The following is a 72,089-nucleotide window of genomic DNA, read 5'->3' on the forward strand; positions in this document are numbered from 1 at the left end:
CGTCATAGTAAGAGGAATGTAAATGTATGCCTCACATGGCCTATACAGTAGAGAAGTCAAATACACAATGGTTGCAAGACGAAATGTAAATGTATACCTTACATGGCCTATACAATTGAAAAGTCAGATACACAATCAGTGGTTGTAAAAGGTAACAGAATTTCCTGTAATCACAAAGCTTGTTTGCATCCAGACATTATTCCTCCTGGCTGCAGGTGTCTCTGGTTTTGCTTATCAGAATATCTCTTAACCGGATTCTCCTTTGTCTACTCCTAACTCAACTCAATTTCCTCATTCAGGAATCTCTGAGTCAGGAATCAAAGCCATCCCTTATGGTGGCATTTGCTTTGTAAATATCGACAGTTAAACCATTATCTAGGGTGCAAGGCAGTCTGGTAAGTAAGGTTTAAGGATTATACTTAAAGTCATAAAAAGGTTAAAAGCAGGAACCGGTTGCCGGCAGGGGGTCACTCGGTCTAGCAGCAACGCATAGTTTTAGGCCCAAACGATATTGTGGTTGATATTAGAAACTGATCATTCATCTTTCAGTTCCTATATTCCGGATAGCTCGACTGCCTCCAGTAGGAAACTGTGTTTGGGATCAAACTCACCGTATAGTGAGACTCACGCCTTTTAGGGGTCTCACACGGGAGCGTTCCCCACACCACAGTACACATGAGGCAATTGTGGATTGTTTGTTAGTTCCTGTATGACCACTAGCATAGTTACCAGATGACTCTGAGTACCCACTCAAGTCAGTCTATTTTTCTGTTCTCTTTGTTTTGGTAACTCTATTTTAAAATCTTATAGCTATCTGGGTCTATAAAACTTGCTAGTTATTGTCCCTAGAAGTGTATCTACCCCAAATTTTGTAAAATGCCTTACTTCCATCCTCAATATGTTAAAGTATAGCTAGTTTTATTATTACTTATTTTTGTGCCACTTGCTATTAATACTTACAACATCATGGTGTGTTTCTCTTGCTTTCTACTTTTCTGATGCTTTTTATCACTTGCCTCCCTTAAACATTTTTTATATATTTGCATTAGTAGTTAAGTGCTGTCTTATGATCTTCTGCTCCTTTTGCTGTACCTTTTTCTCATAAAGCTTAAACTTATTCTCATTGCATGCTTATCTCTCTATTTCCAATTAGAAAACAAAACAAAACTAAACTAAACAAAACAAAACAGTGGATGGATCAGCCTGGCTTTCATAAGAGGAGAAAAGTAAAAATATCACAGAAAATAAACACTTTCTCTCCAGTGCTTCCTGTATCTTCACTTCAAAATGTCCACTGTTTAAATATCTTAATAGTATTGCTATGTAATTATTGTCTCATTTGATTGTTTTATGGTCAGTTTCTGGGGCTTACATGCAATATCAAATTGAAGATTAGGGTATATCATTTTTTTTATACTGGCAAAATTGTTTCTTTCATCTAGGTCTCATTTTCTCTATCTGGAAAACGAGAGAGTTTGCCTAAATGTTCTCTAGGGAAACTTTCATGTCTGAAAGTCTGTCATTCCATTATTTTAACCTATATATGTGTGTGTGTGTGTGTGTGTGTGTGTGTGTGTCTGTGTGTCTGTGTGTACACATATATATGTGCATGTAAAAATGTGTAAAATGATTGTCACACTTGCTTTTACAGGTTTTCATCCAGATAATTAGCATTGTTTAGTTTTAGCCGGACTTTTAAGGTATATGGTTGATTGTACAATGAATGTAAACACCACAAAGATGAGGAAAGTACTGAAAAATAGAATACTACTTCTCAATTTGAAATTGCACACCTCTGAGACAGCAAATTGAAAAAAATCTTTATGCTATTAAGTATGAGCAGTTTCCATATTTCACAGAAGCAAAATGAACTCTTTTCCTCCAAGGTGTTTTGAAGTGGGACATTTTCTATGCATACATATCCTGAAATGTCAACTGTGATTCTAATATACTAGAGGTCATGAGAGTATAACTTAATATATAGACTGATTTTGTACATTCCATAGTCACAATAATTTTTACACTCAGAATACATTCATATCCTAAAGGCACTCTACCCACACTTGCACATCTTCATGATAAACATATATTACTCAAAAGAAAGATGCATGAGCACAATATGTAAGCATATGTGTGTATGTATATATATATATATATATATATATATATATATATTTCTCATATGAAGGAAAAACTCGCTAAAACTTAAAATAATTTTTAATTTTGCATAATTTTTTCATAAAAATGTATAAAAAGAAAATACATTATGTTCATAATTACATAAAAAATCTGATCATCCACATAAAGCAAGCTTCCTATATTTTAAATCCCCATGTACAGAGCATAGCATGTGACACCAAATCTTCTATCAGTTTTCAGTACCCAATAAAGATTAATGGTAAACTATGAAAATGCATTTCATGGCAGTGAATAAGTGAAGCTTTGAAAAAGATCAGAACAATTTTCTTCCACAAATTTCTCTTTTGCAATATGACCTTGAAATCCTAGTCATCAAGGGCTCTTACACATAGAGACACTAAATTTTGTAAGCAAACAGATTAACTGTGGGTTTAACATTTTTATCTCATCAGTGAAATATTTTCTCATATAAATTAAGCAACAGTTTAAATCCTCTCACAATTAAAAATAGACGCATTGGCTTTTTAGACAAGTATCTTAAACAGAAGTGTTTCATTATATTTGTAAGATCTTATGATAAAATAGAATTTGTATCATGTTAGCATTGTGCACTGACTGGCTTGAAAAGAAAAGCTACTTTTTGCTGCGTGTTTTCTAAGGACCAAAAATATAACATATAATACTTTCTCACTTCATCATGACCAAATAATAAAAATGCATTTCAATACCTAAGGTTAAATATTAATCTACCCATATACTACCTTACCTGTAAGACATTGGGTAAAATTTTAGGACTAAGAAATTTCAGGATTTGTTTAATGTTTCAAAATTTCAGAGATTTCCATTGCATCTTTATGTTCCACCATAATCTTTTGGTAATTTATCTGATAGAGTGAAAGATTAGTAAATTTTGAGCATACCTCTTCGGTGAAGTAAATGAGAGTTCTAATTTCGCCTTAGAAACCTTGTATATAAGAATCAAGTAGTTTGGTTGTTGTTTTTGTTCTTTTTTGTGTCTGCTGGCTTATTCTGGTTTTCTGTGGTGGCGAGGGAGCCATATTTTTACCTAGCGAGTACCTAGATATACTCTAACAATAGAGGATATTTCAAGGAGTCCTCACATTGGCAAATGCCTCAACTTACCTATGGTTTCTGGACTCCTGGAGGATGTAGTTGAAGTTCTGTGGGGAATGTCCACTAATGGAAATCCCATCAGTCTCCTCCACAAAAAGTGATCTGCTACTTACTGGATCAATGCGGTACCTCCAACTGTGATATATTAAACAGATAAAAATAATTATATTATAACCTGTTTCTCAACTCTATTAATGTGTTCTTAGATGGGAGGATGTGACTCTCTGCTAGAGGATATTTGGCAATATCTGGAGATATTTTGGTAGCCACAAGCGGGAGAGGAGTGCTACTGGCATCTAGTAGGTCAACGATACTGCTAAACGTCCTATGATACTACCCATCATAACAAATAATTATCTTGATCAAAGTGTCAATAGTGCCAAGGTTGTGGAACTCTGCCTTAAGGAGATGCTCACATTATGTATTATTTTTTTTTTTGAGACAGAGTTTCACTCTTGTTGCCCAGGCAGGAGTGCAATGGTGCAATCTCAGCTCACCACAACCTCTGCCTCCTGGGTTCAAACAATTCTCCTGCCTCAGCCTCCTGAGTAACTGGGATTACAGGCATGTACCACCACACCCAGCCAATTTTGTACTTTTAGTAGAGACAGCATTTCTCCGTGTTGGTCAGGCTGATCTCAAACTCCTGATCTCAGGTGATCCACCCCCCTTTGCCTCCCAAAGTGCTAGGATTACAGGCGTGAGCCACTGTGCCCAGCCATGTGTTTGTTATTTGAATGTTCACTACGTGAAAAGCACTGTATTTTTCTTTAATATTTATGAGGTACATACTAAGTGCCTGATACTATATTAACTGATTTACACAAATCACTACATTTAGTCCTTACAACAAACCAGAGAGAAAAATCAAGCTAAAGAATTATGTCATTTACCATGTATCATCCATTTTATAGGTGATTGGGCTAAATCTAGGGTTTATGATCTTAACCATTCCAATATTCAAATTATGGTGGAGGTATTTCTTATGTCACATGGCTCCTTTTGAAATTCTGGTGAAGTATATTGAATCTCTGTCCAAAAAAAATGAACATACTGTATGTTCAAAGACATAAAGTCTTGTGTATAATCTCACAAGGTTTCATCACATAGCCCCATCCATCCAGGCATCCCTGGATTAAAACTGGCTTACTGGGAGAGAAAAATGAGTAAACACATAATTTCAAAAAGTTTGCTAAATGTCAGTATTATGCCTGATATATGATATAGAGAAGGTACTAAGTATTTATTGGGTGAATCATAGAAGATTGGCCAAGAATAAGAAGTGTAGAAAGAACAGGGTGTATTTGTAACTTCTATACTCTAAGGAAATAAGAGTGACTTAGGTAGTAATTTGCTTTGGTAGGAACTAATCCAAACATACCCCATACATAATTTTAAATAAGCATATACCAAGAGTTCAACTGCAGGGAATATGTCTGTAAGAGTAAACTCTTTTCTGTGGAATAATAATATATTTTTTTGTTTAGATATTTTGTTTTATTCTTTTTTTGTTTTTGTTTTTGTTTAGATGGAGTCTTGCTCTGTTGCCAAGCTGGAGTGCAGCAGTGGCATGATCTCAGCTCACTGCAGTCTCTGCCTCCCGGGTTCAAGCAATTCTCCTGCCTTAGCCTCCAGAGCAGCTGGGACTATAGGCACCCACCATGCCCAGCTAATTTTTTCTGTGTTTTTAGTACAGATGGAATTTCATCATGTTGGCCAGGATGGTCTCAATCTCCTGACCTTGTGATGTGCCCCCTTCGGCCTTCCAAAGTTCTGAGATTACAGGTATGAGCTGCTGCTCCTGGCCTGTTTAATTCTTATATTAAACTGCACATTCCTCTAACTCAGGGAATCTCCTACTCATTCTCATTTTTTATAGTGCTACGTTTTAGAAGAGATTTTTCTGCACAGTAGTCATAAATAATATTGGTGGAAATATTTAAGGACTAGAAACACAGAGAACATTAAATCCAGTGGTTTACACACCTCTTCTTTTCTTGAGTAGAATGTTTTTGCAAAATGGGCTATGCCATAAACCAAAAATCATAAGTGATTAGAGAAGATAAGGAGGAATAAATAAAGAAGACAGAAGAGATACAAGAAAGGAATAAAAAAGGGAAGAAGAAAGCAGAAACAGATGCCGATAGAGATAAGTAAGGGCATAAAGAGAAGCGAATATAAGCAAGAGAGGAGATGAGAGAGTGTGGATTCTAGTGCTGGGCAAGCTTGAGCAAGTTAACAGTTCTTTTTCAGTTTATTTATTTTAAGGTGGAGATGATAACATTAGTAACTCATAGGACTACAGAGGATTTAAATTTGTACTTATAAAGTGTCTTGAACACTGCTTGACCCACAGCATGTACTTGTCATTATTGCTATTATTCAGTTCTTGTCCTACTCACTTAGAGGCTACAAGTACTCACTTAGCAGCTATGAGTACAAAGAAAGTTTAAAACCTGACTCCCATCCAAACCAAGCTTGTGATCTAGCTTGTCACGAACTTGAAAAAAGTGGACAGTTTCCCCTAGTCATTAATTTAATTATTGTCAGCTTTTAGTAATAGCAAACATATTTTCTAGTTGGCTTGGGGCAGTTCTCACCTTTGTATGTTATTCTACCACTATGATTAATTGAGTCTATTTTAACTCTCAAAAATGTCCCATTTTGGACACTATATTTTATAGTAATTCTGCTTATTGGTATGTTGGAAACTCCAAAGGCCTTAATATTTGAGATAAAATAAGTATACTTAAAAACTGGGAGGATTAAAACCAACAAATACATTGTAGTAAAACTGCTCTGTCATCTAAAAATCTTAAAAGACTGATTTTCCCTGGAGACTAATTTTATCGGCATGTTCATTTCATGTAATCTTCAGAACAAAAAATGAGAGTAATAGGTATTTTAAAGGTAACTTAAAAAGGTCATTTAAACATATGTAGTATCTATGTAACATTTGTCATATCCCCTAATAGAGTATATTTACTCTTCCCTACACACACACACACGCACACACACACACACACACACACACACACACACACACAGAGGTGTGCACATGCACTGTGAAAGAAATTCAAATTCCATTTACTACTTTACAACAAGATAAAAAGCATTTATTCAAACACATATAGGAATACTGTTTTTTTAATTTGTTTTTTATTTCAGTAGCTTTAGAGGTACAAGTGGATTTTGGTTACATGGGTGAAATGTATAGTAGAGAAGTCTAGGATTTTAGCACACCCATCACTCAAGTAGTGTACTTTTTATTCAATAGGTAATTTTTCTCCTTAGCCATCTCTTACCTTTCTGCCTTCTGAGTCTCCAATGATCATTATGCTACTCTGTATGACTTTGCATACCCACAGCTTAGCTCCCACTTGTGAGAACAAAAGACATTTGGTTTTCAGTTCTTATGTTGTGTCATTTAGAATAATGGCCTCCAGTTTTGTCCAAGTTGCTGCAAAATGCATTTTTTCAGTCATTTATATGGCTGAGTAGCATTCTGTAGTATTCACCACATTTTATTTTAACATTTTATTTCAATATGTTTTGGGGAAACAAGTGGTGTTTTGTTATATGAATATGTTCCTTAGTGGTAATTTCTGAGATTTTGTTGCACTCATCACCTGAACAATGTACATTATACCCAATGTGTTGTGTTTTATCCCTTGCTACCCCCCACCCTTTCCCCTGAGTTCCAAAATTCCAATGTCTCATTCTTATGCATTTGGGTTCTCATAGTTTAGCTCCCACATATGAGTCAGAGGATGTGATGCTTGATTTTCCACTCCTGAGTTTCTTCACTTAGAATAATAGTCTCCAGTTCCATCCAGATTGCTGAGAATGCCATTATTTTGTTCCTTTCTTATGGCTCAGTAGTATTCTACACATCACATTTTCTTTATTCACTTATTCAGTCATTGACTAATGTGTTGACATTCACTTAGGGTGGCTGGCAAAATACTAGCAAAAGTTAGAGATTGTAATCTTAAACCTTTTTGAAGGCCAAACGTTTTATTTAGGCATGCTGAAGGCAACTGCCTCATTTACATTAGCATGAGAGAGAGATAGAGATGATCAAAGGCCTTCCCAGTTTCAGTCTGTTTACTCCACATCCCTTTGTCTCCCCTCTAACTGTTTATTCATGTAAATTTTGTGCTGGGTGGTCCTCTCAGGGGGAGATTAAAGGGGAATTATCTGTTAATAGGGTTTTCTCTGAGCCCAGAACCTAAAGCATTTATCAATCATAAAACCATTCTCTTACCCACGTTAATTATCCACAATTGTGTTAACTTAGAACCTCTGTTGTAAAGTCTATGGAATAAAAGTGTGGATGAACAGGGAGTCTTGGTTAATTGGTTGCATGTCACTCTCTGAAAGCAGCCAATGGCCATCCCTAGGTCATTTGTATCACTGTAATGGTGTGAGAGTGCATTCATTTATCCGTCAATGAGTCAGGGTCTGCAGGCCAGACTTCTACAGGTGGTGGACAATGTCACATTAATGGACATTTGTGTTGGTTCCATATTTTTGCAATCGCCAGTTGTGCAGTTGTAAATATATGTGTGCAAGTATCTTTTTCATATGATGACTTCTTTTCCTCTGGGTAGATACCTGGTGGTGAGATTGCTGGATCAAATGGTAGTTCTACTTTTAGTTCTTCAAAAAAATCTCCACACTGTTTTTTATAGTGGTTGTACTAGCCTACATTCCCACCTACAGCATCACAGTATTCCCTTTTCATCACATCATGGCCAACATCTATTATTTTTTTACTTTTTGATTATGGCCATTCTTACAGGAGTGAGGTGGTATCATATTGTGGTTTTTATTTGCATTTCCCTGATCATTGGTGATGTTGAGCATTTTTCCATATACTTTTTGGCCATTTGTATTATCTCGAGAATTGTCTATTCATATTCACAGCCCACTTTTTGATGGGATTCTTTGTTTCTTTCTTGCTGATTCATTTGAGTTCTTGTAGATTCTGGATATTAGTCTTTTTGTAGGATGTATAGGTTGTGAAGATTTTCTCCCACTCTGTAAGTTGTCTGTTTACACTGTGGATATTTCTTTTGCTGTGCAGAAACTTTTTAGTTTAATGAAGTCTCATCTATTTATCTTTGTTTTTGTCGCATTTGCTTTTGGGTTCTTGGTCATGAAGTCTTTGCTAAACCAATGTTTAGAAGAGTTTTTTCAAAATTATCTTGAAGCATATTTAAGATTTCAGGTCTTAGATTTAAGTCTTTGATCCAACTTGAGTTGATTTTTGTAAAGGATGATAGATGAGGATCCAATTTTATTCTTCTAAGTGTAGCTTGTCAATTATCCTTGCATCATTTGTTGAATAGGGTGTCCTTTTCCCACTGTTTGTGATTATAGATTTCAAATTTCTGTTTTTTAATTTTTTTCTTTTTGTTGGCGGCACTAGAATCTAAAGTTAACCCCACACTACTTCCATAAGCTGGAAAATAAATAATCTTCCAGACTGTTAATAAAATTTAAGCTAGGACTATTAAATTTGTGTCTATTTTATTTATGGTTATCTCATGTATCTATACACTTGAACTAACATGTTTGCTGTCAGGAAATACAATCATTATGTGTGTATATATATATATGAATTCCTCATGCACCTGGAAGCAGGGGTATTAGTTTCTTGTTTTGAATGTTAGAACAAAAAAGTTCACATGATTTCTAGAGTCCTTACCTAATTGTGATTAAATGGGATATTTAAAAATATCAATAAATGTTTGGTTTGTGACTCCAGAACTATAAAACAATCCCCTAAAATTACTTGTCACAAAAGTTTTCATAGTGTGAAGAAAATATTTTCTTCATGAGGAAGGCAATGATAAAGTTGAGTCAGAAAGGAAGGTGTAATTTGATGCATTAATCTGGTAAGCTTAATATCAACTCTAAGCAGAAATAGTATTTTGGTAGATATTAATAACATTGTGTTGCATGATTCATGAAAGCCTTAAGATATTTGTGTTTCTCTATATGTTGAATTAGATATTAAGTAAATCCATAAGTGAGAATTTGCCAAGCTTCTCTTCTACAATCCAGAAAGCTCTAATGGTAAGCAACACAAAATGTATTTCATCCCACTGCTTCTCCTAAAAACAAGAATTTTAACAAAAGTATCTGAAACAGACCTATTTTAAAGAGGAAGAATGTGCTCTTCAGCAATATAACAGTATTTTATCCTCCCATAATTTACAGGCAGAATCAGTGTGTTTATTTAACAGCATATGGAGGAAAAAAAAATTAATGTATTCTTTATTATCAATTCCTTGATTTCCAAGTTATTGCCTCTCAATTTAATAGTTACTGATATTCAATCTAAGTTAATTAAGAATTTAAATGAATAACAGATACTTTCAGTTAACTGTCTAAGAGATTATTTAACAAAATATTCATTAAAAATTAATATATGATATGAGTGAAGCTGATAATGGTAATAATGGTAACAATAATAGCTAACATTCCTTAAGCATATACTATGTGTCCAAGATCATCTGAAATACTTTGCATGCATAATTTTATTTAAAACATCACCAAATCTATGAAGAGGTATTATTTTATATATTCATCTGATTATAGTTAAGGAAACTGAAGACCAGGACATTAAATAACTTGACTCCATTCATCTAGCTTATTAGTGGCAAAGTTGGGTTTCAAGATCAGGTCAATTTTACTCCAATATCCATGCAGCAGCATGATACTATGAACATGCGTAGAAATATCTGAAGCATTCCAATGTCTGTTACCTCAATTACCAAAGAAGGCATTCTTCACAGACATAAAAATCAGATATACTAATATGTTCTTTTCCATTTGAGGGATCTTGGTTATAAAGTTGAAAGAAGAATATGAAAGCAGAAAATAAACCACTACGATTACATTTTGGGGATCAAGTATATTTAAAACTTCTTGAGGGATATTCAAGTCAGACTATAAACTTGCTAGCTATATTGCCAGCCCAAACTAGGTTTTAGATGACAATAAACTAGGTGAATCTAATTTGTGGTCTAAGACTGAGCATCTTAAAATTGGAATAAAACTTCTGAAATTGATTCTTGTGCACAACATTGTCAAGTGAATTGAAAAGCAAGTTTCACATACTCATGATGATATCAAGCAAGCTTGCTATTTTTAACACTCTGATCCTGTCTTTGTACAAAGTTCTTTGCTGACTTTTAGCTGTTAAAATTGGCAAGATACTTAAACTGCCTAGTGTTAACTTTCAATCAGTTCTTCCTATTTTATCAATAGCATTTGTTTCTACTGTAAGTTAGGAGTGCCATCCAGTGTTCAGTTTTATTAATAACAACTACAACTTCCAAATATTGAACTTCTAAAAAATGTAGTTTAAAAGTACAGTATATTTAACCATCCTGCCTTATTAAGAGGGGGGATACATTATATAAATAACAATGGGAAATATCAAAGACTAAAAGATAGTCCCTAAAATCTGATAGTGCTATTTTGCTCTTTGAAGTAATAATCCAGACTAGGCTGAAATCAGGAGTAAGGAAAAGGCAATGCAAATAGAGATATATGTACTTACATCTTTTTACTTGTACTATTTGAGAACTTTAGGTTTAATAACGCCTCGAAAGTCTCAAACTCACAGCCAAGATATTACAGGCTTACAAAAGAAAATAAAGAAAATATATATTTTTGACAATTGAAAGCCCAAAGTTAGCATTTTCTTCACTGTCTTCATTGCAATATTGAATACTGTTAATGTAGAGAAGAAGTAGATTCAGAGATTTAGAATTACAATAAAACCTCTCAAATTCTAATTGTTGGGTTTGGAGACCTTGGATTTTTAAGGGAAAGTGGTTATTACAATGCATCCTCAGAAACTGGAATGGCTTGATATTGACACAAGTTGCATGCAAGAAAACGTAGAACACTCAGAGGAAGTGTCATTCTTTGGATTTACATAAAAGCATCTCCTTGTGTAAGGGGATTTAACAAGATCTGATTAGGACTTCTTCAAAGTAAATACATCTTACATTTAAATGAGATGTTAGAGATGGTTTGAATTATTAGGTATACAAAACAAAGTAGTTTACTAAACCAGAGTTTCAGGTAAGCAATCATCATATACGTGAATTTGCATTGTACTTTTAAGTTCATGTAACAATTTAACTTAGTTCTTTTTATTGTTTACAAATAGAGGCCTTATTGTAATTAATAGATAGAACTTACACATGATTTTAAAAATGCATTGGCTTTTGGGCCTTCTTCTTTTGCTAATAGGATAAAAATAACAAACCAATTGTTTGTTATTTTTAATTGGTTGGTCATGCACTGTAATATTGCATAATGTATAAGTAGGTTCCTTTCTGAATGAGATGCAATTTAATGTAATTAAGAACATTGGCTCTGAAGTCAGACTTCTAGAGTTCAAATTCTAGCTCTTATTCTCACTAATATTAGACATATTTCTTAACTTCTCTGTGTTTCTGTTTATTCATTTGATAGAGAAGCTTTATATCAGAATATTGCTGTGACATTGAATTAATTCATAGTTCTTAAAACAGTTCTGGCATATAGTAAATGATCAATCAGTATCACTGGGTAGTATCTATTTATGTAGTAGAACAAAGAATGACTTCATCCCATGTCGTAGCATGCAGTGTCACATGTGCTATAACATGAAGATCATGTTAATTTGGTTTTCCTGTATATGATGCTACTGGAAAAAATTGATTTATTCAATTTATACATTCGCAGGACACAAATCTGTACAGGCTAGCACATGTGTAGTACTAGAAATTATATTCACACCCTAAGCCAAATATTTCTGGAGCATTACTGATGCTTGTTTTACAAGTATTATTCTATTTAATTGTGACTATATAGCATATGAGGTAGTTACTACATTATTCTCATTATACAGATAAATAAACTAAGGTTCATAGAGATTAATTAAAAATTGCTCAAGTCACGAGGGACTGTGTTAAGGAAAATCAAGTCCACAAGGGGCGTGGTTTCAAAGGCAAGAGCTTCCTAGTGCCATGCCTCCAACTACCTCCCCATCCACGAACTTAGAGGTCTTTGTCTAACTTTCCTGCAGGACTAGGTGAAATTTTAGATGTGCTCCTTTGTTTAAAAAAAACCCACAAAAAGCTCTGGGAGGAAGGCCCTCTGTTTTGGGCTGGACAGCCAATGAAGCATCAGAGTCAAAAATCAATCACTCCAGAGGAAGTTTGAAAGAACTCCTCTCATTGGACAAGAACATGAATGGGAAGGGAATAACTTCAAAGTTAAAACTCCACTGCACCTTACCTGTGCAGAGTTCCCTCTCTGGGATCCCCTCCTACAACAGCATGGGAGCTCTCTCTACTTCTCTCTCTTTCTCTCTCTGCCTAATAAATTGTTCTCTGCAAAACTCTCTGGGTCCAATATTTACTTGACCCATAAGCTCACCAGGCCTCAAGGGCCTTTTCCCCATTTCTGGGGCAAGTGACCCCAAGAACCTCAGACAAATAATTCGTAGGGAAGGGAGCTAAGTGTGTCCCCCTCCCAATCAGGGAATTGGAAGCGTCTTTGGGATGCCCCTCTGCTCTCCCCTGCAACTTGCAATCCAGTTACAGTCACACATAATAAAGGGTAGTGCCAGAATTTAAATCCGGAAGTTCAACTCCAGAGGTCACCCGGTTAACCACTTGGTTTTAATAATAGCTGTCATTAATATTATCAGTGTGTCCTCATACTATAAGCTGAAACATTAAATAGCCATTGTCTTCGTTGCTATTCCTCAGCCTTCTCTTAGTGACTTGCCAGTGCGATGACAGTTCTATTCAGATAGTGAAGTCTTAAGCAATTTCATTACATACTGTTAAAATATATATCTATTTAGGAATTTTATTAAAATAGACGACGTCAAAGTACAAAGTATACACCTTAGAAGTTGGCTTTACTTGAGAACTTTTATTCCCTAATCCAATTTATTTCATTGGTCACAACCGACAGGAGAAACTACTGAATTTTCAATAAATTATTCAACCGTAAAAATATTTAACTTTTTATTCCCACCTTTAAGTGTCTTGCCTGTAGAGGTGGCTAATTGTTGTCTGAAATAGTTTTGCCAATAGATCTACAGAATTTATATAATACTTGTTGAAAAGAGAAATTACTCTCAAATACTCTCCCCAAAGGCTCCCCTCTCTTTTTGATGTTCATAGCTCCACCATTTTTTTAGTAACCCTAACCGGAAACCTCAAAGTCACATTACTTCTCTCTTTTTATCATCTCCTATATTTCTTTAGTCATGTAGTACAGTTTCCAATACCTTAAATTTTTTCATTCTATGTTTACAAAAGCTGGAGCCAAGCAGATACTTTGAAATGCAATTCAGTTAGGTCAGAAAACGTTTGCAAACATTTGGAATTTGAAGGTGTGAAATTTAAAATGTAGTTAGAAGAAAGACTTGGTGATATGTAGACTTAAGGTAAAGTTTTCTTCGATTATTTTGCATATCCTTGTATTCAAACCCTTTGAAAAGGAATAGGTTTTTGGAGTCCCATGTAAAATAAAAGAACTCACTTGCCAGATCTTGAGCTGTTTTTCCATATATTTCCAGTGTTAGGATCAGATGACAATAATCTGATATTTAGAATGTAAATGTTTCTGCGAGTAGTTATTCCTGTCTTCTAAGAGACCTGAAAATTAACTGCTGAGAAAAAGCCTCAGAAATTATCTTGCACAGTTTCCCCATGATTCTAGAAAGAATATATTCCACCCATCAGGAAAATTGCTGGTTTTCCTACGGTGATGTATATCTCCTAGTTTTACAGGCAAGAGTATATTTACACACTACAAAATCACAAGAGGCTTTCCTTCTCTGTCTTCAGTTATACTCTGTGTAGTATTGTCTAGATTACTGATTTTCAAACTGTGCTGTGAGGACAGGACCAATCAGGCTCTCTAGAGGTGCTTAAGCATTTAGGGTTGAACTTGATTTTCCTCTTTTTTCTAGATTGAATACAAAATATCAATTCTTTAATCATGTTATTTGTTAAGACATTTAATTTTTCTTTAGTAATCTTGATCTTCAATCATTCTTTTATTCATTCAGTATAAATTTACTTGGTGTCTATCTTCCAGATTCTGTGCAAAAGACAAACAAACATACAAAATAAATAAATAAATAAATAAATAAAAATAAAATAAAACTAGAGGTATGAAGAGCAATAAGATTAGAATTTGTCTTCAAAAGAACACAGTCATAGAAGCCAATGACAATGCTTGTTGACTTTTCTCTAGAATCTTCAAATGTAACTAGGCATTTAATACATGTGTTTTACTGCGAGTATTGGTGGATTCAATCAACCATGAATAGAAGATATTCAAAGTAAAATTGTGTCAACACTAAAAAACATTTTTTTTTTCAAATGTAGCCTCTTTTTTCCAGTCCCAATGCAACTACTCTATTTCATGTGTTCATTATCTCCTGACTGATTGCATTATTGCTTTAGCTTTCGTGCTGGCCTCTTTGTTTGGATTCTCTGTCAATTGACTTTACCCATTACTTGTAGATTAATCATCTCAAAATGGACTTTGAAAATATTTCTTCACCATTATATACAAAACAAAACTTTCCATGACTTCTCATGTTCTTCTCAATCATTGCATACTTCTAACTTTGGCATTCAAAATCTCACAGAAAAGTGGTCTTGGTATACTTTCAATAACTGATTGTTAACAAATTGTATTACATGATATTGCTGATCATTCACCATACTTTATCCTCTATGTGAAATGTCTCTCTGTATTTGTATATGCCAATTGCCAATACATCCTTCAAAATTCATTTGAAATGCAACAGCCATGAAATTTTTCTATCCCCCTTACTTAATATTATTTATCTGTCTTCTGAATCTTAGTAGCACACATTATGTATACAATTTATTGCACTCATTATACTTAGTGACATAGTAATTTCTATTTTTACCTTTATTTCCTTTTTACAAATTGTTAAGGAAATATTTGTTAAATCAAGTCAGTCTCAAACATTAGGAAAGATCACTAACTTCTTACAAACAGCAATTTGTACACGCTTATGCAGAGAATATTTAGCAGCACTTTGGTGTTCACTTTTAATGTGGTTATACAAACATTGACATTAAGTTAAGAATTAATATATTTATGAATTTTATATTCTATAATTATGGCAGATTATATCTTATAATGCTGTAAGTTTATAGACAGATATACATACAGATAATTTAATTATCATACATCTAGATCAACCAACCAATGCCATCTATTTAGAACTTAGCAAAATTCTAATGTATCTGTTTTCAAAGTCTTAATTATGGCATTTACATCAATGAAAAAATATATGCACATTTGTACCAAAATTTGAAATGATGTATGCAACACACTGCACTTTATAATGGGTTGCTTTGGTAGAACAAAAGGTATAGAAAATTACAACAACAAAAAATGAATAAAAGCCACCATTACTACTATGGAAAACTCTAGAAATCTAACTGACATGCAGGATTGATCATATAAAAATTGTAGGCTGTTAACTTTTATCAGCTTTTAGTTGGGAATGTTTCCTGCCCAAAAAATTTTTTAAATTTAATCCATGAGATTTACCTACTAATTGTTTTTGCAGTTTTATGATAATCTGCAGAACCACCTCTGAGATTCCTTCACTTCAATGTCAATCATCAGCCTATCCCTAGGTGCAAAAATAACTGAGTTGGATTGGCTTTACAAGCTGTGCCTAATTACTGGTCTCTTGTCTGAAATTTTTTTCAGTTGTTCTGCATTCCCGACCAAGGACAAAGAGGCCTGAGGATGTATATTTAATGTTAACTAAAACAAAAAAACAAAACAAAAACAAAAACAAAAACAAAAAAACTAAATTTTAATCAGAAGCAGGAATACCAATAAACATGCAAGGATGATACTGCAACAATCCTATATAGAAGATGTTCAGCTACAGGAGTCAAAGGCTATTTCAAGAGAAAAAGCACTATACAATTTTAAAAATAAATAAATACAAATCAACAAAGTTCACTAAAAATCTGTCTTAGATTTAGATCTTAACTATATTGGTTTATTTAGTACATAAATATAACCAATATTGTGTACCTTTTTCTTAATGAAACAAGGAACTCTTTTCTCTTAAAGGTCATGTTGTGTACGATGTTTTTAATTTCAAATTTGACTGCAACTCAGAAATTCATTTATGAGAAAATATAATTCATAACTAAACTGGTGTAGTTCTATTTGTGAACTTCATTGCTCTCTCATTAGATTGAAGGATTATTTGGCTTTAATATACTCTCTCAAGAAGGTAGTTGTGAAATTAAATTAAGTTACACCGTCTGGAACCTGCAATATAAACTAAAGAGAACACTATTTTAAGACTCAGGTGTATATCATAGAATCTTATAATGTTCATATAAGTTATTGCATAGAAAGCAATGTCTCCTTGATGGGCACAGAAGTCATATGGAATATAGAAAAACAGCTATAGAGTTATTTATTAAAACTGCTATAATATATGAGAGAGCAGCATTTAAGAGTTTTACACTATTTAAATTATTGGATTTTCTACTTGTCCGCATAGTGGCTTCAGATAAGGTGATCAAATTTAGAAGATACCAAAGCAAAATAACTTACTTCAACTTAATTTATTTAGAGAAATTAACAAAAGTTAAAAAAGACAATGCATGTAAGTGACCATGTTTCTATTAACCAAATATATTCTTCTTATAGATGTACTAATAACCTTATTTGGCTTAAAACAATGTTGCAGGAAAATTGAATGTTTTATTCTATTCAAGTACATAATAAAATAATAAAGGACTATTACTTATTATTTTATGAATAATACCTAACCTTTGTGTTATAAAACTTTCAGGTATATTATATCATATTTAGTTCTCTTTCTAATAAGTAGTATATATTTAAGTTTTAGACCACGAATTTGAACATATTTATCTTCTGCACTAAAATTCTATTTGTCTGGCCAAACTCAGTGAAACATAAAATTCTCTTCAGATTGGACTGATATAGTCCTTATAGTCCTGTTTAAGAAAAATATTTAATTGGGATCACCAAGTTAATTAACCACTGACAACAAAGATAAAAGTAACATATTTATTCACTCCCAATTTAACAAAAAGGTGAAACAGTATAACAAAGCTCGTTTAACTCAAAACCCTCTGCACGATATTAAAGACAAATTTACTTATATCTATTTAAGCAGAAGACACAAATTAAATACTGCATATAATCCAACTTTATTCTCTTTGTGTTTATTTAACAAAAATTCTACCAGAATAATAGCAAATCATCTTCCCATGTTCTCCTAATAATCTTATCTAATTTTATTGTATTTCAAATATCTACTTCAGCTTGTAGTCTTACCTCAAACTTCTCTCTGTATGCAATGCATACATTGAACAAATATAAAATAGTCATGTTTTCTTTGAAATATAAAAAGCATTCCACTGGAAATTATTTGAGTTTTCTTTGTAACTGGTCAAGGGTCTCAAGAAATGGAGAGAAGGAGGAAAGAAATTACAAGTACAAGAAAAAATATAAGCAAAAGTACAGCAGCAGAAATTTGTGACATCATATGCATTCATTCATCTCTGAGCCTTTGATTGAAGCATTTTTTCTATTTGTGCCACCCTATTTTTCATTAAACTGGCAAAGTTTTACTCATCATTAGGCCTTAATTTGGAGGCCACTCATTGGGAAGTATTGGTCCTGTCATTGGTCTTGTGGGGGTTTGGATTCCACTGTTCATGAAGACAATGAAGCATTGTCTTGATAATGCTCTTTGCTTTAAAAAGTATAATCTATAAACATTCATAATGAATATTACTGGCACTACTAATCCATATTAAATAAAATTTGTAATCGGTAAAATTGTTATTTTTGCATGTTAAGTTTTTTATTATACAAAATTTATTATGAATATAAACTAAAATTAAACCTTCAAATATTGGCTCATGAAAAATTAAACTTGGTGTAAAGACTGGAAACCACCAATAAAGGCTGAAACTTCATATGGTTTTATTGGACAAGATAAACAATGTATCAAGATCTTAACATAACTAAATGGCTATTCTTGAAATTAATTTCCTATTAAAAATTCATGACCGGGTATAGTGGCTCACACCTATATTCCCGGCACTCTGAGAGGCTAAGGCAAGAAAATGGCTTGAGCCCACGAGTTGGAGAATAGCCTGTGCAACAAAATCGGAACCCATCTCTACAAAAAATCAGTTAGCTGGGCACAGTGGTCCTCACTTATTGTACCAGCTACATGGAAGGTTGAGGCAAGAGGATCACTTGAGCCCTGGAGGTCAAAGCTGCAGTGAGCGTGTGTGCAGCACTGCTCTCCAGCCTGGGCGACAAATGAGACTCTGTGTCAAAAATAAAAATATTTATGTTAATGTGACTTTGAAAAAAATAAATTTATAAATATGAAGTTAAAATATTTGTATTTTAAAACAATAAGGTCTAAAACCTTGTCAAATTGAAATATAGTAAGATCAAACCTCTTATATCTCCACCAGGATGGTTTCGATCTCCTGACCTCGTGATCCATCCACCTGAGCCTCCCAAAGTGCTGGGATTACAGATGCAAGCCACCACGTCCAGCTATTTTTTATTTTTTGCAGCTATTTTGAAAGGGGTTGACTTACTGATTTGATTCCCAGCTTGGTGGCTGTTGGTGTATAGCAGAGCTACTTATTTGTATACATTAATTTTGTATACTGAAACTTTGCTGAATTCATTTACCAGTTCTAGGAGATTTTTAAATGAATATTTAGAGTTTTCAAGGTGTACAATCATATCATCAGCAAACAGTGACAATTTGACTTCCTCTTTACCAACTTGGATGTCCTTTATTCTTCCTCTTGTCTGATTGCATCGGCTAGAACTTCCAGTACTACACTGAATATAAGTGGTGAGAGTGGGATTTCTTGTCTTATTCCAGTTCTCAGGGGGAATGCTTTTAACTTTCCCCATTTAGTATTATGTCGACTGCTGGTTTGTCATAGATGACTTTTATTACATTTAGGTATGTTCCATCTATGTTGATTTTGCTGAGAGTTTTAATCCTAAAGGGAAGTTTGATTTTGTCAAATGCTTTTTCTACATCTATTGAGATATCATGTGATTTTTGTTTTTAATTCTGTTTATGTGTTGTATCACATCAATTTACTTGCATATGTTAAATCATCCCTGTTATGAAACCCACTTGATCATGATAGATTATCCTTTTGATATTCTGATGGATTAAGTTAGCTAGTACTTTGTTAAGAATTTTACATCTGTTGTATTCATCAGGACTATTGGTATGTAGTTTTCTTTTCTTTTCTTTTCTTTTTTTTTTCTTCTTTTGTTATGTCCTTTTCTGGTTTTGGTATCCAAGTGATACTGGCTTCATAAAATGATTTAGGGAGGATTTCCTCCTTCTGTACCGTGTGAAATAGTATCAATAGGATTGGTACAAATTCTTTTTGTATGTATGATAGATTTAGCTGTTAATCCATCTGGTCTTGGACTTTTTTGTTGGCAATCTTTAAGTTACCATTTCAATCTTACTGTTATTGGTTTGTTCAGAGATTCTATATCTTCCTTGCTTAATCTATTAGGGTTGTATATTTCCAGGAATTTATTCATCTCCTCTAGGTTTTCTAGTTTATGCACATGAAGGTGTTCATAGTAACATTCAATAATCTTATTTCTGTGGTATTAGTAATAATATCTCCTGTTTCATTTCTAATTAACGTTATTCGGATTTTCTGTCTTTCCTTGATTACTCTTGCTAATAAATAAATCTTTTGAAAGAACCAACTTTTTGTTCCCTTTATCATTTTTATTTTCTTTTTTCAATTTATTTCTGTTCCAATCTTTATTATTTCTTTTCTTCTGCTGGTTTGGGTTTGATTTTTCTCATTTCTTCAGTTTCATGAGGTGTGACCTTAAATTGTCTATTTGTGCTTTTTCAGACTTTTTGATGTAGGTATTTGATGCTCTAAACTGTTCTGTTAGCATTGTTTTTGCTGTATCCCAGAGGTTTTGACAGGTTATGTCACTATTATCATTCAGTTCAAATAATTTTTAAATTTATATCTTGATTTCATTGTTGATCCAAAGAGGATTCAGATGCAGGTTATTTAATTTCCATGTATTTGCATGGTTTTGAGGGTTCTTTCTGAAGTTGATTTCCAGTTGTATTCCACTATGGTCTGAGAGGGTACTTGATACAATTTTTCTTTTTAATTTACTGAGACTTGTTTTGTGGACTATCATATGGTCTATCTTGGAGAATATTTCATGTGCCGATGAATAAAGTATATATTCTGCAGTTTTGGGGTAGAATGTTTCATTCATATCTGTTAAGTCCATTTGTTCTGTGGTACAATTTTAGTTCACTCTTCCTTTGTTGACTTTCTGTCTTGATGACCTGTCTAGTGCTGTCAGTGGAGTATTGAAGTCCCCATTGATTACTGTGCATCTGTCTATTTCATTTCTTAGTCCAGTAGTAATTGTTTTATAAATTTTGGAACTCCATCTTTAAGGGCATACATATTTAGAATTGTGATATTTTCCTCTTGGACTAGTCCTTTTATCATTATATAATGCCCCTCATTGTCTTTTTCAATTGGTGCCTGCTTTAAAGTTTGTTTTTTCTGATATAAGAATAGCTACTTCTGCTTGCTTTTGGTGTCCATTTACATGGAATATCGTTTCCACCTCTTTACCTTAAGTTTATGTGAGTTGTTATATATTAGGTTAGTATCTTGAAGATAGAAGATACTTGGTTGGTGAATTCTTATCCATTCTGTTATTCTGTATCTTTTAAGTGGAGCATTTACGCCATTTAAATTCAACATTAATATTGAGATGTGAAGTACCATTCTATTTGTCATGCTATTTGTTGCCCCAATAGCACTGAGTTTGTTTCCAGGCAGTGGGTGAGCAAGGCTGAGAACTCGCCTGAGTCTACCAGCCTCTGAGCTGTGAAGGCAAGCAGGGTTTGGTTTCTATGCTGTGCCAGCATACCAGATTCACCCCTTCCACTGACTTTTGTCCAGGATACTATGTTTGGTCAAAATTGTTACAAAGTTCAACTGGAAGTTTCCTCTCCCTGTGGTCTTTTTCCAGTTCCTTTGGCAGCTCTCCTATAGGACTTCTGCAAGACAAAGTCAGAAATGGAATCCCTGGGGACTGAGATAATTTAAGAAAGTCCACATGTCTCTTCTCACTGAGTCTTCTATCCCTGTATTTCACTGGGCTCTCTTAAATTGTTTCAGCTCCAGGTAAGGTCAAATCTCAGGAGATCTGAACCTTCAGGCTCCCCAGTGAGGGTGTTTTTAGGGGCAGATGATAGTCCTTTCAAACTTTTATACTTTAGGCATTCAGTTATTGGATTGTCTCCTAGGGCCTACAGGAGCAATCTGCTTCCTTCAAAGGATCTGTGGATTCTCTCAGCTTTCCTGGTATGTTCCTGTGGTACTTACTGGAGAAAAATTTCATGATGTAAGTTTCCATAAGCTGCTCTGTCCATTTGAGTGGGAGCTGCAATGTAGTCCTGCCTCCTGTCTGCCATTTTCCCCAATATGGCACTTTACTGCTCTGTAAGAGTTTTTTTAAAATATGATACTACAATTGTTTTACCTGAATATTACACTAAACTATAAGCTTTTTGAAGGGAGAACTTTGTCATCTTTTCCCCTCACTATATCTTCAGTGTTCTAGCAAAGTACCTAGCACATACAATCAGTTTGTAAATATTTTCTAAATGAATTACATAATAATTTAATTAAAAGAAAGGCAATTGAGTATTTGTAGAAAGACAAAGAGTTAAAAGAGCTCAAGTGTAATGTGTATAAGTGCATTGGAACAAAGAGGTAATGAATGGAAGACGTGTACTGAGGAACAAGATTCAAAAGGGAGTTGGTAAGGTGCAGTGGGGCTTCAATATCCTTCTCAGGAATTTGAAATTAATTTTATATGTGTTAAGAAACTTCTGAAATGTGTTTTATTTCTTAAAAAAAAGTTTCCAACCACATGAATCTGAAAAAAATGAGAGAAAAGAAAAAAAGAAGAAAATGAGAAAAACATCTTCAAAGTCATTATAGCAGTGTATTAAGTGTGTTAGGCCATTTCTGCACCACTATAAAAAACACTGGGGCTGGGTAATTTATATTTTAAAGAGGTTTAACTGACTCATAGTTCTGTAGACAGTACAAGGAGCATGGTGCTGGCATCTGCTACTGGTGAAGACATCAGGAAGCTTCTAATTATGGCAGAAAGTGAAAGAGGAATAAGCATCTCACTTGTGAGATAGAGAAAAAGAGAGCAAGTGGATGGTACCACACACTTTTAAATAACTACATCTTGTGAGAACACACTATTGTGAGGGCAGCACCTCACTATTCATGAGTGATCCACCTCCATGATCCAAACACCTCCAACCAGGCCCCAACTCCAACACTGAGTTTTACAATTCAACAAGAAGTTTGGAGGGCACAAATATCCAATGCATATTACGCTTTGCCTGGTCCCCCAAAATCTCATGTTCTTCACACCTGCAAAATACAATCACTTCTTCTCAGTAGTCCTCCAAAGTTCTAACTTGTTTCAGTCCAAACTCAAAACTCCCAAAGTCAAAACTGTCACCTGAGATTCAAGTAAGATCAAAAATAATTATTTACAAAATACAATGGTGGTACAGGCATTAGGTAAGCATTCCAATTCTGAAAGGGAGAAATTGACCTAACAAAAGTCTGAAAACATGCAGGGAAGGTGTTCAATCTTAAAGCTCCAAAATAATCTCTTTTGACTCCATGTCCTGCATCCAAGGCACACTGGTGCAAATGATGGGCTCCCAAGGCCCTGGAAGGCTCTGCTTCTGTGGCTTTGCAGAATGCAGCACATGTAACTGATCTAACAGGTTGGTGTTTAGTGCCTGTGTGTTTTCTGGACTCAAGATGCAAGCTGCCCGTGAACCTACCATTCCTGGGACTGGAAGGTGGTGGCTTCGTTTCAACAGCTCCACTAAGCAGTGCCCACTATGGACTCTGTGTGGGGAATTCAACCCCGTATTTTCCTTGCCAATGCCCTTGGATAGGTTTCCAGCAGGATTTTTACTTCCACAGCCGGGTTCCACCTAGGCACCCAAACTTTCCTCTGAAATCTAGGTGGAGGTTTCCAAGCCTCTTTTTACTCTTGCATTCTGTATTCATGTAGGCTTAACACTACATAGAAGCCACCAAAGCTTATGGCTTGTAACCTCTCAGATGGCAGCCTGAGCTGTATGTGGAGCATTTTGAGCTGAGGCTAGAGCCAGAGCAAGCAAGATACGAGAAGCAATGTCTTGAGATGCATAAGGCAGTGGAACCTCAGGTCTGGCCCTTGAAACAACACTTTCCACTTAAGCCTTGGCCTGTGATGGGAGAGGCTGCCTTGAAAATCTTTGAAATGGCTTTTAGGTTTTTTGTACTTTTTTCCATTATCTTGGATATTAACACTTGGACCCTAATTATGCTAATTTTTCTAGCCAGTAGTTACTCCACAGCCTGCTTGAATTCTTCCCCTGAAAATGGGCTTTTATTTTCTACCACAAGGCTACAAATTTTCCAAAGTAGTATGCTCTGTCTTTGTTTTAAATATAAGTTCCAGCTTTAGGTGATTTCTTTGCTCCAACATCTGAGCATAGGTTGTTAGAAGTAGACAGGCCACATCATGAATGCTTTGCTGCTTAGACATTTTTTTTTCAGCCAGATACCCTAAGTCATCAGTCTTAAGCTGACACTTCCACAGATTGCTAAAGTATAAACACAATACAGTCAAGTTCTTAGCTAAGGCATAGCAAGGGTGACCTTTGCTTCAGTTCCCAATACATTTCTCATTTTCATCTGAGACCTCATCAGCCTGTACTTCACTGTCCATTTTACTATCAGAATTTTGTTCAAGATCATTTATCTAATTTCTAAATAATTCCAAACTTTCCCTCATATTACTATCTTGTGATCCCTTCAAATTCTTCCAACCTTTGCCCATTACCAACTTCCAAAGTTGCTTCCATATTTTCAGATATCTTTACAGCAATAGAACAGTTTGGAAGTTCCTCAGAAAAGTAAAAATTGAGCTGCCATATGTTCCAATAATTCCACTGCTGGGTATATATCCAAAGGAAAGAACATCAGTATATCAATGAGAAATCTGCACTCCCATGTTTTCTGCAGCACTGTTTACAATAGGTAAGATTTGAAAGCAACCTAAGTGTCTATCAAAAGATAATGAATAAAATGTGATGCATGTACAGAATGAAGTACTATTTAGCAATAAAAAGAATAAGATTTTGTCATTTGCAACAATATATATGGAATTGAATATCATTAAGTGAAATACAGCAGACACAGAAAGACAGATATCACATGTTCTCAATTTTGGGGGGATCTAAAAATCAAACAATTGAACTAATGGACATAGAAAGTAGAAGGATGGTTACTAGAGGCTGGGAAAGGTAATGGGTGGGTGAGTGGGGGAGGTGGGGATAGTTAATGAGCACAAACAAAAATAGAAAGAATGAATAAGGCCTACTCTTTGGTAGCACAACAGGGTGACTATAGGCAATAATAACTTAATTATATATTTTAAAATAAAGAGGTTAACTGGATTGTTTACAACTCAAAGTATAAGTGCTTGAGGGTATGGATTCCTAATTCTCCATAATGTGCTTATTTTACATTGCATACCTGTATTAAACCATCTCATGTACCCCATAAATGTATACACCTACTATGTACCCAAAACATTTTAAATTAAAAATATTTAAAAATCTGTAATAATATCAATCAACTGAATTAATAGCCTCCAAGGTAGATAGATACATCACCAACTAGAGAGATTTTGGGGACATTGACTTGAAATAAGCTCCTTTTTGCTACAGTAAGCTAGAAACGTCAATCTCCTTCAATGTCTCTAAGAAAAAAGCCTGCTAAAATATTGCTAACACTTGGTGTCTGATGCATCCGATGCTCTGAATATCACCCTTAGACAGTTGTAGCAAGTTTAATTGTTTAATTTAATCAGTTATTTTAATATTGATTACCTAATGTTTTCCACCCAATGAAATAGGCTTACTTTATTTTGTATTCACAATTTATTTCTGTCTTTTTAAAAGTAATAAATTCTGTTTTAGTGAATCTTATATGTGGTTTGCATCAGTTACTATGCTAAATACTCTATATTATTTTGCAGACAGGAATTTAGTAGAATTTCAGGAAAGTGTTATGTATTTCAATAATAAAACACAGAAATATCTTTCAATAAAAACTACAGATGAAGTTGTTTCACCTGGTAAATTTCCATTCAGTTCACAAAACTCTATTCAAACATAAGTGCTATCAAACCTTCTCTGAACACTTTCTCAGACATACTTGAATAAAGGTACCCACAATCCCCTGGAGATACTCTGCCCAATATTATTTAATGTATTGTAATTATTTGCTTGCATAGTTATCTTTTCAACTAACATTAAGCTTCTTAAAATAAAGATCCACTTTTTATTCAATATTGTAATCTCCGTAATTGGCAAAGTACCTAATGTGTATTACATATTCAGTGAAATTTTGATAAAGAAAAAATGAATTGCAAAGTTATACCAGAAAATAATAATAGCTATTAATAGCTATTCAGGTTCTGCCTGACTTGGTAGCTCCCTGACATCTTTAGTCTTTCAAATCCACTTTTCTAGGTTGTTCTGGAAGTGGAGTTAGATAGAAAACTTGGTCATTAATAAGCTTTTAAAACATACCTTAAAGTAAAATATCTTACTTTGGTTTCTTCCAATGGAAGAGCCTGAGACTAGGATGCAAACACAAGTAATTTATTTCTGTTAGGATATTCAGAAACTCTACTAAGGAAGTGAAGAAATGAGACAAATGTTGGAAAAAAAGTCAAGAAAGCATGCACTTTGAAGCAAGTTATAATGATGGCAATTGAAGCTTAATAGCACAGGGGAACCCAGAGAGCTAGCTTAAAATTTCAGTTCTCCACTCAAGTAATTTGGTCAGGTGGGGTTTTTATTTACCAGCTCTCACGAGTAATTGGTTAAGGGCTACTCCTGGGGGCTGTTAATTCTCCAGAATATCTGTCTTGCCCTACATATTGGTGAAGTGAGCTCTAGAGACCAGAGAAACTTCTCAGCAAACAGTTACAATTCCTGGTAGTTGGAAGTCTGACTGGTGAGGGCATGTGTTCTCTTTCTGGGTCCATGAGGGGGCGTAGTTTTAAGGGCAAGAATTTCCCAGCACCATGCCCCCTTCCCATCTCTCTCCATCTGATAAATTTAATGGTTTATGTTTGAATTTTGCAGGCACAGGAAGAAACTAAGAGTCAATCACCCCAGCGGAAGTTTAAAGGAACTCCTTTCATTAGCCAGAGGAACTTGGGAAGATGGGAATATCTCCCAGGATAAATTCCCCTGCTCCTTCACCCATGCTGGATTTCCAGCTCTCTGGAATCTCTTCCCACATGGTGGGAGCTCCCTTTCCCCTCTGGGATTTCCCCTCTGGAATCCCCTTCCACACTCTTCGTAGAAATCTTTCTGGGGCCTGGCGCGGAGGCTCATACCTGTAATCCCAGCACTTTGGGAGGCTGAGGTGGGTGGATCACGAAGTCAAGAGATCGAAACCATTCTGGTCAACATGGTGAAACCCTGTCTCTACTAAAAATACAAAAAATTAGCTGGGCATGGTGTCACGTGTCTGTAATCCCAGCTACTCAGGAGGCTGAGGCAGGAGAATTGCCTGAACCCAGGAGGTGGAGGTTGCAGTGAGCCGAGATCACGTCATTGCACTCCAGCCTGGATAACAAGAGCGAAACTCTGTCTCAAAAAAAGAAGAAGAAGAAGAAGAAGAAGAAGAAGAAGAAGAAGAAGAAGAAGAAGAAGAAGAAGTCGTCTTTCTCTTCTTCTCCTTTTCTTCTCTTTTCTCTACCTAAAATCACCTTTCTACAACACTTCTTGGGTCCAATATTTACTTTTACGAGCATACAGTGCACCTGCAGTGGTCCTATCACTTATTCTTTAAGAGACTGGAGGCCAAGAACCCACAGCCTTCTCTAGGGGGAGCTCTGCCTCATCAGCATTCAAGAAAAAACCCGGTTACGTGCACAGAGATGATAAGTGCTAAGAATGAGGTATTAACAATGTTCACAGCACAGAAATTTTTAAGGCTACTTCTTTTGAACCAAAAATAATCACTCATTAAGAAAATCTCTGTTATACTTATGAGGATATACTTAATACATTTTGTTGAAATATCAGAATTGGCATGTTGACTGAGCATGTTCTAGTCACTAAAATATATAGAAATCTGAGTCTGTAAGTAATGTTTCTGCCTTCCACATTACTATTGTAGTCTGTGAATTATCTGGTACTTTCTTTGTTGCTAATTTGTTATTTTTTCTTATTCTTTTTAAAAATTTTCTATTTGAAGACTTAACAGAAAGGTATTATTTGCAATTCTTGTGAGATGGGCCATGGGATTGTTTTTCTAAATGCAGCAATTATATACTAAGTAGTAATAAATGCCAAACAAAATCCAAGCCACCATGAATATACAAATAAGGAACACATAGTCTGCCATGGTCTTGAATAGATAAATCTTCTATATGTGTTTATTCATTTATATGTTCACTAAATATTTTCACATACTGATTAGGTGTCTGGAAATAATAGGTGCAAAAAACACAATGGTAAGTAAAACAGAGCTTTTGTCTTTATGGAATATACATTCTACAAAATATGTGGACATTAATCAAGAATTCATATAAACATATAAAATTATATGTGTGATAGGTGCTATGCAGGGAAAGTACATGGTGCTATGAGATACTTTTTTAGTTACTCAACCTAGTAGAGAAGGTCAGGGAAGATTTACTAGAGCAAATAAGTTTTTGAAAGTTGAGTAGAAGTTAACTAATGAAAGGGGAAGGAAGTGTCTTCCATGCAGGTGGAATAGCACAGGTAAAGTAAAGAAGGAGAGAGATAAGTAAGATGGCAAGAAAGAAAGTCAGTATTGATGCAACTGTAAAAGGTGGGGGAAGGGTGAAACTGGAGAAATATCTAAGGGATAGATCATGCAGGATTTTTTTTTTTCCATCCTACGTGCAATGACAACCTATTAACAATTTGATTTGTGTTTTAAAGAGTCACATTGATGAAAGGGTTAAGAATCAATGCATCTAGCTGTTGGACAATTTAAGATGTTATTGTGCTAGTCCAGGAAAGAAATAATAACTAAGACAAATATGGTGGTCATGGAGTTGTAGAAGAGTAGATAGATATGAAACACTTTTATTTAGGCAAAAATAATCTGACTTTGTGATCAACTGAATATGGGAGTGAGTAAAAGGAAATTGGGAAGAATGACTCCTAAATTTGAGCTCGTAAGTGACTAAACAAAGGAAGAAGGAAATATTTGGTGTGGGCAATTCATGAATTTGGTAGTGAGCATCTTTTCATATGGCATTACCCAAAGCATCCACAGCAAGGCTGAATTAAAATGACAATAATATGTATGCTTATATTATGCTTCATCTAAAACAGAAAAAGTTTTCATCATTTTATTACTAGATGTGGTATTAATATATGTTATAGGTTATTTGTAGATACCCATTAAGGAACTAAGAAAATCCTTTGTAATTCAATTTTACTAAGACATATTACCATGAAGGTATGTTCTATACTGTTAAATGCAATTTTCTACATCTATTAAGATGACAGTATTTTTAAAATTCATATGTAGGAAATAATATAATACCTCATTTTATTTCCAACTGTCTGCAAACTTTATCTCATTTATCTGTAATAGGGTTAAGACTACGATAAGATTATTTTTATCTTATGATAGATGCTCTCTTCAGGCAAACAGCCTCAAAAAGAGACATGTCTTTGTATTTTATACCAATGAGAAGATGGTAAATTCTTTCTTTACTGAAAGGCAACAAATGTGATGCAGGCACATTCCCCTTCTTCTTGGTCCTTTGACATGCCAGGTAATTTCTGGCCTTAAAGATTTTACATTTAATGTTCACTTTGCCAAGGACTCTCTTTCTTTAGATATCTGAATGGCTAACACCTTCATCTCTCTTGGGAATTTTACTGAAATATTTTTTTCTAAATAAAGAATACTCTATCTTTTAAAAATTGTAACCTGACTCACATTTCCATCCCCGGCACTTAGTATTTCCTTTACCCTTCTGCAGTACTTTTTTTTTACTTTTTTGTTTTCAGCATTTATCATCTTAAAATATACTACAGAATTTACTCATTACTTTTGCTTGTTGTTGTTGTATTTACTCTTTCAGTCCTGGAATCTAAGCTGCATGAGGACAGAAGCTTTTGTTATTTGGCTTAATTATGTATTCCAAGTGATTGAAACAGTGTCTGACACAAAGTAAGTTAAATTGCAAACAAACAAACAACCACCACCAGAAAAAACTCAAGTATTATATTAGAGATTACACAAACTATGATCCATTTCCAGACTTCTAGTATCTCTTGGGAAACAGTTCAGGCTAATTTGCTAATACAAAAACGAATATGTGAATGAGGGGATACAAAATCTGAGAATGAGGTATTCAATCTCTTTATTTCAGCTAAATATCCCATATTCTCAGAAGTCTCAAGCAACTCTTACTTGCATTATTCTTCCAATAAAATTTTCCTATGTTCATTTTCTCTCTTACATGCATATTAGTATTCACATTCATACACACCCACAAACGTAAACTTAAGGAGAGAGATTTCCAGGTTCACTTAATCGTTTCTCTTTTATATGTCTATTTTAAGTTGGCATGGCATTTCTACATCTATGCAAAAATATAACAGTAGCATTAAAATATAATTATATATTAAAATATCTATTTCCATATATATTATTTGAAGAATAAAAAAAATTCTCTTATACTGTGATAAACACACTTTCTGAGTCCCTTTGTACCTTTCACATGCACTTAATAAAGCCAATTGCCTTTAACAGATTTTTACTTTCAGGACTAGATTCCTGAGAGCTTTTATTATTACTATAATTTTTCAGCTTTTCTGATTAATATTTTTAATTTACACATAATAATTGTACATATTTATGGGTACAGTTTGATATTTAAATACTTGTATAAAACAGGTAATAATTCAGGGCAAGTAGCATAGTCTTCATCTAAAATATGTATCTTTTTATGTGTTGGAAACTTTCAAAATTTGCTATCTAGTTATTTGAAAATATGTAATAAATTATTGATTACAGTTACCATGTAGTTCTATAGATCACTAGAACTTATTATTTCTAACTGTAATTTTGTCTCTGGTTAACAACCTCTGGTTATCCCCCTTCCAACACCCTTCCAAGCCTCTGATAACAATTATTCTACTCTCTATTTCTGATATCAATACTTTTTAGATTTCACATGATAGTGAGATCATGCAGTATTTGTCTGTATGCCTTACTTATATCATTTAACATAATTTCTTTCGTGTTCATTCACGTTGTCACAAATGATAGAATTTTATTCTTTTTGTAACTGAATAGTATTCCATTGTGTATATATAACAATTTCTTAATTCATTCATCTTTTATTGAAAGTTAGGTTGATTCCATATTTGGAATATTGTGAATAGTGCCATCATAAACATGTGAGTGTAGATATCTCTTTGACATACTGATTTTGTTTCCTTTGGATATACATTCAGTAGTGGGATTGCTGGATTGTATGGTAGTTCTTTTTTTTTTTTTTTTTTTTTTTTTTTTGAGATGGAGTTTCGCTCTTGTTACCCAGGCTGGATCGTGCAATGGCGCGATCTCGGCTCACCGCAACCTCCGCCTCCTGGGTTCGGGCAATTCTCCTGCCTCAGCCTCCTGAGTAGCTGGGATTACAGGCACGCGCCACCATGCCCAGCTAATTTTTTGTATTTTTAGTAGAGACGGGGTTTCGCCATGTTGACCAGGTTGGTCTCGATCTCTCGACCTTGTGATCCACCCGCCTCGGTCTCCCAAAGTGCTGGGATTACAGGCTTGAGCCACTGCGCCCGGCCTGGTAGTTCTATTTTTAGTTTATTGAGAAAGCTTCATACTGTCTTCCATAATTTACATTCCCAGCAGGAGTATATAAGAGTTCCCCTTTCTCCACATCCTAACCGTCATGTGTTAATTTTTGTCTGATGATAGCTATTCTTACTGAGGTGGGATAATACTTCATTGTGGTTCTGATTTGCATTTTCCTGAGAATTAGCGATATTAAAATTTTTTCATATACCTGTTGGCTATTTGTAAGTCATATTTTGAGAAATGTCTATTCGGCTCATTTGCTCATTTTTAAATTAGGTTATTTGTTGTTTTGCTGTTGAGTCCTTGAATATTCTAAATACCAATTTTTTTCTCAGATTAATAGTTTGCAAACATTTTCCCCATTCTGTTGGTTTTCTCTTCACTGTGTTGATTGTATTTTTTGTGGTGCAGAATTGTTTTACTCTGATATTATTATGTGTCTGTATTGTCTTTTATTGCCTGTACTTTTGAGGTTTTATTTAAAAAATCTTTGCCAAAGCCAATGCTGTAAAACATTTATTTCATGTTTTCATCAATTAATAATAGAGTTTTGCATTTACATTTTAAGTTTTTAGCAATTTTGGGTTGACCTTTATAGATGGTGAGAGATATGGGTGCAGTTTTATTCTTCTGCATATGGATATCTAGTTTTCTCAGCACCATTTATTGAAGAGGGTCCCCTTTCCCAAAGGAATGTTCTTGGTACCTTAAGGAAACCAAAACTTTTTACCCCCAAAAATACTTTTTTAACATATTTTGAGATGCTTGTTCAGAGGATCTGTCAACAGAAGAAGCCCTGAAAAGCTGTCTTTTGTGCGGGAAATTTGCGTATGTAGAAAAAAATCTGCATTGATATAGCCAGGCTTTCTCTGAAGCTCTTTGTTGTCCAGATCTATTGAGATTCTAATACTAGTAAAAGTCTGAAACAAATATTTACTATCTATTCTCTGTTAGGGTTACTAACTGTGAGGTTTAATCTTCATAATAGGTTTATATTTGCTAGCCAGGCCTTCTCTTCTTCACTTCTCATAACCTGTTTTGCCTCCATAATATGTTTTGTCATCCTATGAGCCCCCATTTATGCTGTAACCTAAATAGTATAAAAGCTTGGGCCATCTGACTACTTCTTCGAGTTCTTGTATGATTTTCATGCACATAAATACATTTGTATGCCTCTTCTTTTATTTTATCTTTTTTAAGAGACAGAGTCTCACTCTGTTGCCCAAGCTGAAGTGCAGTGGCACAATACTGGCTCACTGCAACCTCTGCCTCTCAGAGTCTAGCAATTCTCCTGCCTCAGCCTCCCAAGTAGCTGGAATTACAGGTGCACGCCACCACGCTTGTCTATTTTTTTGCATTTTAGTAGAGATGGGATTTTTCCCTATTGTCCAGGCTGGTCTCGAACTCCTGAGCTCAGGCAATTCACCCACTTTGGCCTCCCAAAGTGCTAGAATTACAAGTGTGAGCCACCACGCCTGGCTGCCTCTTCTTCTATTAATCTGCTTTTAGTCAGATGATTTCTGGGAACCTTCAGAGGGTGAAGTTGAAGTTATCCCTTAGTTCTTATCAGAATTTTGTTGAAAATCAGTTGACTATAAATATGTGGATTTATTTCTGGATTCTCTATGACGTTCCATTGGCCTATGTATCTGTTCTTGTCAGTGTCATGCTCTTTTGGTTATGATAGTTTCATAGTATGTTTTGAAGTCAGGTAATATGTAACACTTCCAACTTTATTCTCTTGCTCAGGACTGTTTTGTTTATTTAGGGTCCTTTGTCCTTCCACTGTATACTTTAGAATTGTTTATTTTTTTTTTCTATCTCTGTGAAAATTTTCTTTGATATTTTGATAGGGACTGAATTGAATCTGTAAATCCCTTTTGGAAAGGGATTAATATTGTGAAGAATTAATATTTTTGAGTTTTAGTATATGGATATCCTGCCATTTACAATCAGCATTTTAATTAGTAACAATCTGGTCTAGATTAATGATAACATAATTTCAATTATAAACAAAAACTTTCCCTCTATACAACTCTGTGTCAGTCCATTTGGGCTTTTACAACAAAATGCCATATATTGAGTAGCTTATAAATAGTCAGTAAACAGTCAGAATTTGTCTGTCACAGTTATAGAGGCTGGGAAGTCAAATATCAAGGCAACAGCAGATTCAGTATCTGGTGAGGGCATGATTTCTGTCTTATAGAGAGTGCCTTCTTGCTATCTCCTCACATAGTAGAAGACACAGTGGAGTCTCCATTAGGCCTCTATTATTACGGACCTATTCCTATCCATGAGGGCTCCACCCTTGTGACCTAATAACCTTCCCCAAACTCCAACTTGTAGTAGTATATCCTAGGGTGTTAGAAGTTCAACATATAAATTTTGGGAGAACAAAAGCACTCAGAACATAGCATACCACCAATGCCCCTCATAGAAAACATGTCCTTCTTACATAAAAAATACATTTACTCCATCCAAGGAGTCCCAAAATTTTTAACTAGTTCTCACATTAACTCAAAAGTATAAACTTTACAGTCTCATTTAAATATCATCTAAATCAAATATGTTTGAGACTAAAGGTACAACTGATTCTGCAGTAAATTTTCCTCCAAAGTGGAGGAACTTTTAACTTTTTTGAAATGAAAAAAAAAATGTGCTTCTAAAGTATAATGGAGAGACAGGCATAGTATATACATTCATATTCCACAAGGTAGAAATGAGAAAGAAGAAAGTCCCAAGTAATCCTGAAACCGAAAGTCAGACAACATCAAATCTTGTGTCTTGAGAACAAACTTCTTTGAGTTGATGTTATGCCCTCCTGGACTACTGGGACACTGGTTTCATCTTCCAGATCAACTAGTGTGAGAGTCATGTCTTCCAAACTCATATTGGGACAGTGACCTTGCCCCTACTACCTTGGACAACCTTGCCTTCAAGGCAACTTTGTACCTAGGTCCTATTCTCTTAGCAGTTCTTTGCAGTGGCCCCCATCCTCATGGCAGGTCTGTGTCTGACTCACATGCTTGATATTCTCTGAGGCTGGGATCACATGATAATGGCTTTATTAGTTTGGGGCTATAAGAATTCCCACTCCCACAGCTCCTGTGGGCACTGCCCTAAAGGAAACTCTTTATAGTGACCCCACACTTTTTAGGAATTATGCACCCTGAGCCTGTGATAGGAGTGACAGCCCCAATAATTGGTAAATTGTCTTTTGGGTTATTTCTCTGTCTTTGAAAATAAGGCACAGATTCTGTTTAGATGGGTGACTAATCTCCTTATCGACCATTTGACCACACCTCTGAAGTTTTTTCCTTAACATGCTTTCTTATTTTATTTTTTTACAATATACACAGGTTGAGAATCTTCCAATTCTATACATTCTCCTTCCCTTTTGATTAACAAATTCATCATTAAATTATTTTTCTCTTCTTAAATTTTCTAGTGGCAATTGAGAAAATAAAGCCACACCCTCAACACTTTGTTTAGGACTTGCCTCAGCCAAATATCTAATTTCATCACTCAAAGTTTCTACTTTCCACAAAAAACCTGGACAGAAGCACAATTCAGTCATGTTCTTTGCTTCTTTATAAGAAAGATATACTTTTCTCCAATTGTCAACAATATGCTCATCATTTCTGTCTAAAACCTCATCAGAATAGCCTTTAGTGTTCATATTTCTATGAACACTGTTGGTGACTATTTAAATATTCTCATAAGAAGTTTACGATTTTTGCTCTTGCTCTTTTAGTTTCTTTCTAGAATTTTACTGAAATATCCCTTAATGATCTATTCACAGCAATGTAAGATTTTTCTAGCATGCATCACATATTCTTCTAGTTTCTACTCCTTAATCCGGTTCCATAGCCATTTCTACATTTCTAGGTGTTTGTTATGTTAGCACCCTACTTTTTCAATACCAATTTTCTGTTTGGTGCATTCAGGCGCTACTATAACTTAGTACCATAAACTGGGTGGCTTATAAACAACAGAAATTTATTAATCACAATTGTAGTAGCTCAAAAATTCAATATCAGTATGCCAGCAAATATAGTGTCTGGTGAGGGCCAATTTTCACATTCATAGGTGGTGCCTTTTCACACTCTCCTCACATGATAGAATAGGCAAAGTAGCTCTCTTGGGCCTTCTTTATACAGATACTGATCCCATTCATGAATGCTCTGCCCTCATAACCTAACCGCCTTCTAAAGGCTTTTTCTTTAGAATACCATCACCTTGGGAGTCACAATTTTAACATATGAATTTGGGGGTAAACATTCAGATCATAGAAAATATCATTCTCTTTTCCCTACTTTGTACTGCTATTAACATAAAAATTATCTTCTTATACATTGTCTATACCTCAGAACAAATTCGTAGTTAGTACCTTATGCAACTGTCTTTTAAATTAGGAGTACAAAATGTTACAAATAAAAATACATTTAAACTGCCTTTTATATTTATCTGCAGAATTGCTCTTACTGGGATCCTTTCTTTATGTGGATTTTAGTTACTGCATAGTGTTCTTTCATTTAAATCTAAAGAAATCCCTTTAGTATTTTTTGGAGGGTGGATTTTCTAGTGAAGGCATTCCTCGGTTTTTGTTTATTTGGAAAATGTAATCAGTTATTTTTCTTTTCAAAGGTAGTTTTTTGGATATATAATTGTGTATTGACTGTATTTTTTCTCTAGCATTTTGAATATGTACCATAGGTCTATGATGTGTTAATTTTTCTTCATTGTTTTTCCTTTTCAATACTCAGCGTGCATAATAAGAATTGATCTGTCTTCAAATTCACTTGTTATTATTATTTCTTCTGGTTTTTTAAATATGTTGTTTAGTCTCTCTAGTAATTTTTAAGTTATTATAGGTATAAGCTCTAGAATTTCTATTTGAATATATTTTTGTATGTAATTTTTTATTATTGACTTTCTCTATTTGGTAAGATATTGTTCTCAAAGATTTCTTTAGCTTTTAGATTTTTCTTTCTTTTTTTTTTTTTGAATATTTTTAAAATAGTTCAGTTAAGTCTTTCCTAGTTAGTCAGACCTGTGGGATTGCCTGGAGACAGTTTCTATTGACCTTAAATTTCTCTGTGTATGTGCCATGACACATTGTTTCTGTGCATGTCTCATAATTTTTCTTTGAAAATGGGACACTTTAAATAGCTGGTGGAGTTGGTGATGAATGTAATGACAAAGGAGGCTGAGAGCTGTGACTGCCTGCAGGGCTTTCAGCTGATCCACTGCCTAAGTTGAGGAGCTAAGTCTGAGATGAGTATCCTTCCCATCAGCAAGATACAGTACCCATATAGGATTGTAAACACAATCAATGCACTGCCCTCATCCAAGGTGTTAGACATGGTTGTGGAACCCTGTAGTGCCACTCTCCCAGTCTACCAATTCATAGAAAGCACAGATGAGACATTATGCCTTTATAATTAAGCTCTCTACGAAATTTGCTTCAAAACCCTAAAGCTGCCCATGCCCCACTACAGTGATCTTAACCACCTGGTGTCTGCCACTGTGAGTAGTGTCAACATTTGCCTGCACTTCTATGACCAGCTAAATGCTGACTGCAGAAACTAGCCATGAACATAGTCCCATTTTCCCACCTATACTTCTTGCCTGGCTTTGCCTCACTTACTAGCTGGGGCAGCCAGCAGTATTGAGCCTTGACAATGGCTGAGCTCACCAAGCAGACATTTGGCATCTGCAATCTTCACCATGGCTGCTACCCATCAGTGGCTGCCATTTTCAGGGACTGTATGGTCATGAAGAAGTGGATGAGCAAATGCTTAACGTCCAAAACAAGTACGACAGCTACTTTGCATATTGGATCCCCCACAGTGTGAAATAGCTGTTTGTGACATCTTAACTCCAAGGCTAAAAATATCCACCAACTTCATTGGCAGTAACATTACTATCCAGGAGTTGTTCAGGCGCATTTCAGAGCAGTTCACAGCCGTGTTTCGGTGAGAGGCCTTCCTGAACCCATATGTGAGTGAAGGCATGGATAAGAGTTCATAGAGGCTGAAAGCAACATCAACCACCTGGTGTCTGAGTACCAATAGTACCAAGGAAGCCGTGGCTGAGAAGGAGGGAGAGTTTGAGAAGTGAACTAAGGAGGAGGTATCCTAGAGCCTTCTGTTGCTGGGTAAAAGGCAGAAGCAGTATGAATTCTTTATTCACTCACAATGTGTTCTGATAGCCATGTCTTACTATGCATGAACTTGGTTCTTCTTGCTGTATGTTCACTTCTATCAAGGCATTTTCATAGTAAAACAAAAATATGACAATTATGGAAATCAGATTGCCACTTTGCCCAGGTTTTGTTGTTACAGTTCTTTGGTGATTTTTATTATTTTTTTTTACTTAGTTACTCTTTAAAACTAATTTTATAAAGCCTGTATTCTTTGTTATCTGTGGGCACTGAAGTCTTATTCAATTAGCTTAATAGTAATTTAATGATTAGACAGAGATACATTAAATTACCGGAATCAATTAGTTTTCCAGTCTTTGTAATGTGGCTCTGTAAATGTGTTCTCAGCAAGGATGTTTACATGTCTGACTTAGCCTTCACTCCCTGCTTGTGCAGTCTCAATGTAAGTCAGAGGTAATAGCTTAAGGGCTTTCCAGATTTATCTTTAGTCTGTACACAATCCAGGTCATGTGCACAGCTGTAAATGTGGGTACAGACTTCCAGACCCCTGCAGTATATCAGAGGTTTTAAAACCTCACTATAGCCAGTCACGGTGGCCCATATCCGTAATCCCAGAACTTTGGGAAGCCAAGGTGATTGGATTACTTGAGGTCAGGAGTTTGAAACTGACCTGGACAACATGATAAAACCCCATTTCGACTAAGTATACAAAAATTAGCCTTGCATGGTGGCACACATTTGTAGTCCCAGCTGTTCAGGAGACTGAGGCAAGAGGATTGCTTGAACCCAGCAAGCAGAGGTTGTAGTGAGCCAAGAACCACCTTGGGTGATGAGAGTAAAACCCTGTCTCAAAAAACAACAACAACAGCAACAACAAAGAAAACCAAAAACTCAAAGTGTTTCATGTGTTATCTGGTTTTTTAAAGCTTTTTGATTAGATTGTTTTCCCCAACTCTTACCTACTGCCTTAGGCAACCATGATGTTTAACAATTGCCTCTGATTGCTCCTGAGAAAGATGTCATGGAAAAGGTGCTTGTAATGGGTGAGCTCTGTATCATGTAAAATACAAGAGCCTTTTTGAGTACAGTCTTCCAGGAAACTATCAGATGGATCAAATAATAATATATCTCTTGGAATGTGTTTGTGAAAGTGCTTCACTCCCTCTCTGTCTCCTCTTATAGCTGTTAGGCTACTGTTTTTTATTGTAATGGCAGGTTGTTGATTTTCAAGGCCCTTGAAGAGCTGACGGAGTATAATGGTAACAATGCAAGTTAAATGCCATGAGTCTTGCTGTTCTTACTGAGATTCAGACATTTTTTTCTGGAATAAATGTTTCCCAGAATTCCTTCAAGTCATTGAATAATTCTCAGATTTAAAAAAATTAATTTTGTCAATTTTTAACTAGTGTTCTCATTAATTATACAGAGGAGAAAATTTATGTAACTTCCTATTTCACTGTTTTTGTTGTCATTACCTTACTATTTCTTTTTCAGTCTGTTCTAGTATGATATATTTTTCTACAAATTGATGCATTATATATAATACTTTAAAACATAAAATTGTTCATAATTTACTCTAATATTTTTAATCTTCTCTGTATCTGCAAACTTGTAGCCTTTTCCTTTCATATTATTATTTTTGCTGTCCTTTCTTATTGATCAGTGATTTGTCAACTTTATTAGTTTGTTTTTTTAAATAAACTTGTGACGATTTGGTCCTATCTACCCCATTTTTTTAAATCTTCTAATTCATTAATTTCTGTTGTCAATTATTGTCTTTATTTTATTCCCTCTATTTCTTTAGATTTTGATTTTGGCTTATCTTTAATGGTTTTCATTGGATTCTTAATATAAGTCTATTATATTTTCTTTTTGATGATACATAAAATCTATACATTTTATTCCAAATGCTGTTTTAATTTCACCCAATTAGTTTTGAAAGTTGATATTTTAATTTTATTTAAAATTATTTTAGATTACTTCTTCAACTCATGAGTTACATAAAAGTGTTAACAATTTTTCTCTGAATTATTCTTTGTTATTTATTTCTCAGTAATTGTGTCATTGTCAGAAAATAACATTTTTGTCACTAAGTTCCTTGAAATTTCTGCTTTTTATAATTTCAAATTTTATTTTAGATTTAGAGGATACCTCTGCAGGTTTCTTATCTGGGCATATTATGTGATGCTGAAATTTGGAGTATGATTTATTCCATCACCCAGATACTGAGCATAGTCACAACAGTAAGTTTTTCAAACTTTGTGTCCCTCCTTTACTGCTCTTCTGAGATTGTGTTTTTAAAATTATAACAGTGAGAGAAATCTGACATAGTTGACTCCATCTTGCTTCTGACCTCTCTACTTTCCTTGGTCATTCCTGGGCATAGGCCAGTGTAACTGTGGAAAGAAGTTAGTTTATAGTTTAACAGGAAAGCAAAGGTGATATTAGTTTTTTCCTAAAATTAATCCTTTTCTTGTCCAGGGCCTGAAAACCATTTTTGTAAGATTAATGAAAGGCTACAACAATAGGATTAGGGGAGAAACCTGAACTCTGCCAAGGTATACGTGTAGATTTTATAATCCCTTACTATTTAGGAGCCATGTGGTCAGGGGTCACAAGATTTATGACTTCCACAATTGCTCCTATAGATAACATCACTATTGTAGAAACTAAGATTGTTTTTCTGAAGATATATTTCAGACTGATTCCATCCAGACTTATGACTCATTACTCAACTGATCCTGTGGTACCACCCAGAGGCAGACTCAGCAAACAAGGACCATTTTTCACACCCCTAGAATTTTGTCTCCAACCAATCAGTACCACTCATTTGCTATCCCCTGTTCACCAAACTGTCCATAAAACTTTAACCTCCAAACCTTCAGGAAGATTTAAGTTGAGTGATGACTCCAGTTCTCCACCTTGGTCCAACCTCATGTCAATTTAACTTCTTCTCTATTGCAATGCCACAGTATTGGTGAATATTTTTTTGAAGAAATCTTAGGAAGTATCTGTTGGGTGATTACATTAGAAGTTTCCAGTGTTCATGATTGTCATGTTTAAGTCTATGAGTACCTACTGTTTGATACTTACTTTATGGCCATATATATATACATATATATATATATATATATATATATATATATATATATATATATATTTATGTTGGAATCAGCTTTTGTGAAAATAATATGTATCTTGCATCTATTGGGTAGAAACCTCTCTATATATTTATTAAATATCTTGTTATTGATTTTAAAATCTTTTATTGTATTCTTACTGATTTTTTTCATCTTACTGGATAACATCTAACTGTTTAAATCAGGGTTGGCATTTATTTTTCTCTCTACAGGATCAGATTATAAATGTTTTAGACTTATGATCTTTGTTATGACTATTTATCTATGTAATCATAACACAAAAGAAGTCATAGATAATGCTTAAATAAATGGATATGTCTGATTTATAATAAATTTTTATTTACAATAAGAGGCAACAGACAAAGTTTGGCCTGTGTGGCATAGTTCGCTGATACCTTGCTTAAAGAAACATTATTATCACTTCCCATTATGATAGTGGATTTTTCTATTTATCCTGAAAATCTGTCGATTTTTACTTCCTATGTTTTATGCTATGCAGTAAGGTATGTAAATTTAGACTTATCATATTATTTTTCTGTAAATTACATCTTACATTTTAATAATTGGATATCTTGTATTTCCACTAATATATTTTTATTAATTTATAGTTTGGCTAATATAAACATAGCTGCATTTATTTTCTTTAGATTAATATTTTCCTTGCATAGATCCTTTATCATCCATTTACTTTTAAACTTTCTGTATCCTTATGTTTTATATAGAACTCCTTGTATGTTGTTCTCTAAAAGAGTCCCATATAAACTGAATATATTTTTATCTTAAGTAGAGTAGTTATACCTTTTACATTTATACCATGTCACTTAATGATAAGGATACATTCTGAGAAATGCATCTTTAAGTAATTTCATTGTATGAACATAAAAGAGATGGTGTAGCTTACATAAACCTAAATGGTGTAGCTTACTGCCCACATAGGCTCTATGGCATAGCCTACTGCTTCTAGTCTACAAACTTGTATAGCATGTTACTGAACTGGATACTGTAGGCAATTATAGCACAATGGTGTTTGTGCATTGATATGTATCTAAACAGAAATACAGTAAAAACACAGTATTATAATCTGAGAGGAACATTGTGGTATATGTGTTTCATCATTGACTAGACTGTTATGTGGTACATAACTGCACGTTATTGACATATATGAGTTTATATCTGCCATATAATTTTATATTTGTCTTCCTTTCACTGTTCATTTTCTCTCTTTTTAGATTTAATAATTTTTGCTCTTTTTTTCCCTACTAGCTCACATGCTATCTTCTTCTTCCATTCTTTAGTAGTTACCCTAGGATTTTTTAAATTTATATTTAAATTATTAATATAAAAATTATAATTCTTTACCATTCTGATCAGTAGCAAGATCTTAAAAACTATTTAATTATGATAATGCCTAACACATATGTATTGATTTTATGTATTTTAATTATATCTCATTTGCTGATCCCCTTAGAAAAGTCATGAAAAATATCACTATTTTGATTTCAGTCAGTTTTATTTTCCATTTCATGTAGCTTTACCTTCACACTTATAATATTTATTTGGGATTATTTCTCTTTTGTCTAAAACTGCATTCCTTAAAATTCCCCATAGAATCGTTTGTTTGCAAATTATCTACTTTTTTTTTTTGCCTAAAATATCTTTATTTCCCCTTGCTTTTTGAGAGAGTTTCATTGAACATGCAAATTTAGCTTGTTTATTTCCTCACAGCACATTGAAAACATTATTCTGAAATCTTCTGGCTTTCATATTTGCTGTTGAGAAGCTCGCTATGTCTTTTTTTTTAAAATAATATGTCTCTTTTTACTGCTTTTAAGATTATGTATTTTTTGTGAGGAAGGTGGGTATTCTGTAGTTTCTTTCTGCTATCTAGTTTTATATTTCTTTTAACAATTTTATTGACATTTTGATAAAGTAGAAATTATAGTTTAATTAATCTCCATATATATACCTCATCCCACTTTAATATGTATCTACTCAGTTAATCTTGTTTTATCTAGAATTATAGCCATCTCTACTTCTGAATTCTCAGATTATTTTGAAGCAAATCCCAGATACTGATTTTTCCGAGAAAAAATTAAGAAATATCTCTAAAAGATAAAAACTCTTTTATAAAAATATAACCATGTTAACATTTTCATACCCCCAAATTTTAATAACTTCTTAATATGATTAAATATACAATAATAGTAAGAGTTATTCAGATAGTCTTTGAAATGTGCATTTTTCTCTTTTAAACTATGTGTTAATCCATTCTTGCATTGCTATAAAGAAATACCAGAGACTGGATAATTTATAAAGAAAAGAGTTTTAATTGCCTCACTGTTCTGCAGACTGTACAAGCATGGCTCTAGCACCTGCTTCTGGTGAGGGCCTCAGGAAGCTTACAATCATGGTGGAACACAAAGGAAGAGCAAGTGGTACCACACGGAAAAAGCAAAACTGAGAGACATGGGGGAAGGTGAAACATTTTTAAAAATAACCGGTTCTCATATGAACTCATTGAGGAAGAACTCACTCATCACCAAGGGGATAGTGCAAGCCGTTCATAAGGGATCAGCCTCCAGGATGTAATACCTTCCACTAGGCCTCACCTCCAAAACTAGAGGTCACATTTCAACATAAGATTTGGAAGGGACAAATACTCAAACATATTAAACTGTTTGTTTGAATCAGCATCAAATAACATTCATACATTATAATTGATTAATGTATTAAGTCTCTTTAGGTCTCTTCATCTATATACTTTATTTTTTCATACAGTTTACATTTTTTTCTATAGACTGAATTCTGCAGATGCATTGTATATTTTCTTCAATTACCATGCCTGTGACTCATTAGAATATCTGAATCTGTAGAAGATTGTCTTTCATCAGTTTGGGGAATATATCAGTACTTGTTTCTTTACATATTGCCTTTACCTCAGTCTCCCTTTCCTCTCCTTCTAAAACTCTGAGATTTGTATACTAATCTCCATCTCTCTTAACCTCTTATGTTTCCAAAACTGATTTGGGATGGATTCTGCAAGGCATCTTGGAACATTACCGATTAGAAACAATTTTAATTAAACTCTAAATATGATGTTCTTTGGACCACTCAGGTAGTACAAAATTTAGGCTGCAAAGCCATATGAGGGCAAAATTGTTGCTATAAATTATCAAGGGAAATGAAGTTTTTTTTTTTTTCCTTTTACTTAGCAGGATTGTTCAAAATCAGCAAGTTCTCTTTCTAATCCCTGAATGTGTATGTTTACTTCTTGTTCACACTCAATACACAGGGTAAAGCACTAGAGGTCCAACTTTATTTGGTGAGGGTGGCTTTATTCTATTAGATTCTGAAGTGTGAGTGATCTGTGGGATGTTTTTCCTGTACCACTTTCCCTGTAAGTTGGTGAAAACCGAAGCACAAGTTCATCTGATATGGAAACTATCTTAGGAGCAGAACAATATTTTTCTGCTTTTAATTAAGTTTTAGAATTTTAATATTCTCAATTTCCTACCAGCTAGCGAATGAATTTATATTTTTAAAAGCATATTTCATTCAGTATATTTATTTTCAGAGCAAAATAGGTCAGAAGGTTGTGTGTGTGTGAGTGTACCTCTTATTTTGATGGTTTTTTTTTTTTTTTAATTACAGAGGTGTAAAGTCAACAGCTCCATTTTCTAGCATATAATTCTCTGCTATATAAGAGCAAACAAAATGAGTTAAGTTTATTTTACAGATATACCCTAATCTGTTTGTTATCATCCTTAGTGGCAGTTAGTTCATTTGTTTATCTATAATACATTAGTCAAGCTTATATAATGGAATTTATAGTTTTTAAAAAAACTTATACATTGCTTCATTAGATATCTCACATTTACTGGTTATGAAATCTTAGATGAGTAACTTAACCTTTGTGATATTTTTCTTCTTGTGTAAAGTAGAATTGTTAATCCTACCTGACAGCCTACTGAACAACAAATGATAATGAGATAATATATGGGAACATGTTTTGAAATTCAATGTAATGCTTGATAATGCATGATGTTAATATTACTAAACAGATCTCCTTTTTATCATAAGTTGGGCACCCTATTTAGCAGAGTATTTACTTTTTTTTACTAAGTGGCTCGAAGTGACATTTTAAAAATCAGTGATAGTTAGCTTTTTTTGCCTCAATGGTCCTGTATTCTTTTCTATATAAAAAATATCTTACTTTATAGCACCATTTCACATGAAATGATCGATAATTTTACGAGAATTTTACAACAAACCCTAACCTACTGGATTTGAATAAATCTCACAAAGTAAAAAATGTCAATTACCTTTTTTAAGCATATGAAGACCAAATACTTACCCTGTGTATTTTGTATTGTTTATACTATTATTTGCTAATATTTTAATTCTGGGTTACATTTTTGGATCTCTAATTCATCTATGACATACAATGAGTTTCCTTGGGGCATATTAATGGATATATTCATGTATCAATCTGAAAATATAACCTTATAAATTAAATTAATTTGTCACACTGCATAGTAATTCCAATACTCACATATGCTCATTCTGACAGATTACTCAAAATGTTTTCTAAGAATAAGGTAAATTTCTAATTAAATATACAACTTTTTTTATAGAGCAAAACTGATAAACAATGAAGCAAAAAGGAAGAATATGACAATTATAAGTTTGATCAAATTATGTTATGTACTGATTGTGCCATACATAACCAACATTCATAAAAATATCAACTTAAACCCAAATAAAAATTCAAGGCTGGCTCTCCTCATTGTGTTTCTACTCTCAAAATATTACACCCACATGATGATTTCTCATCCCAAATAACTCTATTTCTGACCCTAAGTCTTTGAAAAGATAAATGCAGTTCTGAAGTCTACAAGTACAATTCTGAAGTCTAGTAATACTATAAAATTATCAGATCTCTAATGAATCAAATATATCTTTCAGAAGTGACAAAATATAAATATTTACCATAATTCTTTACTATGTTCAAATTATGCATGTTAAGAAAACCAGTAACACAGTTGACTTATCTACATCATGGTAGTCAAACACATCAAATGAATATTATAAATCTTTAAAAAGTAAGCATAGCTTCAAGATATAAAGTTAAAGAAAATAAAAATGAAGGGAATTTAGTTACATTTGAACATGATTTGAAAGGTGAGCTTTACTACTCAATCTTGTTTTTGATGATGATTTGATCAATAAGGTCCCCAATGCAAGTAAAAAAAAAAAAAAAGAGCTCCTGTTTTAAAAAATGTATGGCCTTAATTAATACAGTTAGATTCAATTTAATTTAATACATTTATTGAAGCTTTGTTAGTCCTAGTGGACCATTGTAGAAGTTAAGAGTTCTCCAAAGATGAGTAAGAGGCAATTCTAATCCTCCAAGGGTTCTAAAGTAGTATAGGAGTCAGACATATAAATACACATACATCTAATGAACACAACAATAGAGGAACAATGTACCATAGGAATATAGTAGAAGGAGAAATAAGTTTTGATTGAAGTTATCAGTTTTTATCTTAAAGTCAGCAATGACTAATATAACCTTGCAGTATAAAAGCAATCAAGGCTAAATATTTTAAACTGGAAACACAAAGTTCTTGCAAAGTATTTTCTCATTTATAGTTATTGTACATGTGTCATAAAATATTATTTAAGATACCCTGCTATGCTTATAGATCCCAGTAGTTAAAAAATATATATAGAACAAAGCTAGATGGAATAAGATCTAGTGTTCAGTAGCATAAATTGGGCAACTATAGTAAAGAAAAATTTACTGTGTATTTCAAATAACCACAAGAGTGGAATTGAAATGTTTCCAACACAAAGAAATGGTAAATTCTTGAGGTGATGAACATCCATATTACACTGATTCAATCATTACACAATGTTTGCATATCACATGTACCTGACAGATATGTAAAACTATTATATATCCATAATATTTTTTAAAAAGAAAACTGGATTCCAGTTGTGGAATGCTAGATGAGAGAGATGAATATCTTCATTACATTCAAGCATGTTATCATTTCAGATATTAATAATTTATATTTCTAGAAATTTAGACATGGAAAGAAACACAAAGGTTCTGTAGTCAATCTCATTGTATAAATGAAAAACTGAGACCCAGAGAGGTGAATTGGTTTGGTGAAAGTCAAACAGTGGGTTGGAAGAGCTGGGTTTAGTATTCTAAGTTTGGTACTGTCCACCAAGCTGTTTCAGAAGAGTAGGGTAAGTACGCTAATGAAATAATTTAATATATTTCACAATTAATTTTAAAGAAAAAAATGAACTACTATTTAATATAAGTGAATTATCAACTTTTAACCCATATGTTAAAGTTTCTGGAGCTGAAAAATAAAATTCTGAGACAGTGTCAAAATATTATCTGGGGGTTGTCATGGCAACTTTTGAGAAAGTGTTTTTGAAAATTCATTGTAGACTTTTGTAATATGTACTGGCAGGTGTCTGATTAAAATGTCAGAATAGATTCAGTTGAAGAAAATCTATAGAACTTGAGTTTCTGAAAAACCTGTAAAGGAGTCCACAGTTTTAAATTTTGTTATCTTCATCTAACCTTACAATTAAAAAGTAGACATTTTTATAAATATTTAGACATTTATAGTTTCCAAATTAGAATTGCAAACACCTTGTAAAGCACAAGAAAATTTCAGGTTTAAGTGTTAAGTTTGCAAAAGAAGATGATCTTATGACTAGATTACTCAGAAGTCATTATCAAGGCAACCAAGAGGTCATCTCTCATGAAACTTACATAATAATGAAGAGAAATAGGCAATAAGCAAATAAGCAAAAATATATAAGATAGTGATAAATTGCACAAAGAAATAAAATATGTTGCTAAAGAGTGTGGGTGTTTTGCTTTGGATGGATGGTCAGAAATAAGTTTCTTTAAGAAAAGTAGTATTTGCATTGAGATCTGAATAACAAGAAGAAAGCAGAATTACAAAGATCAGAAGAAAGCAGTAAAGTGATTTTGCTGGGAACTCTAAGTGCTTCAGATAAAATGAGAAAGAAATACAGTCTTATGCCTCATACATCACTGTATTTCTTTCTCATTTTCATTGATGTTTCAGTCAAGGACAGATCACACATAAGATGGTAGCCCCATAAGATTATAATGGAGCTGAAAAATTCCTGTTGCCTAGTGACCTAAAGAGGTCATCTGACTTAGTGAAAGTCACTCAGTGGGTTAGTGGCAGAGCTGGGTTTAGTATTATGTTTGGTGTTGTAACTTTGTAGCACAATGCATTACTCATGTGGTTGTGGTGATTCTGGTTTAAAAAAATCCACTGTGCTGACAGTCACATAAAAGGATAGCACATACAATTATGTACAGTAAATAATAATTAATAATGATAATAAATGGCTATGTTAGTGGTTTATGTATTTACTATACTATACATTTTATTGTTATTTTGGAGTCTACTCCTTCTACTTATAGAGCATAAAAGTTAACTGTAAAATGGCCTCAGGCCTGTCCTTCAGGTGGTATCCAGAAGACGGCACTGTTATCATAAGAGATGACAGTTCTACATGTGTTATTATCCCTGAAGACCTTCCAGTGGGACAAGACATGAAAATGAAAGACAGTGATAATGATGATCCTAACCCTGTGTAGGCCTAGGCTAATGTGTGTGGTGGTGTCTCAGTTTCTAAAACATAATTTTAAAGAGTGAGAAAATATTAATAGTAATATTTTAAAATAGAACAAAACATATAGAATAAGGAAATAATAGAAATTATTTTTGTACAGTTGTACAATGCAATTGTGTGTTGACCCATTTTTTCCTAGTGTTCCATTATTGGAATGCTAAGCATGTGAAACTTATTTATATCCTACTGCTAAAGGTCATCACCAAGGTATGATTGCAAAAATTCAAAAAATTGCAACCTCAGGCATCCATGGGTTTTAAGCTACATGTTATTATAAAAGAGTCAAAAAGTTAAAAAAAATTAAAAATGTATAAAGTAAAAGAGTTATAATAAAATAAGGCTAATTTATTTTTTAAGAAAATTTTAAAAAATAAATTTAGTGTAGCCAAAGTGTATGATATTTATAAAATCTACAGTAGTATACTATAATATTGTAGGCCTTCACATTCACTACTCACTTGCTCACTGATTCACCTGGAGCAATTTCTTGCAATCTCCATTCAGGGTAAGTGCCCTATAAAGGCATACCCCATTTATATCATATTCTTACTGTACCTTTTCTAGGTTTAGATACACAAATACTAGCCATTGTTGTTATGATTGCCTACAGGATTTGGTACAGTAACATGCTGTACAGGTTTGTTACCTAAGAACAACAGGCTATACCATACGGCCTAAGTAAGTGGTAGGCTATACCATCTAGGTCTGTACATTCTATGATGTTAGACAATGATGAAATCACCCAAGGATTTATTTCTCAATTTATTCTTATCTTTAAGTGACTGCATAAGCAGTGGAACATGGTTGCAAATGTGTATATTTGAATACACACCATCTAAGAAAAAGCTGTCTTTCATCAGAGTGTATTAGAATCAGTTAGCTGTTGAGTATCCACAATGTGTCACCATTGGTCAATATGCCTTTAGAACTAAAAATTATATAAACTAATATTTGGTGACAAGAACCCAGACTATCTGAAAATGAGGCTTAATTTTCTCAGAAAACCAAAAGACATAGTTATTATATATATATATATATATATTCCTATGAAATATTCATTTTATTAATGAATTATAAGAAATAATTTTAGAAAGAGAAAATACAATTTTCTAGTTGAGAATTTCTTAATATTGAATGCATAGGATTTGTATGTGTAGTAAAGATATTGAAACACTTATAGTTTAAAATAGTTTTTTTTTAATTTAAATGCAGGAATACTCAGAGCCTTTGTTAAATATAGTTGACCTTTTAAAACCTATAAATTTTCAGGTATGAGCCATCAAATTAACATCTTCCAAAACAGTGTTATATGGAATCTCAGATTACCTGATACTAATATAGTCAGCTATTTCACTTAGCAGACGTGGTAAAGAAGGTCTACAGAACTTAACTCACTTCATCTCTTAGCAGCTGTATTACTTTCCTATTGCAGTTATAACAAACTAGAAACTTAACAGCAGTACCTATTCCTATTTATTTTCTCACCATCTCTGTAGGTCAGAAGTCCAGGTAGGATAAACTGAGTTATCTTCTTCGGGTCTTACAAGACTGAAATTGATATGTCAACAGGTCTGGGCTTTTCTCTGAAGCCTCAGGAGAAAAATAAATATTTTCAAAGTCTGTAGAATTGAGGTACTTGTTTCTTTGCTGGCTACCAACTGGGGTTGGTTATCTGGTCTTAGAAGCTGCACGCATTTCTTCTAATGTGGTTTTCATCTTCAAGCAACAGTGACACATCAAGTCCTTTATGCTTTGAGTCTTCCTAACCTCCTCTTCTGCCAGAGAAAGCTATCTGTGCTTAAGGGCTCATGTGTACCATTTCACTGGACCACCTGAACAATCATGGATATTCTCCCTATCTCAAGGTCAACTGTGTCATATAACATACATAATTACAGGAGTGATGTCTCATCATGTCCACATGTTTTAGAGATTAGAGTAAAACATCTTTAGGAGGCTATTTTAGAAATCATGCCTATCACAGCAGCAGACCTGAAACAAGAATCAAAATCATTTTACTGTAGATCCAGTGTTTTATCCTATCCTGTTTAAAATCAGTAACTGGGTTTCCATAAATATATGAATCATTGAATTGATGTGGAAAACATAATTTATGTTATATTTAGTGTATTCTTAATATTTGCATAGATAATCTGAAGAAGAGTTGTGATTGACATGTTTTCTCTCAAAGACCCTTGTTCTTTTATTATAAAGAGATTTGTAAACAGATTATCCATTTGTCATTTTCAATAATCACATTTCATTTTTCTTTTTTAATTAAAAGAAAATTAGATGGCATATTACTTGTATTAGTGTAACAAAAGGCAAATCTAATAACAATCACAATGCATTTTATTCCTTTGTAGGCATGGAAATTTAAAGTAATTAGTTTCTTTATTTGCACCAATAGAATTGCTAATGGACTAATCATCATGGAATAAAAAGTAACAAACTATTAAGTGTTAATTAAATACCCAGATGATGTTCAGTGATTATTTTTCAGGCCACAGTAATTCTTATAATTCTCTTCATTAACAGTATTATTTTTGCATGTAGTCTTGCGGTCATTGTGAATTATTGCTGCCACTAAAAATAATAATCTATTTTTATTAGCAGTATGACGATTTTCTAAAATGAAAAATATCATTTATTAAGGAAGCCGAAGGATAATTTACTAATATACAAGTATACTTCTCAGTCTTAAAGCAAAGTATAGTGAACATCTCATTGTATTTTTGGTCTAGAATGACTTCCACTTTTTTTCTGATAAATTCAACTTCATTCTTTTGGGGAGCTACCTCTTTTTTTTATTTTTTTTATTGCATTTTAGGTTTTGGGGTACATGTGATGAACATGCAAGATTGTTGCATAGGTACACACATGGCAGTGTGGTATGCTGCCTTCTGTCCCCTCACCTGTATCTGTCATTTCTCCCCATGCTATCTCTTCCCACCTCCCCACCCCCCCGCCCCTCCCCCATTTCCCCCCAACGGACCCCAGTGTGTAGTGCTCCCCTCCCTGTGTCCATGTGTTCTCATTGTTCAACACCCGCCTATGAGTGAGAATATATGGTGTTTGATTTTCTGCTCTTGTGTCAGTTTGCTGAGAATGATGGTTTCCAGGTTCATCCATGTCCCTACAAAGGACGTGAACTCATCGTTTTTGATGGCTGCGTAATATTCCATGGTGTATATGTACCACATTTTCCCTATCCAGTCTATCGTCGTTGGGCATTTGGGTTGGTTCCAGGTCTTTGCTATTGTAAACAGTGCTGCAATGAACATTCGTGTGCACGTGTCCTTGTAGTAGAATGATTTATAATCCTTTGGATATATACCCAGTAATGGGATTGCTGGGTCAAATGGGATTTCTATTTTTAGGTCCTTGAGGAATCACCACACTGTCTTCCACAATGGTTGAATTAATTTACATTCCCACCGACAGTGTAAAAGTGTTCCTATTTCTCCACATCCTCTCCAGCATCTGTTGTTTCCCGATTTTTTAATAATCGCCATTCTTACTGGTGTGAGATGGTTATCTCAATGTGGTTTTGATTTGCATTTCTCTGATGACCAGTGATGATGAGCATTTTTTCATATGTTTGTTGGCCTCCTGTATGTCTTCTTTTGTAAAGTATCCGTTCATATCCTTCGCCCATTTTTGAATGGGCTTGTTTGTTTTTTTTCTTGTAGATCTGCTTTAGTTCTTTGTAAATTGTGGATATCAGCCCCTTGTCAGATGGGTAGGCTGCAAAAATTTTTTCCCATTCTGTTGGTTGCCGATTCACTCTACTGACTGTTTCTTTTGCCGTGCAGAAGCTGTGGAGTTTGATTAGGTCCCATTTGTCTATTTTGGCTTTTGTTGCCATTGCTTTTGGCATTTTGGTCATGAAGTCCTTGCCTACACCTATGTCCTGAATGGTTTTGCCTAGATTTTCTTCTAAGGTTTTTATGGTATTAGGCCTGATGATTAAGTCTTTAATCCATCTGGAGTTAATTTTGGTGTAAGGTGTCAGGAAGGGGTCCTGTTTCTGCTTTCTGCACATGGCTAGCCAGTTTTCCCAACACCATTTATTAAACAGGGAATCCTTTCCCCATTGCTTGTTTTTGTCAGGTTTGTCAAAGATCAGATGGTTGTGGGTATGTTGTATTTCCTCTGAGGCCTCTGTTCTGTTCCATTGTTCTATATCTCTGTTTTGGTACCAGTACCATGCTGTTTTGATTACTGTAGCCTTGTAGTATAGTTTGAAGTCCGGTAGTGTGATGCCCCCTGCTTTGTTCTTTTCGCTTAGAATTGACTTGGCTATGCGGGCTCTCTTTTGGTTCCATATGAAGTTTAAGGTGTTTTTTTCCAGTTCTGTGAAGAAGGTCATTGGTAGCTTGATGGGAATAGCGTTGAATCTGTAAATTACTTTGGGCAGTATGGCCATTTTCACGATGTTGATTCTTCCTAACCACGAACATGGAATGTTTCTCCATCTGTTTGTATCCTCTCTTATTTCATTGAGCAATGGCTTGTAGTTCTCCTTGAAGAGGTCCTTTACGTTCCTTGTTAGTTGTATTCCTAGGTACTTTATTCTCTTTGTAGCAATTGTGAATGGCAGTTCGTTCTTGATTTGGCTCTCTTGAAGTCTATTACTGGTGTATAGGAATGCTTGTGATTTTTGCACGTTGATTTTGTATCCTGAGACTTTGCTGAAGTTGTTTATCAGTTTCAGGAGACTTTGGGCAAAGATGATGGGGTCTTCCAGATATACAATCATGTCATCTGCAAATAGAGACAATTTGCTTTCCTCCTTTCCAATTTGGATACCCTTTATTTCTTTTTCTTGCCTGATTGCTCTGGCTAGAACTTCCAGTACTATATTGAATAGGAGTGATGAGAGAGGGCATCCTTGTCTAGTGCCAGATTTCAAAGGGAGTGCTTCCAGTTTTTGCCCATTCTGTATGATATTGGCTGTTGGTTTGTTGTAAATAGCTTTTATTGTTTTGAGATACGTTCCATCAATACCTAGTTTATTGAGGGTTTTTAGCATAAAGGGTTGTTGAATTTTGTCAAAGGCCTTCTCTGCATCAATTGAGATAATTATGTGGTTTTTGTCTTTGGTTCTGTTTATGTGGTGAATTACGTTTACGGACTTGCGTATGTTGAACCAGCCTTGCATCCCCAGGATGAATCCTACTTGATCATGGTGGATGAGCTTTTTGATATGCTGTTGCAATCGGTTTGCCAGTATTTTATTGAAGATTTTTGCATCTATGTTCATCATGGATATTGGCCTGAAATTTTCTTTTCTTGTTGAGTCTCTGCCGGGTTTTGGTATCAGGATGATGTTTGTCTCGTAAAATGATTTGGGAAGGATTCCCTCTTTTTGGATTGTCTGGAATAGTTTCAGAAGGAATGGTATCAGCTCCTCTTTGTATGTCTGGTAGAATTCAGCTGTGAACCCATCTGGACCTGGGCTTTTTTTGGGTGGTAGGCTCTTTATTGCTGCCTCGACTTCAGACCATGTTATTGGTCTATTCAGGGTTTCGGCTTCTTCCAGGTTTAGGCTTGGGAGGATGCAGGTGTCCAGGAATTTATCCCTTTCTTCCAGGTTTACTAGTTTATGTGCATAGAGTTGTTTGTAATAATCTCTGATGATGGTTTGGATTTCTGTGGAATCTGTGGTGATATCCCCTTTATCATTTTTTATTGCATCAATTTGGTTATTCTCTCTTTTCTTTTTTATTAATCTGGCTAGTGGTCTGTCTATTTTGTTGATCTTTTCAAAAAACCAGCTACTGGATTTATTGATTTTTTGAAGAGTTTTTTGTGTCTCTATTTCCTTCTTTTCTGCTCTGATCTTAGTTATTTCCTGTCTTCTGCTAGGTTTTGAGTTTTTTTGATCTTGCTCCTCTAGCTCTTTCAATTTTGATGATAGGGTGTCAATTTTTGATCTCTCCTTTCTTCTCATGTGGGCACTCATTGTTATATATTTTCCTCTAGAGACTGCTTTAAATGTGTCCCAGAGATTCTGGTATGTTGTGTCTTCGTTCTCATTGGTTTCGAAGAACATCTTTATTTCTGCCTTCATTTCATTGTTTATCCAGTCAACATTCAAGAGCAAGTTGTTCAGTTTCCATGAAGCTGTGTGGTTCTGAGTTAGTTTCTGCATTCTTAGTTCTAACTCAATTGCACTGTGGTCTGAGAGATGCTTGTTATGATTTCTGTTGTTTTGCATTTGCTGAGGAGTGATTTATTGCCAATTATGTGGTCAATTTTAGAGTAGGTGTGATTTGGTGCTGAGAAGAATGTATATTCTGTGGATTTGGGGTGGAGAGTTCTGTAAATGTCTATTAGGTTTGCTTGTTCCAGGTCTGTATTCAGGTCCTGGATATCCTTGTTGATTTTCTGTCTGGTTGATCTGTCTAATATTGACAATGGGGTGTTAAAGTCTCCCACTATTATTATGTGGGAGTCTAAGTCTCTTTGTAAGTCATTAAGAACTTGCCTTATGTATCTGGGTGCTCCTGTATTGGGTGTGTATATATTTAGGATCGTTAGCTCTTCTTGTTGCAGTGATCCTTTTTCCATTATGTAATGTCCTTCTTTGTCTCTTTTGATCTTTGTTGCTTTAAAGTCTATTTTATCAGAGATGAGAATTGCAACTCCTGCTTTTTTTTGCTCTCCATTTGCTTGGTAGATCTTTCTCCATCTCTTTATTTTGAGCCTTTGTGTATCCTTGCATGTAAGATGGGTTTCCTGGATACAGCACACTGATGGGTTTTGGCTTTTTATCCAATTTGCCAGTCTGTGTCTTTTGATTGGGGCATTTAGTCCATTGACATTTAGGGATAGTATTGTTATGTGTGAATTTGATGCTGTCATTTTGATGCTACCTGGCTGTTTTGTTAGTTAGTTGATGCAGCTTCTTGATTGTGTTGATGCTCTTTTACCATTTGGTGTGTTTTTGGAGTGGCTGGTACTGGTTGTTCCTTTATATGTGTAGAGCCTCTTTCAGGAGTTCTTGTAGAGCAGGTTTGGTGGTGATGAAATCTCTGAGTGCTTGCTTGTTCACAAAGGATTTTATTTTTCCATCACTTATGAAGCTTAGTTTGGCTGGATAGGAGATTCTGGGTTGAAAGTTCTTTTCTTTAAGGATGTTGAATATTGGCCCCCAATCTCTTCTGGGTTGTAGGGTTTCTGCTGAGAGATCTGCTGTGAGTCTCATGGGCTTCGCTTTGTGGGTAACCCGACCTTTCTCTCTGGCTGCCCTTAGCATTTTCTCTTTCATTTCAACCCTGGTGAATCTGACGATTATGTGCCTTGGGGTTGCTCTTCTTGAGGAATATCTTTGCAGTGTTCTCTGTATTTCCTGGATTTGAATATTGGTCTGCCTTGCTAGTTTGGGGAAGTTTTCCTGGATAATATCCTGAAGAGTATTTTCCAGCTTGGATTCATTCTCTTCATCACATTCAGGTACACCTATCAGACGTAGATTAGGTCTTTTCATATAGTCCCACATTTCTTGAAAATTTTGTTCATTCCTTTTTGCGCTTTTTTCTCTGTTCTTGCCTTCTCTTTTTATTTCATTGAGTTGATCTTCGACCTCTGATATCCTTTCTTCTGCTTGGTCAATTCGGCTGTTGAAGCTTGTGCATGCTTCAGGAAGTTCTCATGTTGCGTTTTTCAGTTCCATCAATTCACTTATACTCCTCTCTATGCTGTCCATTCTCGTCAGCAGTTCGTCCAATCTTTTTTCAAGGTTCCTATGTTCTTTGCGTTCGGTTAGAACATGTTTTTTTAGCTCACTGTAGTTTCTTACTACCCACCTTCTGAAGTCTGATTCTGTCATTTCATCACCCTTCTTCTCCATCCGGTCTGGTTCCCTTGCTGGTGAGGAGTTGTGATCCCTTTTAGGAGGAGAGGTGTTCTGGTTTCGGGAGTTTTCATCCTTTTTGCGCTGGTTTCTTCCCATTTTTGTGGGTTTATCCACCTGTTGTCTGTCTCTGTCCCAGGGCGTTGGAGCTTTATGAGTTTCCGTTGCACTACTGCCTTTTTTGATTTTTCTTTCAGGTCTGACCAACCCAGCTAGCAGCAGGCCTAGCCACTGCCTGCCCCCAGGGGCTTTGCTGAGCTGCTGTGAGCTCCGCCCAGCTGCCCTGAGCTCTTCCCTGTAGTCCTTTTTATATGGGTGTAGTTAGAACTGTCTCAGCAATGGTGGCCCCGCCTCTGTTATGGCGGACTCTCTCTGTTGTGGCAGGTTGCCTCAGCAACAGCGGGTTGCCTCCGCAATGGCAGCCTGCCTCCGTAGTGGTGGAGAGTCTCAGTAATGGCGGAAGCCCCTCCCTCACCGAGCGGGACCCTCCTGGTTCAGCTGTGCTTGGTTTGAAGGGCTCAACCCAGAGGGTTTCCAATTACTGTTTTTGTTTTCGTTGTTGTTGGGGGTGGAGGGGTGGGACCAACCGAGCCTGATCACCTGGCTCCCTGACTCAGAGTCTTTTCTTTTAAGTTGAAGGACCCCGCGTTCCGGTCGCTTATTGAAAAGGCGCCGGGATCTCCCGTGCTGCGACTCACGGAGTCGGCTCGAACTGCGGTGCAGGCTCCTGGCGTATTTTTTGCCTAGGAATCTCCTGGCCTGACTCGCTATTTCAGATGAATGGGCAACTCTGCTGTCTCAGGGCTCTGCTCGCCAGCTAAGAGGGCTCCCAGACCAGTGGCTTTTTTACGGAGAACCGCAGCAACAGGGAGTGGTCACAGCAGCCGCGCGGATGGAATCAGCCCCGCGGGGGCCAAAACAGCCGCACCGGCTGGGACTGCGAAGCTGGCGACCCCTCTGCCTGGGTATCTCCTGGTCTGTGGGCAATAAGAATTCGTCTGGAAATGTGGCGTCCACTCACCCTCTGCACTTTCACTGGGAGCTGAAGTCCTGAGCTGTTCTTAGGCGGCCATCTTCCCAGCATTCCCGCAATTTTTTCAAGGGGAGCTACCTCTTATCCACTCTGTGGTTCTTCTTTTTTTTTTTTTTTTTTTTTTTTTTTTCTGGATTTAGTTGATTTTATTTACAGCTTTTTTGTTTTTGTTGTTTACAGTTCAGAGCATTACACAATTACATTTTCTCATTTTCTGACCTGCAAACAGATACTTTAAACAGAAATTTTTTTTAAATTATCAAATTAGGTTACATCCAAAATGCAACAATTACACAAATGACAATTAATTCACAAAGTGTAATTTTACTGGGACATATCCTAAGAATTAGAAACAGCCAGTCAGGGGAAATCTGACCAAATTTAGCAATCAACTATTTACATATCCAAAATCAAACCTATCTACACTCCACTCTGTGGTTCTAATGGTATTTACAAAATAGAACCCAATCTCCTGGTCATAAGCATGACTACCTGTTCTACTGATAATGGTTTGGCCCTGTGTTCCCATCCAAATCTAATTTTGAATTGTACTCTCATAATTCTCATATGGTGGGAGAGACTTGGTGGGAGATAATTTGAATCATGGGGGTGGCCTTGCCCATACTGTTCTCATGGTAGTGAATAAGTCTCACAATATCTGATGGATTTATCAGGGGTTTCTGCTTTTGTATCTTCCTCATTTTTTTGCTTGCTGCTGCCAAGTAGGAAATGCTTTTCACCTCCTGCCATGATTCTGAGATCTCCCCAGCCCAGTGTAGCTGTAAATCCAGTTGAATTGCTTTTTTTCTTCACAGTCTCAGGTATGTCTTTATCAGTAGCATGGAAACAAACTAATGCAGTAAATTCATACTGGTAGAGTGTGATGTTGCTGAAAAGATACCCAAAAATGTAGAAGTGACTTTGGAACTGGGTAACAGGCAGTTATTGGAACAATCTGAAGGGCTCAGAAGAAGACAGGAAAATGTGAAAAAGTCTGGAACTTCCTAGAAACTTGATGAATGGCTTTGTCCAAATTTCTGATAGCAAAATGGACAATAAAATTCAGGCTGAGGTTGTCTCTGATGGAGATAAGAAACTTGTTGGGAACTGGAGCAAAGGTAATTCTTGTTATGTTTAATCAAAGAGACTAGCAGCATTTACCCCCTGCCCTAGAGGTTTGTGAAACTTCTAACTTGAGAAACATGATTTAGGTTATCTAGTGGAAGAAATTTCTAGGGAGCAAAGCATTCAAGAGGTGACATGGGTGCTGCTAAACGTATTAAGTTTTATAAGGGAAGCAGAGCATAAAAGTTTGGAAAATTTACAGCCTGACTATGTGATAAGAAAACAAACAAACAACAACAACAACAAAACATTTTCTGGGGAAAAATTCAAGCCAGCTGAAGAAGCTGCATAAGTAGCAAGAAGCCTAATGTTAATCCCCAAGACCATGGGGAAAATGTCTCCATGCCATGTCAGGGAACTTCACAGCAGCTCCTCCCATCACAGACCCAAAGGCCCAGGTGAAAAAAGTGGTTTCCTGGGTGGGGCCCAGGGTCCCTGTGTTGTGTGCAGCCTTGGGACTTGGTGCCCTGTGTCCCAGTTCCTCCAGCCATGGCTTAAAGGGGCCAACATGCAACTCAGGCTGTGGCTTCACAGCCTGGAAGAGCCAAACCTTTGCAGCTTCCATGTGGTGTTGAGCCTGCACGTGAACAGAAGTCAAGAATTGAGGTTTGGGAACCTCTGCCTAGATGTCAGATGTATGGAAACACCAGGATGCCAAGAATAAAAGTTTGTTGAAGGGGTGGGGCCCTCATGGAGATCCTCTGCTAGGGCAATGTGAAAGGGAAATGTGGGATCAGAGCCTCCACACAGTATCCCTACTGGGGCACCAACTAGTGGAGCTGTGAGAAGAGGACCACTACAGACCGCAGAATGGTAGATCCACCAATGGTTTGCGTGGTGCACCCAGAGGAGCCACAGACAACACCAGCCCAGGAAAGCAGCCGGGAAGGAGACTGTACCCTGCAAAAATACAAGGGTGGAGCTTCCTGTGTTCATGGGAACCCACTTTTTGCCTCACTGTGACCTAGATGTGAGACCTGGAGTCAAAGGAGATCATTTTGGAGCTTTGAAATTTAACTTCCCCACAAGATATTGGACCTGCATGGGCCCTGTAACCCCTTCATTTTGGCCAATTTCTCCCATTTGGAATGGCTGTATTTACCCAATATCTATACCCCCATTGCATCTAGGAAACAACTAGCTTGCTTTTGATTTTACAGGCTCATAGATGGAAGTGTGTTGCCTTGTTTCAGATAACACTTTGAATTCTGGACTTTTGGGTCAATGCTGAAATGAATTAAGACTTTGGGGGAATGTTGGGAAGGCATGAGTGGTTTTTAAATGTGAGGATGTAAGATTTGACGGGGTCACGGACAGAGTGATATGGTTTAGCTCTGTTTCCTCACCCAAATCTCATCTTGAATTTGACTCCCATAATTTCCACTTTGTGGAAGAGACCCAGTAAGACATAATTTAAATGATGGGGGCAGTTTCCTCTATACTGTTCTTATGGTAGTGAATAAGTCTCTTGAGATTTAATGATTTTATCAGGGGTTTCTGCTTTTGCATCTGACTTGTTTTCTCTTGCCACCACCATTTAAGAATTGCCTTTCAGTTTCTGCCATGATTCTGAGGCCTCCCCAGCTATGTGAAACTGTAAGTCCAATTAAACCTCTTTTTCTTCCTAGTCTCAGCTATGTCTTTATCCACAGTGTGAAAACAAACTAACACCCACCCAGGCCTGATAATTTATAATACCCTAGTTCCTTGGCCTCAATGAGTCTCCTAAAGAAAAGTGCCCAAGACAACTAAAATCCTGTTCTCACATTTCATATATGAACACAGGGAAAGAAGATTTTCTTTTTTATGTTGGGTTTGAAAGCTAGAGAAATATACAACTGATGCTATCTGCAGGTATCCCAACTCCCACTGCCAAACTGAGAAAGCCCTTATTAAATGGGAAAGAGATGAGTCAACAAAAACGGATAGATATAAATCGATATGAAATAAGCAAGAGATAAGCTGAGAAACTACAGCATGGTTTTATTTCTGAAAAAATTTACTCTTGACATTTCAGTTGCATGAGGCAATTAGTTACCTTTTTGTTGTTATTTTTACTAATTTGTAACATGTAACCCAAAGATCATTGACTAGCACCTTTGGATGCATTGAATTAGATGTACCCTTGGTAAATTGAATTAGATGACCAGTTTGACTTTAAGCATAGAATGACAGTATCACTGCTGCTGCCTTTTTTTTTTTTTGTCCAATCTACTATCATTTCCCACATTGATTATTGCAGTAGCTTCCAAATTGATCTCTTTGTTTCCACCCTTGCTCCAAGAGACTATTTTTATCATGGCAGCCATAGGTCTGATTGTGTCATGCCTTTGCTCAAAACTCTTCGATGAATGGTCATTTATATTGAAGATTAAATACATTACATTAAGGAAGAACACAGCAGTTCTTTAAACTTTAAGACATATCAAAACCACAAGGTGATTTGCTGAAATGCAGATTCATGGCCCAGCATTAAGAAATTTCAAATCCAGAGAATTGGCCTGTTTTCTATATTCCACCCTTTGAGTAACATCAAGTAAGGGTTCTAGAGGCTTAAAATTATTTTACTAACAAGAATGTGGTAGTTTTTAACTAAAGCACTTACTAAGTTTTGGAAATAGTAACCTGCTTTCTAATAATTAGTTCTTCATAGCTCAATCTTTTTTTTTAAGGTCCAATGCAAAGGAATATACCCCATTTTTCAATTTGAGTCTGATATGTTATCCTATATATGCCACTATTTTTTAATCCTAACCTTCAGTTTTTCTTAGTTTAGCTCTGATACATATCCTTATTAAGTGAATCGTCTAAGTCAACTACAAGTCAGTTGATTTTTTTTTACTTAACTCCATCACAACTTCATATGCTCAAAACTGAACTTAGTCAATGCTGATTGGCTTTTCTCCTGCATGGCTTTCTGTAATGTACTGATGGGCATTTTCCTTTCTTTTTTTCTTTTTTCTTTTTTTTTTTTTTTGAGATAGAGTTTTGCTCTTGTTGCCCAGGCATGATCTTGGCTCATTGCAACCTCTGCCTCCTGGGTTCAAGTGATTCTCTTGTTTCATCCTCTCAAAGTAGTTGGGATTACAGGCATGTGCCACCATGCCCAGCTAATTTTGTACTTTTAGTAGAGATGGGGTTTCTCCATGTTGGTCAGGCCAGTCTCGAACTCCCAGTCTCAGGTGATCGGCCCACCTCAGCTTCCCAAAGTGCTGGGATTGCAGGCGTGAGCCACCGCACCCGAACCTGATCTGCCCTTTCAAAGACTCATTCACATCGCTTGCTTTATAGTTTAGTCACTTACTAACCGAATCATCTTGTTTTTTGATCCAATACTGTACCATCTGTATCTATATTCTTCACTAATACTTCTTTTATTCCCAATAAGAAAAAAAGTAATGCTGGACAATTAAGATCTTTGGCCAACTTGCAAACTTCCTATTTGCATATTTATTTTTGCTTTATTGTTCCCTGTAAATAATTATAAAGCAGAAATCTTGCTTTTTATTGAATTTTACCTCACTTCTTGAAAGTTGACATTTGTACAGCTGATTTACTGACTCTAACCACAATCCTTTGGTTAGTTTTGGAATATAAATAATGCCCATAGTTTTATTTAAACAATTTTCTAATTATTTTTCTAATTATTATACTTCAACAATGTAAGCTTCCACTTTCACATAATTTTTATGCAATTTATACTTCAGCATGCAAATTCCATATATGCTATTACACAACCAAAAAATTATTGGTTTGATGAAAATTATTCAAAGCGACACTGCTTCTAAATTATATATTCATATTCCCCAAAATGCGTTCTAATTGTATCTGCAGAAATAAATTACACTAAAGGATCCTCAAATATAAAAACCAAAAAAAAACGGTTAATTTAGTATACACAAATGTAGTGCCGAGGAGAGTTTTTTAAAATACCTTTGTATCTGTGCATTGTATTAAAAGTTGTTCAAGGTAAAGGAACATAGGAATAGGACTCATTGAAAGAGTTCTATTAGGACTCTTAGGGTCCCTATGAGTCCTAATAGGACTCATCAAGAGACAATCTGTGAGTAGCCATAAGCCTTGAGTCATTATACGCCTATTATGGTCCCAGAAACCTTCCCAGATAATGAAAAACATATCTGATCTAAGCCTTAAGATGTTGTTCTTCCAGGAATATATACAAAACTTATTCATAACCAAAGCATTGTGTTATTAGTAGAGTCATATTTAGAATAAGAGCTACTCTAAAATGAATGTGTGTTTCATTATAAACACAGAAATAATACAGATATTATAAGTCTTCACTGCTGAAAATAATTTGAAAGGACAGAGGCAAGACAGAGGCAATAGATTAGAGCATTACACATTGTTGTGTAACAGACAAAACTATAGGTCCACAGATTTGTGATGCTGTGAACAGGACTACACTTGCTGTGTTTTCAAATTACACATTTCCACTTGAAGCCTAGATTTATTAAACTGTGGAATACTATTTTTGAGAAGTGGCAACAAATGACATTGGTAAATGACTTGCCAAGAAACACAGTACTTGTTCCATTAGCAACCATATGAGCCATAATGGTTTTAAAGTGTTTGTATTCCTTACTTTTAAAATAAAGGTTTTTTCGTGAGTATTATGTTCTGTGATGGCTTCCTCTTTGTGTTGTGTTAGTTACTGATGTTTGCGGACATACTGGAACTCTTTTTGAACTACACCTTTCAACTCGTTATAAATATATTTCCATTAACAAGTGATTAGCGCCAAATGTGAGCCTACACTTATATTTACCATTAAGTCCTTAATTATTACTGTGTTGGAAAGTGGATCTTGTACAGATATGTACATTAGATTCTTGTACCTTTTATCAATTCAAATATATATTGCAAAGATTGCAACCTCAATTATAGGATTTAGTTGATTTCAAAGTCACTATATTTGTGGAGAAATAGTAACATATTTTTTAAAAAGCTGTTCATGTAAAAACTATTGCCCTTTTCACAGATAAATATTAATTAGAAATAATGTTAGGATAGACAAGTCAGCTAATTAATGTTTGACTTTTGTTAAGGACAGGGTTTGTTTGACTTCCTTTCCTCTTTTTTTTTATAAAAAATGTATAGCATGTTCAATAATTGTGTTTATTATACATGTTGCTGAGAAGTCATTTCTGCTTTCTATTTTTTCTTATGTTTTAATCTTCTGCTGACCTTGTTATAGGTTGGGGCAAAAGTAATTGCCATTATTTTTAATGGCAAAAACTGTAATCACTTTTGCACCAATCTTATACAAACATTTCTTATTTCAGAGCAATTAACTTCAGAAAAATGCACAGTTACACTGCTTTGTCTATTTTACTCATGCTACTGATTTTTGTATTTATAATAGGCAGTATGCAAGTTATATGATTCATTGATCTTTCACATACTATTTTCTTCCTTTTAAAGCAAAGTTGATCTCATCCTTCTCTTTGATATTATTTGATCCTACCTCCATGCATAGAATGTTGTAAAAATTCTGCTACATTGAGACACCACAGTTTTTCTCCAAGTTATAGGCATTGTTTTTAGAAATCACTTATATAACTAATATTAAATTAAAACTGTTATTCATCTATGAATTAATTATTTGATTTAACAAATATTTTTGATGACTTTCTAGGTACTGTATTAAGCTAAGTACCTCTTATGTAGAAACAAAGTGCCTGCTTTCATAATCTTTATACTCCCGGTGTCACTCTACTGCCCCATTCATTAAACATATTTCCAAAAGCATCATGCCAAATGAAATGAAGGCATATAATTTTTTGTTTATTTGATATGAAGACAAGCACTAGATTTATGCCTCTTCTCTCTAATCTCTCTCTTATTCTTTCTCTAGAAATAATCTAGAAAAATATTTATAGCATGGAAATCAGATTGTGTCTCTTGTCCCCTTCAAACCCAACAATGTCATTTTATGCACTTAGAATAAAGTCCTAGTGATTTACAGGAGTCCATGACGTTTAGCCACTGCTGCCTCTTCAATCTTATTTCATGCCACTCTCATATTTTATTCTTATGTCCCAGTGAGAGTGGCCTTTCCATTCCTTGAATATGCACATGTCGACCCTTCTTACTCGAATGTTGTTTCACAGGGTTTTCACAAAATTGTCTTTTTAAAATCATCACCTTTTTGTAAGAAATCTTTGCTGAGAAAGCCTAGTTTAGTAGATACCCTGGCCTCCACTGTTATTATCTCTTTTTGCTCCTTTTATTTAAATAGCACATAGCAACTTATATAATTCTACATTTATTTGTTTGCTTGTTTATTTTCTCCTTTTCTCACTAGACTCAACTCCACCTGAGTAAAAGCAAGATCTGTTTTATTCATCATTTTATATTTAGTACTTAGCACAGCACTAGCACAGAACAAATTATTTAATACATAAATAGATGAATGGTTGAGTGAATGAAAGTCCATAATAGGGGATACCACCCTTCATTATGACATTTTCCCTAAGTGCACGATTGAGGCAAAAGTACATGTTCTGGAGACAGGGAACTTAAAGCTGTTTCACTCCTACTTCCTATAACTAAATTGAAAGGAAATCCCTAACTTTCTATGCCTAAGTAACAAAAGGACCAGAGGCTACTACTCCCTTTGACCTTTTCTACTAAGTAGAATTGGCTGTCTGCAAAAAATCAGACTGACTGTGGGCCCAGTCTTGGTTGGCATAGAAGTATAACTTTGCAACTTGACCCTAACTTCTGATTGGTTGCAAAAGGAGTGTGACCTTGTAACTTCACTTCAGCCTCTGGTTGGCTGCTTTCCGCAACCAATCAGACTGATTGTGGTCTACCACTTCATTACATGAGGTGAGCATGAGGTGGCCAATGGGAAACTTCTAGGGGCTTATTTGGACTCAAGAATATTCAGTATTCGGCAGGCTCCCACACTTTGGAATGTACTTTTGTTTTCAATAAATCCCTGCTTTCCTTCTTTGGTTGCTTCATTCTTTCTTTGCTTTGTTGGGTGTTTTGTCCTATTCTTTGTTCAAAATGCCAAGAACCTGGACAACTCGCAGTCACAACCATCTACTGATGATATATCTTTTTTAGATCCACATAATTTTTTATTTCAGTGCCTTTTTCAGGAACACAATTTACTCTAAGTTTAAGAAATATCCACTTGAAAATATACCACATTTTGTATGAGTTTTATGAGCATGAATTCAAAATTTATTCTGATATGGTACAAAAAATATTTTAGGTATAAGGATATTATGCATTCATGCTAAGAATTGCAGAGTATGCTGTCTTCAACAAAGAGCTTAAAACAACCCAGTGATCTTTAAAACTATTTTTATACATAAAATTATTTTGTATTCCACTAGGGTTTTAAAAATAAAATGTTGCATAATATTAAAATCTCTGTAGATTTGGTGCACCATAAAGGCCTCCTCTGTGCAAATATTAACATTAAGCAGTCACTGAAGGGAGTACCTTGCATGTTCCCACCTACATTTTTCCAGTTTTGGCCTTAAAACATATCTCTTCCATGCTACATTTCCTAACTAGTCATCCTTTCAACTATATGCCTATTTTTATAAATTTATGTGTGCTCTGTGCATAATTTAGCACATAATTATGAGCTAGTCTTTTTTTTCTCCATTGATATGTTTTGTATGACAGTGTGATCTTTGTAACTAGATTACAAGTTCTTTGAGGGTTGATAACTATCTCTTCATATTTCTTCTGTATACCCCAAATCTTCTTTCCTAATGTTGAATACATAGAGAGTGCACAATAAATACCTGATTACTATATGTGTTGGTTATGAATATAAATATTTTAATACACTTTTTTTGTATTAAACACTAATTCCTTAAAAATGCTTTAAGAAAAGTTTCATAAATAACTTATACTTTGCTATTTGTATCTTTGTATCAATGATTAGAATTTTTCTGAGTTACATTTATATGGAACCCGCCCTATTGGGATATTAATCCTTGGCCTTAATAGGGAAAATATTTTTTCCTGTCTATCATAATTTCTATGTTTTTGTTACATCAGGAATCTTCCAGGTGTATCTGTAGGAGAAGGTCAGAGGAATGAGGAGAAAAGGAAGTTGAGACTCCCGACAATTTTTCCTTTTATATTTTTAATTCTTGTTACATTACAGAAGGGGATATAGTAAACACTGAAATGTCTGCCTAAAGGAAGAAATTAAAGATTCAGACTACATTTCTTTATGTGCTACTTTCAGAGTCAGGGTCAGGGTCTTTCAGTGTCAAATATAATTCTATTCTTAATTGATGGACCCCCATGACAGTATAGTCAAAGTTTCTCTTGGAACACTATTATAAATACGAAATTTGTTAACTCTTTTCACAGCTGTGATCTAATTCAGTCCTCACATAAGCTCTGTGAGACAGTCATTACTATCTTTATTACACACATGAAGGAAGCTACAGCTCAGAGAGCTTGGTTAATTTGCCTCAGGTAATGGAATTGTGTGAGAATCTAGATTTTTTTCACTGTAATTCCCGTGTTCTTTGTAATATTTTAATTGTCCTTCTAAAGCACACACAGAGAAAAGAAGATGTTAGAGGAAGAAGACTGAAATTGGGTGCTGCAGATAGAGGCAGATGTAAAGTTGTCACCAAGAATGAAGAAAAGAGGAGAGATAAATACTTTAGAAATTTGCTAGTAAAACAAGTTTATTGCACTTTTAAAATATAATTTACTTCCTGTTTTCACAGTGGTCTGTAGTCATTAGACTATGGCCTCATATGATAAGAATTGTCCAAATGTCATCCATAGTTGAGTTTACCTGCTGCTTAGCTCTATCAGAAAGCTGTTTTTCTGCCTGTAGCAAATTTGTGAAAGTGCCATTGGTATATGGAGTTCAAAACTACTACTTTAATGGCTCAAGAGAACTACAGAAACAAAACAAAACAAAAAACAAGCCCAAATTAGTTTTAAAAAATTAGTCACCTTTTAGTTCTGGTTGAAAGAAAAAATCCTCACTAAGGAGACTGCCCTACAAAGAGGAATGGCAGGGTTACTTTGTTTCTTTTTTTTGTTAGACCTAAGAGGTACATGGGGAAAAGAAACAGTTTAGTGCACCTAGCATCACCAAGATGTGGAAGAAGATAAAACACTGATGAACAAACTTCTTCTAATCCTGTATATACTAAACACACAAAAGCAGCCAACGAACAGCTTTAGACAAAATTTTTAAGAATTACAAGGATCTGTAATACTACTGTGCAATTAAAATTTCAGTATTAATGCTAACCTTGGGGAAGAAACTTATTGGTTTAATAGTTTCCCAAGGTGACAAAAGTCGTCTGCAATCCAGTAGTGAACTCTAATGTTAACTGCCTGGAAAAGAAAGGAAACAACATAATAGAGGTCATTTGTTAATTGCTTCTAACTTAAAGTAATAGTAAAAACAAGCAATATGTGGATAATTTCTGAACCTCTTGTAGCATAAATAGCCTTTTGGACTATTTAAGCTTATGGAGAACATGAGATATGTCCATTATAAAGATATTTAAAAATTCAGAATTAAGAAAATTGTAAACATTTTCCTGTGTGCATTTATAAATGCAAAGCACATAATGTTAATTGGATTATTTCTAAGTATAATCAATTAAATATTTGTTACGACACTGTCTTCAAAGTCCTTTCTAGTAAACCACAAAGAAAGTTAAATTCATCCCATCTCTAAGTAGGGATAAAGGCTTGAAAACTTATACAGTTTTCTGAACTTGAATCCTAGTTGTGTATTTCACCATCCGAAATTACCTCAAACTTTCAATGTTGTATTTAAACTAACTTTAATCTGAAACCCTATATCCTGGAGTCAAAAGTTGTGGAGAAATAGTGCCACATAGAATGACTTCTGCCAACCCTCTCTTTTCCAATTAATATGGCATAATGGTCAACAGCTTAGACTGTGGAGTCAAACAAATTAAGGTTTTACCAGCATGATACTGGTACCAAAACAGAGATATAGACCAATGAAACAGAACAGAGGCCTCGGAATTAATACCACACATCTACAAGCATCTGATCTTTGACAAACCTGACAAAAACAAGCAACGGGGAAAGGATTCCCTATTTAATAAATGATGTTGGGAAAACTGGCTAGCAATATGCAGAAAGCTGAAACTGGATCCCTTCCTTACATCTTATACAAAAATTAACTCCAGATGGATTAAAGATATAAATATATGGCCTAACACCATAAAAACCCTAGGAGAAAATCTAGGCAATACCATTCAGGACAGGCATAGGCAAGTTCATGACTAAAACACCAAAAGCAATGGCAACAAAAGCCAAATTAGTCAAATGGGCTCTAATTACACTTAAGATCTTCTGCACAGTAAAAGAAGCTATCATTAAAGTGAACCAGCAACCAACAGAATGGGAAAAAATGTTTGCAGCCTACCCATCTGACAAAGGGCTAATATCCAGAATCTACAAAGAAGTTAAACAAATTTGTAAGAAAAAAACAAACAACCCCATCAAAAAGTAAGGGAAGGGTATGAACAGACATGTTTCCAAAGAAGACATTTATGGAGGCAACAAACACATCATCATCACTGGTCATTAGAGAAATGCAAATCAAAACCACATTGGGATACCATCTCATGCCAGTAAAAATGGCAATCATTAAAAATTCTGGAGACAACAGAAGCTGGAGATTATGTGGAGAAATAGGAATGCTTTTACACTGTTGGTGGGAGTGTGTATTAGTTTAACCATTGTGGAAGACAGTGTGGTGATTCCTCAAGGATCTAAAAATAGATATTCCGTTTGACCCGACAATCCCATTACTGGGTATATACCCAAAGGATTATAAATCATTCTATTATAAAGACACATGACGTGCACATGTATGTTCACTGTGGCACTGTTTACAATAGCAAATACTTGGAACCAATCCAAATGCCCATCAATGATAGACTGGATAAAGAAAATGTGGCACATATACACCATGGAATACTATGCAGCCACAAAAAAAGCATGAGTTCATGTCCTTTGCAGGGACATGGATGAATCTGGAAACTATCATTCTCAGCAAACTGACACAAGAACAGAAAACCAAACGTGGCATGCTCTCACTCATGGACACAGGGAAGGGAACATCACACACCAGGGCCTGCTGGAGGATGATGGGGGGGTTAGAAGAGGGATAGCAGGGGTTGGAGATTGGGGAGGGATAACATTAAGAGAGATACCTAATGTAGATGACAGGGGGATGGATGCAGCAAACCACCATGCTATGTGTATACCTATGTAACAATTCTGCACGATCTGCATATGTACCCCAGAACTTAAAGTATAATAAAATTTTTTTTAATTAGGGTTTTACTCACACCTCCAATATTTAGTAGCTATATGCCAAACACTGTGTCAGGAAGTTCACACATTATCTTACGCTGATCAGGTAGACAGGTATTATTTTAATTCTCCTATTAAAGTTATAAAGTCAATTCTATTAATTTTATTATTTTTCATTGCAGAAATTGAGATTCAGACAGATTAAGGAATGACCCAACATCATACATATATATTTTAAAATATATATAGAACTGAATGCAAATAAAAATAGAAAATAGAAATGTATATGGAAAGTAGCTAAAGCAGTGCTGAAAGTATAAGCTATAGCACTAAATACATTAGAAAAGAGGAAAGACCTCAAGTAAATAGTCTAAATTCTTACCTCAGGAACCTAGGGGAAAAAAAAAAAAAGAGCAAGATTAACTCAAAACAACCAGAATGAAAGAAGCAATAAAGACAAAGGCAGAAATCAACTAAATTGAAAATAGGAAAATAGAGAATGTCAAGGCAATGAAATCTTATTCTTTAAAAATCTGACAAAACACTAGCAAGACTGACAGAGATAAATAGAGAAAAAAAACCCGAGTCACTAATATCACAAATGAAATAGGGAATATCACTATAAATTTTGCAACCATAACAAGAATAACAAAGAAACGACATTACTTTCATAAATTCAATGACTGAATTTTGTGACTAACCTAACACCACTAAGATAAAATATACAATAAAAATAGTACAATAACAATAAAATTAAATTTATAATTTATAAGCTTCCCAAAAAGATATCAACAGGTACATATGGTTTCACTGGAGAATTCCAGCAAATATTTTAAAAACAATTATCATTCATTAATTACATACACTAAAATCCAGAAAATAAAAGAGGAAGGAATTTTTCTACGAGACTAGTATTTTACAAAGCTAATATTATCCTGATACCAAAACCATACAAACAGTATAAAAAAGAAAACTATAGACTGATATATCAAAATTAATAACAGAATAACCTTTACAATCACTCTGAAGACAATGACATACTTTATATTATATATGATATATATGCTGAAAATTATGTAACACTGGTGAAAATGGAAGTAGGCCTAAATAAATGGAGAGACATACCATGTTCATGTGTTAGAAGACTCAACATTGTAACATGTCAATTAACCCCATATTGACCTAGGTATTTATATAATTCCTATTGAAACTCCAGAATTATTTTCTTTTTTTTTTTTAGTCACAGACAAGCTTATTATAACATTTATATGAAAGAGCATAGGCTATAGAGTTTCTAAAACTATCCTGAAAAGGTTAAAATGTATACAGAAAAACTCTGCTTAATTTTAAGGTTTATGATCATGGCAGCATGATGAATGATCATGGCAGCATGGCATGACAGAGGTATAGATTCAAATATCAAAGGGATAAAACAGTGTAAGAGCAGTTTAATAAAAACAGTATTTAAAAAAAAAACTGAGGAAATAGGACATTCCTAAGAAAAAAAAAGTTGAACATCGATTTAACATCACATCTTATAACTCAAAAAATAAGTTAAAATGAATCTTGAACTTAAGAAATGCAAAACTATAAAATTTTTAGAAAAAATTATGTGATAAATTCTTTAGGATTTAGGTACAGGCAAAGTGATTTTTTTTGTATGTATGTTTGTTTTTCATAATTGACACCAAAAGCACAGTAGCTGCACCTCAACAAAATTAAAAACTGACATTTCACCCTAGAGGATATACTCATACAAATGAGCACATTAAAAGTTGTTAAATATCATTAGACATTAGGACAATTCAAATTAAATCCATAATGAAATATCCCATCCCACCTATCAGAATTGTCAAAGTTGTAGAAATATGTTAATAAATGGAAGAGAAGGGAAACATCTGTGTAGAATTCCAAATATTTTATGTTGATAGTCCATCCTCAAGAAGGTATAACATAACTCTCCATTCCTTCCCATTTTACAATGTGGAATGCACATAATGATTTTTTTTCCTGAGGTTTATTGTATTGAGAGAAAGAACAAAATGTAATTTCAGAAAAGAGAAACCTGGCTTACACTAATTGAGCCAGGTGATCAAGTCCCATTGACAGTGTTTATCTATGATATAATGTGATGAAAATGGCACTTTATCTCTATGGTCTTCCTTCCCCAAATCCCTAACTCCAGTCTAATCATTACAGCATTGCAGTTGAGGAACTGTCTGCAAAATACCTGAACAGCACTCCTCAAAACTCTCAAAGAAATCAAAACTAAAGAAAACATTAGAAACCATCACACCCAAAAATGGCCTAGGGAGACATGGGAACT

The sequence above is a fragment of the Saimiri boliviensis genome, chromosome X (genome assembly GCF_048565385.1).
Source record: "Saimiri boliviensis isolate mSaiBol1 chromosome X, mSaiBol1.pri, whole genome shotgun sequence".
Taxonomy (NCBI): Eukaryota; Metazoa; Chordata; class Mammalia; order Primates; family Cebidae; genus Saimiri; species Saimiri boliviensis.